The 64,330-nt window shown below is 40.8% G+C and overlaps 6 protein-coding genes, 1 long non-coding RNA gene and 1 other non-coding gene across 22 annotated transcripts in view; 4 read left to right on the top strand and 4 right to left on the bottom strand.

The window, feature by feature from the left end:
- Positions 1-5,620: 5,620 nt before the first annotated feature.
- On the bottom strand, positions 5,621-17,265 carry slc17a9b (solute carrier family 17 member 9b). The gene is made up of 13 exons (XM_027007000.3): positions 16,592-17,265; positions 15,344-15,541; positions 14,471-14,610; positions 13,695-13,794; positions 13,476-13,606; positions 12,175-12,271; positions 10,938-11,034; positions 9,220-9,307; positions 8,982-9,016; positions 8,702-8,817; positions 8,530-8,585; positions 8,395-8,424; positions 5,621-8,074 (listed from the first exon to the last, which is right to left on the bottom strand). Exons 1-13 carry the CDS (start codon positions 16,720-16,722, stop codon positions 7,896-7,898), a joined length of 1,398 nt encoding a protein of 465 aa, XP_026862801.2. The 5' UTR covers positions 16,723-17,265; the 3' UTR covers positions 5,621-7,895.
- Positions 17,266-17,408: 143 nt separating this feature from the next.
- gid8b (GID complex subunit 8 homolog b (S. cerevisiae)) lies at positions 17,409-20,443 on the bottom strand. 2 transcript variants are annotated; one of them, XM_027006940.3, is made up of 5 exons: positions 20,356-20,443; positions 19,605-19,732; positions 19,321-19,517; positions 18,821-19,018; positions 17,409-18,524 (listed from the first exon to the last, which is right to left on the bottom strand). In XM_027006940.3, the coding sequence occupies exons 2-5, from the start codon at positions 19,720-19,722 to the stop codon at positions 18,351-18,353; spliced, it is 687 nt and encodes a 228-aa protein (XP_026862741.2). In that variant the 5' UTR covers positions 19,723-19,732; positions 20,356-20,443; the 3' UTR covers positions 17,409-18,350. The 2 variants fall into 2 exon arrangements, with proteins under 2 accessions (XP_026862741.2, XP_026862742.2); XM_027006941.3 differs by having other exon boundaries at positions 20,139-20,417.
- Positions 20,444-20,881: 438 nt separating this feature from the next.
- dnajc5ab (DnaJ (Hsp40) homolog, subfamily C, member 5ab) lies at positions 20,882-32,312 on the top strand. Its single transcript, XM_027006996.3, has 5 exons — positions 20,882-21,094; positions 28,033-28,207; positions 28,713-28,926; positions 29,096-29,267; positions 29,518-32,312. The coding sequence occupies exons 2-5, from the start codon at positions 28,098-28,100 to the stop codon at positions 29,619-29,621; spliced, it is 600 nt and encodes a 199-aa protein (XP_026862797.3). The 5' UTR covers positions 20,882-21,094; positions 28,033-28,097; the 3' UTR covers positions 29,622-32,312.
- Positions 32,313-32,628: 316 nt separating this feature from the next.
- trim101 (tripartite motif containing 101) lies at positions 32,629-40,807 on the top strand. The gene is made up of 11 exons (XM_027007020.3): positions 32,629-33,018; positions 34,877-35,025; positions 35,251-35,425; positions 35,530-35,625; positions 35,762-35,995; positions 36,112-36,134; positions 36,241-36,365; positions 36,466-36,767; positions 37,160-37,321; positions 38,111-38,180; positions 40,150-40,807. The coding sequence occupies exons 1-11, from the start codon at positions 32,854-32,856 to the stop codon at positions 40,206-40,208; spliced, it is 1,560 nt and encodes a 519-aa protein (XP_026862821.1). The 5' UTR covers positions 32,629-32,853; the 3' UTR covers positions 40,209-40,807.
- Positions 40,808-41,322: 515 nt separating this feature from the next.
- Positions 41,323-51,746, top strand: tpd52l2b (tpd52 like 2b). Of its 14 annotated transcripts, none has more exons than XM_081706756.1 (11): positions 41,323-41,549; positions 41,677-41,822; positions 42,389-42,512; positions 42,972-43,123; positions 43,310-43,458; positions 46,843-46,890; positions 47,369-47,470; positions 48,731-48,757; positions 49,283-49,327; positions 49,942-49,990; positions 50,106-51,746. In XM_081706756.1, the coding sequence occupies exons 3-11, from the start codon at positions 42,500-42,502 to the stop codon at positions 50,193-50,195; spliced, it is 675 nt and encodes a 224-aa protein (XP_081562882.1). In that variant the 5' UTR covers positions 41,323-41,549; positions 41,677-41,822; positions 42,389-42,499; the 3' UTR covers positions 50,196-51,746. The 14 variants fall into 14 exon arrangements, with proteins under 14 accessions (XP_081562882.1, XP_081562881.1, XP_026862768.1 ...); XM_081706755.1 differs by having other exon boundaries at positions 41,677-41,954; XM_027006967.3 differs by lacking the exon at positions 41,677-41,822.
- A 2,619-nt stretch (positions 51,747-54,365) lies between these two features.
- On the bottom strand, positions 54,366-54,437 carry trnae-cuc (transfer RNA glutamic acid (anticodon CUC)). The gene has a single exon. It is a non-coding gene; the product is annotated as a tRNA-Glu (tRNA).
- Positions 54,438-54,771: 334 nt separating this feature from the next.
- ppdpfb (pancreatic progenitor cell differentiation and proliferation factor b) lies at positions 54,772-57,047 on the top strand. The gene is made up of 5 exons (XM_027007030.3): positions 54,772-54,932; positions 55,725-55,814; positions 55,932-56,009; positions 56,389-56,488; positions 56,633-57,047. Exons 2-5 carry the CDS (start codon positions 55,760-55,762, stop codon positions 56,754-56,756), a joined length of 357 nt encoding a protein of 118 aa, XP_026862831.1. The 5' UTR covers positions 54,772-54,932; positions 55,725-55,759; the 3' UTR covers positions 56,757-57,047.
- Positions 56,841-64,330, bottom strand: part of LOC145653422 (uncharacterized) — an 8,166-nt gene continuing 676 nt past the window's right edge. Inside the window, exons 3-5 of the long non-coding RNA XR_014119694.1 lie at positions 59,608-59,712; positions 58,517-58,624; positions 56,841-58,435 (exon numbers count right to left, since the gene is read on the bottom strand). This is a non-coding gene — a long non-coding RNA (uncharacterized LOC145653422). The remainder of the gene's footprint in view (positions 58,436-58,516; positions 58,625-59,607; positions 59,713-64,330) is intronic.

Here is a 64,330-nt window from a genome sequence, read left to right as displayed (position 1 = left end):
GCGTCCAAATGCAGTTTAGCCTGCAGTTTATGTAAGGAGGGCTCAGTAAATTGCAGCCGGTATTCCGTGTTCATATAGAATGGTAAAGTGGATGACATACCCGGGGCAGAAAGCGGCAGAGGCATATTTCGCTAATGAGGTTCGTTCTTATGGGCGACCGGGTTTATGGCTAAAACATAATTAGTAGAAGTGGATATTAGCCGTTCATATGCTCTGTACTGACATTTCCTTAAAAACAGAGAAAAAAAAACGATGGAAATGAAATAAACAAGCTGGCGGTAGAAACGAAGTTCATTTGAATATGAAGTCCATCGAGACCATCCAAAGTTTTTCCCCATTCTCTTTTTAAAATAAGTTATTGCTTTAACGCAATTCTCAACGCTGATGCCCGTAGTTTACGCCTGTAGTTTTTTTTTTTTTTACCCTCCTTTTTCACTCGATCAACTTCTGCTAAATACTAATTAATGAATGCTTAGTGTGGGTGCCCTTTCTATTGGGTCCCTTTGGTATAAGCAGTCATTAATGCCGAGCCGTTTTATCGGAGCCGTCATCAGTATTCTGCTGCATCCCCTGGAGGAGCGCGCAGCGCAGCGGCCGCGGCCGGACCGGCTCGGCGCAGCGACACTTGGAACCGGCGTGAAAGGACCTGGGAACGCACACAAGTGATATTTGTGAGCCGTGATCAAAAAGCATTTACCTTTAGATGTTTTCCTGTTATGAATATTCAATGTCCTTATTGAAAACTAATTTAGGTCTCCTCATCTCTAGGGTCTTTTAATCAGTGCACATAGCCCGAGGGTAGATCTGATTGACAGCCAAACTTTTGGAAAGAAAGAGAGAGAGAGAGAGAGAGAGAGAGAGAGAGAGAGAGAGAGAGAGAGAGAGAGAGAGAGAGAGAGAGAGACGGGTAGATGGATGGATTTGTGAGCTTCTGTTCGAGGCAAGAGGAAAGAGAAAAGCAAAGGTGCTGTTCTGAATGTAAAATAACGAGTATTTGACTATTAATTTTTATACTAAACAGCCAACTTGTGAGGATAGCCACAAAACAAACGACATACACGACATTTCCTTTTAGCTTCAGACTTAATTAACTTACTTGTGCTTTTACAGCGCAGTTTGGTTTCTTCATTAAACAGCGCTAGACACTGTAATGACTAATATAATTCATTATAAAACAAGTAGTTTAATTCCTCTCTAGACTGGTGATCGTATATATACAAACCATTTAACTAGATCGAATTAGTTTTACAAAATATCTAGAAACAATGTCAGTCCACCGTTTATTTCATAAACAGCCTACTTAAGTAATTTTCTTAAGACGCACTTATAACAGCCCTATAGTTATCTAACAAACATTCTCAGTTAATATACTGAAAGAGTTTAATAAAGTAAGAGCCTTTAGGTGTTAAAGTCATTGAAATCCTTTTAAATGTTCTTTTAACATGTAATTTTCAAAAATTGGAGCGAAAAAATCATATATTGTAATAAGGTAGCAATAGCACGTGATGACTGTCCTCTATGGGGCATGTCCTATATTGTTTTTCAAATTCTCTCTCTCTCTCTGTGTGTGTGTGTGTGTGTGTGTGTGTGTGTGTGTGTGTGTGTGTGTGTGTGTGTGTGTGTGTGTGTGTATTTGTACATGCAGTGCAATATATTTTGGTGATGCCAAGCTTGAAAGGAGAACTCTTGTTGTGTTGAGAAGAAAAAACTATGGGCACATCAATTTTAATGTATATTAATTTCAAATAATCTAAAAATGTACAATTATGTTGTTTAGATCATAAACCAAAGGAAACTGTTATCTGTGTGCTTGTGTACTATATAATAGAATATATATAGAATATTTATTTCTCTACACACACCTGTTTTCTTTTTCCTCAGTTTGTACAGAGCACTCTCAATCATTTCACTGCGAGTTATACTGTGTATGACTATGTATGTGACAAATAAACCAAACTTGAACTTGAACTTGAATATTTTGATATGTTGATGGTTCTTTGCATGGCTTTGTTAATGAGGTATTAATGATGGCTCTCACCTGGATCTTGTATAGATGTTTCTGTAATGTGAAATACTGACTTTAAAGTGTTTTGCTTTGCGTGTGTTTGTGTGTTTTGCTGAGAATTACAACAAACAAAAATAACAGAATCACAACAATGATAATGCAGTATTCTCTAATTTTGGCAAAGAGTAGGTAGCAATATGAACTAAACCCAGTCTGTAACGCTCAAGTTCTGATGGTTTGCTTTAGTGCTGACGTTTGGTACATGTGCGCGTTTTGTTTTGTTATTGGTTTTTTTTTGCTCTCTTCTGTTTACATTGTTTTTATAGCCGCCTTGCTGACATCGGTTGAGTCTAACGTGTGCGCAGGTGTGGGGCCCTGTCCCGGAGGGGTCCATTAAAACGGTGCCCCACTCTCTGCCTGAGCCACAGGACTTTAACACTAGCCATATGCTTACCAGGAGGCCAACAGCTGACTGAGTTTAATTGACACAAATCAACATATCTGGCTCTCCCGCTCTGACTTCCTCTCTCTCTTTCTCTCTCTCTGTAAGGAGGGGGTGGCAAATGATTGGTGATTAACAGGCTCACTCCACGGGGAAAGGAATAGTTTAACGGGGAGAGAGCGTTTAAACACAAACTGGTACACTAGGGGAGCATAGAGAGAGAGAAACTGACAAAAGTTGTCTTAATGATGCCAATATTTGTTTTGGGGTTTTTGTGGGGGTTTTTTTGTTTGTTTGGTTTTTTTTTTTTATTTGATCAACGAAGTCTATGGGCTGCGAACAGGGAGACCACTGAACCCTGGATCAGTCAGTAGTGCTCTTGTGGAGCCATGATCCTCTAGTTTACCTTTATCTTCTGCACTGTAAACGTGTTTCAATAGCTTAATAAGCCACAGCACAGTACACAATATAGCTTTAAAAAAAAGCAACTGATGTGCTTAATGCACATTATAGGATAATGTTTTTATTTGTTATTATTTGTTGAGGTCAAGCCATTGTTGAATCCACAGGGCAGCTACCCCACACATTACTGATGTGTTCAAATCAAAATATCTGAGATTTAAATCCTTGCACAACACTGGGTTTACTATAGATAGAATCTTTAAAGTACAAGTAAGGACTTTTTTTTAAAACCATCCTCAGTCTTTACTGCGTTTAACTAATTAGCATGCAGGCAGGATTGCGCGAGGGGGCTACGATACATGGAGGGGACGTTCGCTGAGACGACAGCGACACAGTGACATTGTCATTAGCTTGATGTTAATTAGTAATTAACTGGGCTGTTTCTCTCACGCACGTCTTCCGTTCCTCTGACAGGCTCTTTACTGCACTGCCTCGCTGAAGACCAATAATGGGCAGAAGGGGGTTGTGTCCCTTCTTCACGTCTCTGGTTGACTAATTAAATGTTGCGGCATCGCTTCGACAATATCTAATGTCCAGAGTTATGACAATTCACAACCAGGTCCCATGAATAGCCAGGAATATCAACCTGAACGCAAGGTCAAACCCATACGTTACAGAGCTCACGTTTCCAGGCCGACAAAAACCTTTGTCGTGAACCCGCGATAAAGCGAAGTGCTGGCCATGGTTTAGCTCAGAGCATGCAAGTCCATCAGTTACACTTTCTGAACAGCCTAGAAAAAAAATTAAGGCTAATTAATCTTTAGCAACACAACCAAGAGCAGAATCCAGTGTGCTGTGCTGTGCGTTTATGATGATCACAATCTAGGTTGCATCTTTAAAAAAATGGTCCACGTTTGACCTCTACATCAGCCTACTGCAGTAATCCTCCTGGTACTCTTTGTTTACGAAGTCAATTGTGTTGGCAAAAAGAGTGTGTAACAGAAGTGTGGGCTGGTCCGACAGTTTCGAGTCAGTGAGCATGTCCACACCAGACGCTAATTCAGACACCCCTGCTGCACCTTTTAACCTGAATCTTTGCAACTCTTGTAGAGTAATACGTTTACTCTTCTGCAATCCATCTGCATTTGTCTTCAGCTTCCATTCATGAGCTGAAATAGGATCTTATTCTTTTGGTATTTTTTACATTAGGTTGGGTGCAGTATACCCAGACACTTGGAAGGATGCAAGCATTTCTCTCTATCTCTCTTTCACACACACACACAAACCCCTACATCAGAAGAGGTCCGGACCTTGTCGTCTGTCTGTCAAATCATTTGGATGTTAACAGCATCAGGCTTGAAAGGCCTGGGGAAGTTATTTTCCACGGCACTTCCCTTCCTGTCAGCCGGAGAACAAGCAGGGGGATGCGAGCGGTTTGGTGAGACGGTGGCACAGGGACACACGAGAGCGTGGATCTCCATGTGTTGGTGCTGTACAACAGCTTGGTCGCCTTCGGGGCAGCGCGAGACCTAGGATCACCTCTCTCTTCTCCGCTATTCCCTCATTCTGTCCCTCTCTCTCTTTCACACATTCTGCTGATTAACGCTTAGTGTTTCTCATCTTAATACCCGCCTCCTGTTCTTAACGTACATCATACGTTGGAGTGGGTGTTGGTGTGCATGTTTTCAGAGGTCTTAGGATATGTTCTGCAAGTCCTACTTGCGCTGATTTTCCATACATCTATTCATCGCATTTTTACTTGGCACAGTGATGCAATTTTAACACCAATGAGCGACACTAAAAGTATTCTCCATATTAACGGCACTTATAATTACAAATATGTAAAGAGCAGAAACACTTAACTAGGAACACTTTGGAACGGGACTCCTCAGGCACAGTGACTGTTCTAGAAAAGAACAACTGCTATGAACATCTATGAGACTGCACCAACACAGCCCAAAAACCTTCATCATGAACCTGTGATGAAGTGCTGGGCAAGATATGGCTCAGAGTGTGCACTTTCTGAACAGCTTGGAAAAATGGTGAGAGGCTGAGAGAGTAATTCTATGGAAATAACCAAGAGACAAAACGTGTCATGTATTTATGCTGTACACAGCTTAGGTTGCACACGCTGCTCTCATTCAGAGAGACTGGAACAGAAGAGCCGTGGTCCGCTTACTTTCTCTGGTGGTCAGTGATCAATCATTAACTCCAGCACTGTTCAGAACCCTAGTAGGTACATGGCTGAACACACGGAGTCAGAACCCGATCCTCAGTGCCAGTCAATGCCACTCACTCTGCCCATCTTGGGTGATGACATAGGTTCGCCGCTCCGCCCTGGGCTCCCGAGCTTAACCCCCCCCCCCGTCCACCGTTACGGTAACGGCCTCGGCCATCTGTCTCTACACTAACCTGAGCGAGTCCCATGAGAGGGGGTTGACTGACGCCTGGCCCGTGGCACCTGTGTCCATTGCCAGCTCACCAGCACGGCACACAGCGGCCTGCCATATGGTGCCACCCCATACGTCCAGAGAGAGGGAGAGGAGAAAGGGGGAGACCTGCAGACCCATTCACGCTGGTATCGATCCTGTGTTGTGGTACCGCATGGCTGTGTAGGTGTTCTAATGGGGGTTATTGCTGGAGGTGGACTGGGAGAGGTGACATCACACCCCGTGAAGACTGCGAGGAGGTGCCTGGAATGATACTACATCCAACGCTACAGTAATCACTCAGAACAAAATGACACACACAAATGCCATTTATTAGGGTCACTGCGTGAAAGACTGCTTTAAACACTTCCACAAGCAGCTTTTTTGGACACCAAAAAAACCCAACTCTCCATGAACTACGAAACTTTAAAATTAGCTCTCTGCTGCCCCTGTGTGGTAAATGCTAAATACTACACCGTCGGTGGACTTCCCGTTAGCGATGACCAGCAAAATCTTAGAAAGTTACCTCAGCCACTTCAGTTACTTCTGTTTGAATAAATTGTGACACTGCATTGGTAAAACCAAAATATATATATTTCTTAGATTTGATAAAATATAGTTTTATTTTTTCAAAAAAGTTACAAATAAAGCAGGTGAAAATAATATTTGTCCCACATTGCTTTCTTTTAAAGTTTACATACACTATACATCGTTTTCTTTTCAAATATAAGAAAATAATCAGTGTTTTACAACACTCCAGAAAACTGTACCTTAATAATCAGAATGGCACTATACACCATTACTATCCTGTTTCTCATCACATTCATATTTCCTTTAGAATATGATTGTGTCTTATGGTGATTTACATGTATTATTCTAGTGTTGTAAATATTATAATTACTCATTGCTGAGAAAAACTCATTTCGTAACCATTTCCAAACCCAACTTAACCCCAATTTCCTATCTGCAAATACAATGTTCTGTTGTGCAACCATATAAGCATTTATAAACCAAGACAATTGTGCACTATGAAAAATACATATCATCTGTAACGGGTGTACTAGTCATGTACATTTTTCCCTTCATTTCCTACTCCATATTCTTTCTTGGCACTTACGCTGCAGTAACTACAGATGCTGGGGGCAGCAGTGAGGTACAACATGACAAGTTATACTGTGATGTGAAGAATGAGTCTCAGGAACGTTCTCAAGCATAAAGGGAGGGTTCACTGGCCCACGCTCCTACTGCTCTCAAGCAGAGCCAATGGGGCAGGGCTTCTTTGGCCACGAAGGACGAATGTCTGGAACAAAAAGTAAGCTACAAAACAGTCAGTGACTACCGGCCTCAGGTAGGTCAATAAATAAACTGGATAAAGCTGGATGAAGATCTCAGGGGGGAGCATACATTTGGTGATTCTTAGCTATACCTGGCACCACGAGCACAAATTCCTCTATTTATGATTATGACAAATTAAAATAAATTCTATATCTCACTACCTAAGTAATAAATATATTTCCTAAGAATACATTAAAATGCATTTGGTCTCTACTGTTTTAAACAAAACAAACCACTCTGCTCATATGCAATATTCACAGTTCTTATATGCAACTTCTTACGCTTATGATAGGAGTATCAGCAATGTAGCGATACTTTGCTTTTCGTACCAGCAATCAAACAAAAGTAAATTTAGCAGTAAATCTTAAGGTCCTCATCAACTGCTCACTTCTTCCTGTTTATCTATAACTGTTACATCACTTCCTCTCTTAGCAGAATAACTAAGTTTGTAACTCTAAACTTTGTCTTTCCAAACAAGGCTGTAAACTTAAGGAGGTGTGCTTCTTTGCCAGAAAAACAAACCTCCACTATAAATGCCTGTTTAAGACATATACTGTGAAATATGTCTTTGTGTGTAAAAGGCTTCAGTAACTTGACTGGTGATGAAAATATGAAAAACATTAGCCATTGACATGTGTTAAAATATTAAGAAATGCTAATAACTTATCCAATATACAATAACTAAGAACATGAAATGAATCATAACATTAATAATCTCAAACATTCTACCCTTTGGTGTTTATCTGCTAATTAAATGACAGAATGGTAGCATGGGGTGTAGCTTTAGAAATAATCCTCAGAAGGAGCAGGTGAGGTCAAGATACATCTGCATAGATTGTGATGGGGAATAGCAGGAAATTATCAGCGAACCCACCCAACTCCAAAAAACAAACAAAAACATACACAAATGAACGGCACATAAATATAAAATACAGTCATTATAGACCTAAAGCTTTGGCCCTCTGTATCCTTGTTGGCCTTTTGATTGTACCTCCCTACTATAGCCAACATTCTTAGTAATATCACTGATCTGGTCCCATTACAACTGTACACCACCCACCCAATAAAGTGGTAGGACAACTGAAGGACATGGAGAACTAATACTGAAATGTTCATGTCTGTGGGTTCTCAATCGCATGGCAATCTCTAAGGCAAATATTGCCAGATCTCCTGCAAACAGTCACCGCGCTAACCGGATGGAGGAGAAGGCAGCGTCTGTCTCTGGAGCTTCCGCAGGTCTGCAGAAAGCATCTGATAGAAGTGCCATGGTGGTGCTGCCCGCTCAGAGATGGACACTGTGGTGGTGACCCTTGGTGGCTTCAATGTCGACCCTGCGCGCCTCAGCGAACACCAGGAATGTTCCCAGCCCCATCAGGTTCACCATAGTGATGAGGGTGAAAACTGATGCCCACGAGCCAGTGGCCTCAATCAGATATCCCGAGAAGTACACCATGATCACCCCTACACGGCACACACAGTCACACACTAATTAGCCAATTAGCTTAGGACTAATTAGCTCATAAACTACATATGGCAACACGGATACATGTGCGCACAACCGTACGCACTCCACCAAAGAGCACAGCTGAATCTATAGCACTTGGAACTTCAGGTTTTATTGCCAGTGGTCATGAATTGTTATTTGTAATATGCTTCTTGCCCTTGAGACTCAGAAAACAAATATCCTGCAATGCACGATTTAATAAAATCTGGAAATTTAATAAAATTTGAGATTGGAAAGAGACAGAGGGCACTCCTCAACACCACACATCTAATCTTACCTGTAAATGCACCACAGGTGTTCATCACACCTACGAGACACAAACAAAAGACTTTACATCCACAGCACCCTTTACCTGCATTACCAGTGGACTATATTAAGGCCATCCAGCAGTGAGTGGGAGGATACGACTTACCAAAAAGGGCTCCAGCGCAGGATGGGGCCAGATCCTGGACGTTCACAGACACACCACTGCACAGACATGGGGAGAATTCCATCTCATGAGGACTCAGGGGCCGTTTCAGCTTTAGGCAGCAGTGCTCCTATAATAGGGTGCTAAGAGGGCAAAATGGCAGAGGTGGGTTTACCTGTGGCTGAACGTGGTGAGGCCCATCATAGCAGACACGAAGGCCACAGCCATGGGGAAAGTGGTGGTACCGCACAGACACAGGGTAAACACGCCGGATACACCCATAGAAAAGAACTGAGAGAGAGAGAGAGAGAGAGAGAGAGAGAGAGAGAGAGAGCGAGAGAGAGAGAGAGAGAGAGAGAGAGAGAGAGAGAGAGAGATGGTGACACAAACTCTCATCTGAGCATCTATCTTGTATCTGTGTACACGTGATTGTGCGTGAAGGTTTAATGCATTACCTGCATCAGCTTCCTCACTGAAGCAGTATCATAACCTACCAGACACACAGAGGTTAGAGGAAGACAGAGGGTAAAAGAATAAAACAATGGCTATTGATATTTGCTCTCAGAACTGAAAACTAAGTGCCTCATATATAATTTGTGTACTCTTAAATCTCACAAGAAGACAAAATGTTAAATTTGCCTTTTGATTTGATTGACATATTACTTTTTGGTGTGTGTGTGTGTGTTTTCATACCCTGACTGATGAGATGATCAGACAGGCAGCCACTGAATAGTGAGAAAGGAATGGCCACAAACCACGGGATCACATTAAACATCCATCCCTGGAGACACACACACACACACACACACACACACACACACACACACACACACACACCTTATGGATGAAAAGGTGGGGGGGGGACAACGCAATTATATCATATCAAACAGAGCTCTCTTCTACTGAATCCACTGAACAGTATAAACCTTCTTCACGCTTGCACTTTAACTCAAACACCGAGATAACTGGATGCATTCATGAACACTGATGCGACCCCTGCTGGAAACCGTATGTAATCGCACAACTCTGGAGCAATTGAGTGTTGAGGAAACAAATGTAACAAGTGTGCTCAGAGGGGAAAAAAAAAACAAAAACAAACAAACAAACAAAACATCTGAAAACAAAATGTATTCATTTCAAGGCAATCCATGGTACCTTATTTCTCAGAAATCATATCTATAAATTATCACTAACCCAAAGTACAAATCAACTCAATGGACCAGCTTGCCTCGGTCTTGTAGCGTCACCTTAAATTTGTGAGGAATTTGTGTCCTTTTTAAGGACAAGACTTATAACCTCACATATCAAAATTTCTACCCACTCCCTCTCATTTGTTCCACAACTTTCTTCGCCAGTCTCCCTGTCTTCTCTGAACGATATAGTGCATCTCGGATAAAGGCCACAAGCTCACCCTCTCAAACCATCATGTCATGTCTCCTAAAAGACACGCTTGATGTAACAGGGCCCAGTGTTCTAGCTTCATAATCATAAAAGAGTGAGCGTTCCTAATTGTTTTTCAAACTTTTTTCATCTATTGCTACTACGGTGTCCCAAAAGGTTCCATCCTAAGGCCAGCTCTTTTTCATTATATATGCTCAACAACAACAAGCGTCATTTATAACATCTATATATTTAATTTCAGTGTTTAAAATATTTAATAGCATTTAATTTCACTGTCGTTGAGGATACTCAGCTTTGTCTACCTTTATAACTGAACAACCTATGCTCTATAAGGTATCTTGGTGAATTACTGAATGATATAAAAATGTGGAGGGCTAATAACTTTTACCAATCAAACAAACGAAAAATTCATCTAAATTTGCTGAAAACCTGTCTAAAACGTATGGAGCACTGTCAGAATGTGTCAAGGCCAGAGTTAAAAAAAAACAACTCAATTATGTCATGATGTTAGTTTCTACCAGTTCAGAGGAATTTCCAAAAAGGGATCACATCACACCAGTTCTAGCCTTGCTGCGCTGGTTTCCAGCCCATCACAGGGTCCAGTTCGAAGTTCTTTTATTTGCTTTTAAAGCATTTCATGGGCAAGCCCCATCATACCTCGATCATTGATCTGCCCGTATTCACTGCGGTCCTCAGATCAGCTATTGTTCGCTCTTCTGTGCATCAGGTCTACTCTCTCTCAGTTTTTAAGACTTACAACACATCTTTCTACTCTGGGATTTTCATTTCTGCAGCCATGTGTATGTTTCACGGCATATTTTTTTCCTGTGTTCTGTTTTGTTTGTTTTATGTAGAACCATGTATTTTTTTCTAAACTTTACACAACACTTTGGTCAACATTGTGACGTTATATGTGCTCTGTAAATAAAATGTAGTTCAATTGTAAGTAAGCAAAGTAAATAAGTACACGTACATGCCTTATTTTCTACTTATGTGGCATCACAATTTACCTTAGAATCAGGAAAAGTGTCTTTGAAGAAAGTTGGTAGCCATGACAACAGGGTGAAGAAGGTGCTAGCAGTACACAGGTGTGTAATAATGACCGCACTGACGGATGTCCGAGAGAGTGAGAGAGAAACAGAGAGGGAGGAAAATGGAGAATAAATATGATATAGGACAGGGCTAATGATTAAGGAAAAGTTTAATGGTGTTTAAACATATCACAAAATCATGATATTCAGGATGTAATGTCAATAATATAAATTTGATAATATTCATTTCAGAACTATATGATGTATTGGCTATGTAGTCTATACTATTAGATACTTTACTAAAGTCTATACTATTAGAAACAGTTATTTATTAGAAACACCTTGGAAGTGTACAGTTAGGGACCATGTGCCATGCACAGCCTGGACTGGCCATATGCCAACCCCTCATCAATGGTCATTTTCTGACCATGGGCCCACTTTTGGCTGGAAATGTTTGATGGCAGACCACTCATACCAGCTGAATAACCATGCCACTACCATGTCAGGGTCACTGCTGTGTGGAGAGTGGCCCACCACCCAAATAATATCCGGTCAGCCATGGTCCTGTGGTCAGAACCAGTGGTGAGGAGTTGGAGGATGGCTAACAGACTGCACATGGCAACAGATGGACTGCAGTCTGTAACTGTAGACCTATGAAAGCCACCTATCAAACAGGTGCACCAAATAAAATGGCTGGGGAGTGTAAGTGCAAGGGAGGTTTTTCTGATAAAGTGGGTGGTGGGTGTAAATTTGGTGCCTCTCATGATGTATTGTAGGTGAAAGCCTGTGGCTAATGGTAACTTTGTCCTTACACCACCACATGTTATTTAACCTTGCAAAATCAACTTTTGCCTTAACTACACACCTTTTGACTTTAATCTCTCTCTCTGCTCTGTCCCTTTGTCTCACTCTCTCGCATGCACAAACACACACAGATGGATTTATGGATGGATCTTAGAGGATTGTTTAGCTCCTTTTTGCAGGATTATGGCCACTGTGGACTTAGTCACACATTAAGTAAATGTGTGCCGTCTCTCGTTATTTCTCTCTCTCTCCGTGACAGACTCACACACACACTCACACACACACACACTCACCCACTCACACCACACACACTCACTCACTCTTACCACACACACTCACTCTTACCACACACTCACTCACTCTTACCACACACTCACTCACTCACTCTTACCACACACTCACTCACTCTTACCACACAGCTGGCTGTCTGAAGAGACGCAGCCAGTTTCTGCGGGACAGTTTGGACTGGGTTGCAGAGCTGCCCAGAGACTCCAGTGTGATGATGGGTCCTGAACGCACGCACACACACACACACACACACACACACACACCTACAGTTAAGTCTGAACTAGGGACACCAAATGGATACTCTAAAAGAATAAAAGGAGCTGATGAACATCAGGATTCCCAAATTCTAATGGCAGCATCTAATTCAAAGAATCACAGTTCACAGACTCTCAGGAAACACCACACACACTACATCCCCTGAAACCTCCGGTGATATCCTCATGCCCAGAGTAATATTGCCTTCACTTTCTTGCCTAGTTATACGCTACTCACAGTCATAGTCATTGCAAAGTCTAGCCTCTTTGTCGTAGAGTATACTAAGCATTGTGAATTTATATTTGTGCTTTTCTGTGTTTTAGACCATTGCCAGTGTTTGGTTCTACTACGGGTTTTTGCCTCATCTTGGATAGCCCTGCTTGCTCCTGTTCCATCGCCCATGTCTACCACCTCGACTCTGTATTGGAGTTGCCGTTTTGGATTTATTTGCCTGGACTGTATTGTTGTTAATAAACTGTTTGATTGATCATCATGTGCAAGCGTCTGATCTGTTTTGCACCGTGACACTTTACTCAAACAATATGCTTGGCACACTGCACTGAGGCTGTGTGTATGCATGCATGACTGTCCAATTCCAAACTATTGAAAGATGTTTGTTTTATCCATCCAGCAAATCACACATTAAATTCCTTAATCCATTATACTCCATCTACTTCTTCCATAATGTCCAAAACCTCTGTGAATGTACAGCCATCAATTTCTATCTACCTCACAAATCACAATAAATCAGACAGGCTAAAGACTGTTTAAACACACCCACACACACACAAATACACAGAAATAGCATACACATAGCTACAATCAGCTCATTCATGTCAAATGCACCCTTTGCTGTATACAGTGTAAGCACTGTTAACAAAATGTATACATCCAGTAAACATCTACAATTCATGCCTGACACACAAATGTGCCTAGCCCCCATGTCTAGTCCAAGAAGAGAGCACATACCCACATGAGCTAAGTGCAATTTTTTGTCTGCCATCTTTGGGGGGGAAAAGGGTAAGAAAACCCTTTAAAGTACAAGAGTACTCAATTTTTAAAAAATTTGTTCTGGACCATGTACGACAATAACCCTTCAAAAGCAATACTTGCTCTACTAGTTATAAGCCGCAATGCTTTTTGGAAAACATGTTGCGCACATAGACTCACCCTCTCCCTTAAGCAGGTACTTCCACATGCAGTAGGCCCAGAGCATGGACAGCAAGCCGGAGACGTAGAAGACACTCTCCCAGCCGTAGAGGTCCAGCATGACTGAGCCCACTCCTCCGATCACCAATGTCCTGCAAGGGCCCAGAGGCTCAGCACAGACATCTCCCTTCAGCCTTCCCTGCCCGCCCACGCCCTGCCCAAGCTCACTCAGCCACTCACCCCAGGTAGGAGCCGCTTCCAATGGTGCTCATAAGAAAGCCGCGCTCACTCTCCACCACCTTTTGTGAGCACAGGCTGGCCAGAGAGGGGTAGTGCATGCCTGGATGGTGGACAGAAGCAACAGCCTGAGATTTAGAACTCCATGTTAGCACCAGAAAACAAAACAAAACAATAAAAAAAAAAAAATAAAAAAAAAAAACGCCGCTAGACCAGATGGTGTGGTCAAACTCGGACAACAAATGACTATTAGATGTGAGAAATTATCAACTGTAAGGACATGCTCTAGCATAGCAAAAACATGCAAAACTGTAAAGAGGCATAAGGTGGGTGTAAACACTGATTATATCATTAGCTGTGACAGCAGAGAATTTCTTTATCTACTTTGTGACAATCTAAAAAGTCTTTCTGATTAAGAGCAGCTCCTCGGCAGCCCACAACAGTAACGGCCTAACATAATTACAAACACTCTAGAAGAGCCTTGCACAAGGCTACACTTTTTTCAATTTTTTTTAAAGAAGTTCTGTTTTCCATAGAGGTGTATCTGTTCATAACTACAGCCACTGTTGTGGGTACCCTTCCGTGCTGCTCCACTTTGGCGGCATCGAAACACTAAAAACAAAGTTCCAAGTTCACGGAAGAATAAAGAGACCTATTAACATTGCTAACAGAGGTAACGTGCTGAGCGACGCTGAGGCTGGCTGGTTGATGCTGTGACCACGGCAACAGCCCATGCCCCTCCCCTCCACCCACCCCTGCTCCTCCACCCCCTCACTCACCCTGCATGAGGCCCATGAGGAAGCGCGACACAGTCAAGGAGATGATGGGCCGGGAGCAGAAGTGGGCCAGGATGGGTGTGAATGCCGTCATGGCTCCCCATGCTGCGGCTGACAGCAGCAACACCTTTTCTCCTCCCACCCTAAAGGCAAACACAAATGGTACATACAGCTCATCCCAAATACTTCCAAGCGAGTGAGTTCCAGCAGCACTAAGAGTTATGGATAGGGGATCGGAGGAGACACCATAAACATAACCATATGGCCAAGCATTTGAAACATCTCATTTTGGTTTCTAATGTGTAAAAGTTTCCTTAAAGGAGCAAGAACTCATTTTTTCCAATCATTATTCTTCACATTATGAAACAGCCATTACACTAACACCTAGTGGCATGGACGTTGCAGATATTGTGTATTAAATCTAGGTATTACTTAAGCCAAACTGATAAAGAATGGAAAATGTAGAATACATTTTAACTCTTTAATATAGAGAAAAATGATCATGAAAAGTTATGATGCATGGTAAAAAAAAGTTTCAAATCATTCTTGTTTATATGATTGAGCAGAGGCAAGCAATTTCTGGAAAAAGATAATACAAAATAAATGTTATACTTGTGAAACGCTCACTTGAGGTTTCATAGAAATATGCAAACCACGCTGGACACCAGTGACATCCTCTGAAACAGGAGCCACACCCTTTACTTCACAGCGTCACGATTTCCTCACAGATGCAATTTCGTTCTCAGTTGTCCACACATTCGCATTAAACGAGACAAGCGTGAGACATAAGACTAGCCGGGTGGAAATCGGAGCCAATCCGTCAATAACTCCAACTCACAAATAACACCACCATCATTACACGGCCACCTTACTGACCTGTCACTGATGTAGCCTCCAAGGACCTGAGTAAAGCAGTAGCCCCAGAAGAAGCTGCCCAGCACTATGCCCGATTCCCTCTTGGACCAGCCGAAACGCTCTGCCATGTTCACAGCACATATAGGCATAGCCACACGGGCACAGTACAGCAAGCAGGTGCCCAGCAACAACACCACAGTCCATACCCGTGCTACCGGCCTGCAGACAGATTAAATAAAAACAAAAACATTTCTGTGTGTTACAATTGTTTGCTGCTATCCGGACATCCGTGATAGGAGAGCAAATACCTGCGATAGCTGGTAGGTGAGCTAAATTACCTGTTTAGTGCAAAAATGCATATGTATATTAAAAGATAAGAAAAATAGATTAAAAATTATTTGAAAAATTGTAAACATTTTTTAAAAGGTTAAGGAATATAAATGTGGATGAACAGTGTGCGTGGAATGGAATCTCTGACAGAATTCTAGCAAAAAATAGTTAGCTATGTAATTCAAGAAAAAATAATTACAGTAGTTTTCGAAATCAGAAAATCTAATCGCATGTCTCATATACTTCATTCATAAAAGTAGCGACATCTGCTGCAAATAAATTTACCTCATGAGCTAATTACTATTGACATTTTGACATTTAAATAATAAGAAGCGTTAGCCAAGTTATACTGTGTTCTGTAGTTACACCAAACCACCAAGAGACATCTGACGCAATTACTTTGACTTCCAATCATTTATTTTAGGCTTAGTTAATGCGTAAGTTAAAACAACACATTTTAGATAGCTAGGTAAATAACTAACTTAGCTAAGTGACTATTCTCAATAGTGCCAGAAATGCTGAAAAACGTAAATCGAATAGAATTAGGTTTGAGAATTAGCGTTAATAAAAGTAAATGTAATAATTAAAACGTAAAAATAAAAATTAAAAATTAAAAAATTAAAAATTAAAAACTTTACCCAATATGATTCTGACAAATGAGTGAGATCACGAACGATAATCCCTGAATTAGACACAACATTGCTTTGTTATTACTGTAGGTAGGTAACAATATGTTATTACTGTAGGTAGGTAACAATAACTATTAGCTAACCTAACATTTATGAGAATTACTGAGGTAGCTTGCTAGGTAGTGACTACGCAGCTAAACACAGCTATGTACTTTGAGAACACTGAACTTTGAACATATAGATTATGAACACAGAGTTATAAAAATATACACTACTTTTTTGACATGATACGAGATGATAGCGCACTCACCTTGACCAGTTCTGATTTGATTCTGGCCACTTTTTTTGAGATCCAGCTGGTCCACAATTATCTGCTGGGTTATCGTTAACATTTGGCAAGTCTGGACAAGAGGTCTTCCCATGTTTTTGTAGAACTGCCATTCAACGCCAAATTTTGTTTGTTTCGCACTATTTCCCGGGGCTCTTCTGGGGGTTAGCTCTCCGGAGCGTGACAGGCAAAAAAGCAAAAAGATGAAAAACTAGTCTTTTGGTTCCTGTTACCCGGCAGTAGCATCTCCACTAAACTGCTGTGCTGCTTTACCTGAATTATAAATTGAAAAAGGGACCGAGTAGTTGGCGTCACCGCTGACAAACCGAACAAGACATTCTAGTTTGCCTGCTTGGAGAAGTAATGAAATTCCACGTGTCAGTTTTTTTTTCCTTACAGCCCCCTAATCCCTCCAACTGACGGTAAATGAAACCAGGAAGTAATGCGACTTAGCCCTTTCATGCAAAACAACACATACCGGCCCAAAAAAAACGTTCCGCATATTCTCATTATAAAAAGCTTTATTACAAACATCTAACGAACATACTGGATGCCTGAAATATCGCTTGGCGGTATCCTTCTAAACGTTGACAAATTAACATTAACCTATGTACTGTATAAATAACATATAAAACACGTACGGCAACATCTTCTCATATGCTACGAGTATAAGTGAATGTATATTTGAAGGAAATCTAATGGCCGTAATTCGTGGATGACCAGTACCTCCTGTTAGCCAGCCAGCTAAACACGCCTTCCTAAAGGAAGCGTATAGACGACAAACGCGCGAAATGCAGCATTGTGGAAAAGGACTGCGGCCTTTTATTCTCATAACCCACATGATGAATGTAGCGTCCATCGGTATGTTCTGCAGTAATACTAGCACCAAACACCTTTAATAATATAGAGATGTACAGGAACTTCAAAACCTTTTACCGCAGTAAAGCTTCTGACTTCAAAAACTCACTAAATTTAACTCTGTATTCTCTATAAATTACGTTATTGAATATGTCGACAGCAATGATACTACAATAAGATGCAACAGTAGAAAACAAACATTACAATGCAATGAAATATTCACAGAGCAGATGTTCCCTCTTTGTGCACCCTACAGAACATTTACAAAATGGTTATCTTCACAATCTTTTGCACTGCAAATAAAGGTGTGGAAGCCAAGTTCCACCATTACACAATCAATCCACTGTCCTATTGAAACTAATGTATATAAAGCTTCAAAATACAGTGGACACAGAGCCTCAACATTTGAGGTAAATGAGCCTAACAAAAGCCATTTTCTATACCATAAGCCATCCTGATCATTTACCAAAAAGTCCAGGACTAAGTTAGTCCACATCCAAACCTGTCTAAAGAGCTCTGAACATTGCATACAGTTCATGAACATTCATTGACAAAAGACACAGAAAAGTAATTATCTGCAAAACAGAATGGATAGAATTCAATTCTTTTCACCAAGTCAAATATAGAGGTAACAAAATCATAAAAGTTTCTCTGCATTAAAAAGTGTTCCCATTTTCTCCATAAGTCGCATTTACAATTCAAACATTCCCATTTGCACAACCCTTTTAATGCAAAAGTCTCTGATAAGCAATAACAATTATGCTAAACAAAAAAGGTATATTTAAGTGTCAGTCACTGACTGAGTATAAATAGTGAAAGTGGAAGGAAAACGTCCATTTGGTTTCCCACAGAAAGCTAGCAATGAGCAGTTCTTGTGTATTCTTCACTTGGGCTCCTCAATGGTACCCTTGCTAAGATCAGTCATTTTAGGGTACTTGACCTTCTTCTGGTCCAGTTCATTCTGAGCCCACAGCAGAAGTTTCAGGAGTTTAGCAAGTTTGGGCGTCGACTCCCTGTTCTCATAGTCCAGCACAGCTTGGTTTACCTCACTCCAAACCTAACAATAAACACATGGGGGGAATTTGCATAAACTCCAGACCACTGCATTGCCAAAGAGCTGCAACTTTTTAAAATTATGTGTGTGTAACTGTTATAAAGCATAAAACAAACAAATGCATGCAAGACACTGAACTTTATTTCACAGAACTTTACTTTCATATAGAGAATATTCTCAGGCTGCGACACACCTGGCCCATTTACCAGAAAATGTTTCTCAAACAAATCAGCCTTTTCCATCTTTACGTAAGCAGCCACCAAGCGCCCTGTTATAATGTGCACTAACCAGCCCCCTACCTTCTGTCTCTGCATCATGTTCAGGAGGTCACCGAAGGGTGACTCCTCCGGGTTGTCGAATGCCAGCAGTGCCAGCGTGCGCTCCATCTCGCACAGGCATTCCCGGCTCTCCTCGCCCTGCTCGGCCAGCTGCGTCTGCGCAAACTCCAGCGCTGCCTCCGTCTCCCGCAGGCGGATCAGCTCGATCAGGTGCTGTTGCTGCAGAGGGGCACACGAGGTGGGCGTTTACTTCCCATGTGACTACATACTAGAAATAAGTAACTGGTGCCAAGTGTTCATCACGATGGGACCAGAATATGTGTTTAGATACTGTTTTGTTTTGTTTTTTTTGTTTTTTTTAAGTGTATTACCTCATGTGTTACTATCATTTTTGTGCAAAAAAAGGCTACAGAAATGTAGTTATGTAAACCTGAGAAAGTCTTGTATAGAAACAAGGTACTGTGGAATTGTTTTGTCAGCTTGCAGTATGTGTATAAGAAGAACCCTCCTTTCTTTTTTACCTGGAGATGGAAGTAAAGGTAGCGGTTAGTATCTAGAAGTTCAGGATGCAGACTGTTGATCAGTGCAATAGCCTCCTGAATCTGCCCTTTCAGAATCATCTCTCTGATCTTTATCCTCTCGTCTAGCGAGTCCAGGTCCACACTTGGCTCAATGCCTGATTCCAGCCTGAATTTCTCTGCTGCCTCCTTAAAACCCTCTGGAAACATGAATATGGACAGAGTGAATTTACAGAGCACTCACTCTTCATTAGGTCACCCTAACAGATTATAAAAATACTGCGTACCTGTCACCAAGTAGTTCATGATGAGTCGATTCATGTCTGCACGTTGAACATGGACATTGTTCAGCTTCTCCATCCATTCCTCTTGTGTTATATCCTCTGGCTTTTCAGCATAGCTCATTATGAAGTGTCTTTAAGCACATATTTTTAAATAAACAAACAAGAAGATAGTTTTACATTCCCCTGAGTCATTTACATTTGTAACCCTAGTTCTAATATATGTAACCAAAAACTCTCAAACTTTTTCTCAAATTAATTTTTTAAAATAAATTGTACTACAGTCGAAATAGGTGTAGTATATAATAAAAGTATGAATTAGCCCTGACTTGTGATTCGGTTTTTAACAAGAATAAACTTGAGTAGGCACTGTCAATAAACGTTGAAAAATTTGCGGACAACAAGGGTATAGCATCCATCAGACACAAAGTCACGTTAAAACACCTTTTATATTTTCGAATTATACAATGAAAAATACTTATAGTATTGAATTCCAGATCAAGGGATTCAGGATTCCTAACGATGATGACCAAGACTCACTAATTATTCAGGCCTTCTCGAAACCATAACATTGAAGCCTTCAAATTCTCCAAGGCAAGACCCAACCGACTTCCACACGTCAGATCTATTAAACATACTAACTTGCTAACGATTGCTAAAAAATATTTTCATAAAACCGATTATGCATTGGCCTCGGAGCACAATAATAATAAGGTAAAAAAAAAATATTTACAAGGTGATTGTCCCTATATTTTACCTGAAAGAGTTAGCTACTATTTAACAGCAGCTTGTAGCACAGGGGAGCAGGGCCGCAAAATATGCTTTCTCGTGATAGTTCGTGACAAACGGGATTTTACAAATGTCTGTTGCCAGATGCTCCAAAATGACCCATTGGCGGCTTGTAATCCTTCATTTAAAGACAGTCATTTTTCTTTTTAGTTCGCCCGGTGAAAATATTTATATTTTGACTTAGGCTTATTTATAATCACAAAGCTTCCTCACTATGTATCCATTCTCCTTTTTTCAGGGTGATTTTATCTGCAATTAGTCAATTTCATTGTAACCTGCACCCAGTTTAACTTAATCGATATACTAATGATTACACATTCTCGAATGAAATGTCATTCAAATGACTACAGTGTGTTTACTGGATATTATTAGATTTTTTTAAAAAAACTCATTACAACATCTATATGATGTTACGTAAGAAACCATTTTTATTGTCAGTATTCGCTGTAACCTGTTTCTCCACCACTTTTCTAAAATGAAGTAATACTTTGTTTAATTCTGCGGGAAAGCGGTAGAGCGCCCTGATAAGTTATACTGAGGCATTTCGAAAACGGGGTTCTTCAGCGAGTTTACGCCCGTTCTCCTTTACGTCACGAGACACTTCTTTCCTCGTGAGGTCTTTCTCGCGCACGATTCCTCAAATACATTCAGCTGCATATTTCTATACTTGAGCAGTTTCTGTACAAAGTTACATTCGTCTCTTAAAGGTAGGTACACCCCCATTTGAAGTAAAATGAGTTTGCGCTGTCATTTAACTAGCGATCGCATGCATGCTAGCTAGCCTTGGATCACTACGGATATTTGCTAGCTGAACTGGTGCAAACCGGCGAGCAAGCCAATATGGATGCTGAGTGAGTGTTAACATGTTGAGCAATACAGATTAAGGTCTGTAATTCCAGGCAGTCGGTTAACGCACCTCATATCCATTCTTGTTTAAACGACCCTTTCACTCCTGCCAGTTCAATGTTAGCGCTAGCTGGCTAGCTAATTATCTTGGAACACTAGCCAAGAGTCATCTCCTGTTGAATGTCAGATAAATCTGGTAAACTGACTAGCTACCTATAGATAGCTATTCTAGATCAATTGATCCGTGATTTGACCCCGCTCAACTTTGTCGACCATAAATGTAATTTAGCAAACCTTTGCATTTTAAAACCAATTGCACCGCGTAAATTATTTTAAAGAGCCGCTTCAAAGGGCAAAGCTTCGCATATCAGCAAAAACTTGCTAGCCGGTGTTTTTTCATTTCCAAAGTGATCTAAACCTTAGCACATTATTGTTGTGTTTTTGTTCTATTTGTAGTCTATAGATACCATTGCGATTGTCTTTACTCTAATGATTTCCTTTTAGTCGCTTTCCTTTAATTTTCACTTTTATCTCTCACGTGCTTCGTCCATTTAGTCCTTTCCAAAACTTGAGACAACTTCCATAATGTTAACAATGTTCGCTGTGTAGTCGTACGCATGTTAAGGTTGGTGGTAATGAAAATCTAGTAGTGTATACGCTGTGACATCCCTCATGGATAGCGTACGTTTTCCTTTTAGGAAAATGTTTATGCTAAATATTTTTGTCAAGATTATACTTTATTTTCGAGAGGCCAGTGAATTGTCCCATGCCCTGACCCAGTACGGGTGCTTACCCTGTCTTTTTTTCAAGCATTATTGTCCCCCTATAAAATCAGGAGCCTAAATGCCCGAATGCTTAGTGCAAGTCAACATGACTCGCTCATATTTCGCAATGTACTGTATTCACGTTCTTCTGCTTTTAACCGGTGTAGTAGGTTGATGTTACGCATTTGTTCAGTTACTGCGCACTGTTTTCATATTGTTAAGGACCTACCATCACCCCCTAGTGGCTAATAATGTCTTGGGTTTTCTCTTGTGAACTCGGTCAAGATTTGGTGTATTTGAATAAGTGTTTTGATCTTGGCACATTTCAGCTATTAGAAAATACAAATCTAGTCTGAATAATGAGCTGTTCCTTCATAACCCTTAGCTTTGTGCGTGGTTGCCATCTTTATGCATGGTTGCCGTTATCAGTGCAGATACTGTATGTGATATGTGTAAATTAATCACCAGAAGAGCATTTGTGAGGTCAGACACTGATGTTCTAGTTCATCCCAAAGATGTTCAGTATGGTTAAGGTCAGGGCTCTGTGCAGCACAGTCAAGTTCTTCCACATCAAACTCACCCCAACCATGCAGTCAGGCAGGTAACATTCTTCTGGAATTCGCAAAAACCCAAACTCACCCATCAGACTGCCAAACAGATGAGCGTGATTAGTCACTCCACGGAACACATTTTAACTGTTCCAGAGTCCAGTGGCAGAGTGCTTTAAATCACTACATCCAACACTTGGCATTGTGCTTGATGTAAGGATTGCATGCAGCTGTTTGGTAATGGAAACCCATGCCATGAAGCTCCCAGTGCATGTTTTTGTGCAGATGTTAATGCCAGAGGAGACTTGAAACTCTGTGATTACTGAGTCAGCAAAGCATTGGTGACTTTATGCACCTCAGCACTCTGAGACCCTGCTCTGTAACTTTTTATGTAGTCTGCCACTTCGTATCTGAGTTGCTGTGTTTCCTAAACGCTTTTTCAGTAATAACACTCAGAGTTTATCGTTGAATATCTAGGAGGGAAGAATTTTCATTCTGTTGCAACAGTTGCATCCTATTACAGTACCATGCTCAATTCAGTGAGCGCTTTAGAGCAACCCATTCTTTCACAAGTGTTTTCACAAGGCAGCATGTATGCCTTGGTGCTTGACTTTATACACCCACTGGCAATGGGACTGAATGTAACACCTGAATTCAATGATTAAAGGCCCTGCACAGTTGTTTTTTAAAATGTATGAAAAATATTTCTGCAAAGAATGTTATATTGTAGTGAGCTTCCAATTTTTTCCCCATAAAATGACAATTAAAAGAGTATTTTGAATTTTCTTTTTTCTCTTTTGCCTTTTATCATTCTGTTGTGTGGGTGTGGACCATAACGGATTGATTGACAGGCTCACTGTCAAATTGGATCGCATCAACACAGCTTTACTAGTCTGAACCTGAAGAAGTGAATGGCTGCTAGGTGTATCAGGCAACAGTGTGATCTGTGCTGTGTTTAAATTGAGGCTAATTCAATTCTCTGATTAAATTAGAGGACACCACGGTATCAGAGTGGTATCATATATGAGCATTTTTTACATATTGATCATTTTTACATTAAATCTATTACCTAAATTAGCTGACGTTAGCTAGCATTAGCTAGCTAGCTATCTTATATTCCGCTGGTTGACCAGCTCATGGCGGGAGGTAAGCTAATTGTGGGAAAGTCATTGACTGTTGGCTGCTTAAAATGTCAGTGTATCGTATCATATAACGTTATTATAAAAGAAATCTGTAGTTGAGCTAAAGTATATAAAATTAGCCAATACTAGTTTGCTCTAAAATGTTGTTATATTCTCATTGTTTGCTACATTATATTGAAATGTCAAATGAAAATGATGACCGTTACATTGGTAACCTAGGTCTTTATTCTTATCATCCACATTGCCTCCAGTAAGAAAGCTGTTGCTTTAATATTTAATCCACTGGCAAATCTGGAGCTGTACTGAGTCCAAATTTCAAATGAATCCACAGTAAAATGTCTACTACATTGCGGTGTATTTGGTGTCACATCAACCCTAGAAGGAAATTTGGGCCATTTTGATTTGCTCTTGTTTTCTGGAATAACATGTAGAGTAACCTTTCTTCCGTTTGCATCCAAAAACTATGCATTACACACCATCTCTCTTACTCAAGTAGAGCTGCACAGAGTGAAGTAGGGGTGGGTCAGTGAATATACAATATATGGTAGCTATAAATGTAAATAAACTAAAAATAAATACACTGAAGCAGCTATATGAAGATAATCACATACTTTCTGGTAATATAATATTTTAAGTCAGGAGGAAAAATACTGCAGGGCCTTTAAGAGGTGTGTCCCAATACTTTTGTCCATATAGTGTTTCTCAGTCCAAGCGCGCGCACGTGTGTGTGTGTGTGTGTGTGTGTGTGTGTGTGTGTGTGTGTGTGTGTACTTTCCTCTTAAGCCTTTCTAATCTCACAAATCGCACATGCTATTTGATTTGACAATATTAAAATTATATTAAAATTGAATATATAGGTCTGTTAGGATCATGTTGATACCAATCACTATGACCAGCTGATCTCTAAAATTTGATGCTTTCTTTATGTTCAGCAGAATGACAAGATATCTATGCGATAAATCTGTCTTAAACATAAGACATTAAACACTGTCTTAAACATTGGATATAAAGATCAAAATACAGTGCAGCGATTCAGGCCACAGTGCATAACAGTGTGCTTGCTTTGTTGACCTGCTGTAGGTTAGCCTGGGGAATGTCCTTATCTGCTTTGGTCTAAAGTGAGATGAAGCCCTATTTTTAAAACTCTAGTGCAACTCTAGTCTCATTAGCGCCGTCCAGAGAGCTATAATATGAGTGAATGCATAGACACAGCGAGCCTTACCTTTTTTTTGTTTGTTAACTGAGTCTTCTCTTTGACATGACATAGAGTTGTATTTACACTGTGATGCTGCATGTTTCTGGGGTACAGTGAATTTTTGCAGGTTCAAATGCTGTTGTCCCTAAACTGTTTGAATTTTATTATACATTGACAGCAGTTTTTTTTTTGCTGTGAATATAAATGATTTGCTGGTTTAGTCATGGCAAGAGTGGTTTACCCTACTTAGTAGAGATGGCGTGTTTTTCTTTAACGATCCAATAAGACGATATCTTTCATTTGAGTATCACCCAATATTGATACTGATGTGATATTTTTTTCATTAAAACCCACTGTGGAGCTATAGTTTAGTTGCTTGCAGGAATTGTTTTGTGTGGGATGTATTATATATGCTATTTTTACAGTTGATATGCATGGATATGACAGGTAAATGTATAAATATATAAATAATACAAATACATAAATGCTTGTTTTTATAAAATTAATAAAACAAGACGAAAGCATTTAATCATGGAGATGATATTTACTGCCTTGGTCATCACCTTCTTGGTTCTTAACTAATGAGCTTACTAAACTCACCCTCAGTATGTATATATATACACACACACCACACACACTTATCTCTATCTCTCTCTATCTCTACTCAGTACATGCTATCAGATCAGTGCCATCTCTGTTACTTAGTGCTCACAGGGGGCTGTATGGCTACTCTTTTTTTTGTGTGTGTGTGTTGAGCTCAGGTTGTGTCCCTCAGTTCAGACTTCAGAAACTCTCAGACCTGCGATATACACTGACCCTTTCTTCTGTGACAACACAGACAGCAGTTCATTGATGTGTACATGATCATATGCCATTGGCTATTTGTTGTTGTTGTTGTGGGGGGGGTTTTGTTTGTTTTTTCTTATGTTTGATGTCTTCAGAGGATTTAGGGTGAGAAGAACATGGTGCACCTCTGACCTTTTTTAGGATTTCATTTAATCCAGTTCAGGATTAACTCCATCAACTCCATCAGTAGGTTTAGGACTATAGTAAGTAACTACAGTGAAAGTTGGGTTAGGATTACTGCTAGCAGGACTTGGTCATGACAGTGGTAATGCTAGCTCACTGGTCAGGGAACTTTGCTGTAGTCCAGTCTCTCTTGAGTTCACTACCACCTGACTTCATTAGCGCAAACCCAGGGTGACTAAATGTAAATGATACTGTGTGAAAAGGCCATGTTGGGACCTAATCCAAGGAGTGTTGGTGTCCAAATAGGTTATATGACTGCTCTGACATCTTGGCAAATGGTGCCTTGTTTTCCTTGTTTGACATGGCATGTGGCTATTCAGACGGTTTAAATGGGTCTTTCTACATTCAAAGCAGACTTTCTCCCCAGCAAACCAAAGCAATCTGTGGCAACCAAGGGTCATGTAGTCTATTCCAAACCACAGCACAACACATGTGAACACTGAAAGAGAAAACTGAAAGAGCCAAAAGTAGTTTCTACCTTCAAAATTTCTCATATTTATCAGTAAGTGTGATGTTGCATCTGTAGAAAAACATTTCTTATGCTTTCAGAGCTGATGAACTGGGCTTTTCTTTAGGTGTTATGAAGGGGAGCTACAATCTCTTTTACAAACTCTCAAGAGGTCACCAAAAAGTTAATCAGAACTATCCATACTTTGCTGAAATTTTGCCACGGCTTTATAAACCATTCTTAAATTGTACTAATTTTGCCATTTTATGAAACTTGGGGCTTTTTCAACCATCCATATTTAGATATTTGTATTCCACTTCAGTTCAAATTGCACACAGTGGGGGGTGGTGACCCTGACTGGTCACATTGGTCACATTTGCTCCAGGAACGTCGTCTCCTCTTGTTCCACGCCAGCTCTGAGTTAGCACGCCATTCAGAGCTCTGAAGCCCGCAGCTTCCGTCTTTTCACAAGGCCCGAGGCCGGCATGAAGAGTGACGCTGGAGAATGTAAACACGGAGAGGGGCAACACAGGGAAGGTAGTGAGAGATGCTCGATAAAGATGATGAAGGCAGATGGCCAGGGGGGGAGGATAAGGTGCTTGAATTATTAATATCTGAATAATTTATCATGCTGTAATTTGCATAGTCATCAATCGTGGCATATTGCTCCCATGCAGATAACATGGCACTGTCTTGAACTGAGATTAAGTGGTAGCAGGGAGAGCGATTTTACAACGAGCCACAAAAGATTTGGCATGTCCACGTGGCCAGGGAGGAAGTGGGACTGTGGGATGTGACGGACAGATGCATAGTGTGTGTAAGGTAGAAAATGGGGAGATGGAGTGGTGGTGCTGGTGGTGGTAGGCTGGGCTTGATCATTGATCAGTGCAGTCAAACAGTCATACTTTATGAAACTACCAGGCTCACTTGCCAGAGGACTGTTCAGCAACACAAAGACCATCAGAAAATGTTGGCAGTAGTGAAAATGTAGTGTACTTGTAGTTTTATGGCTGTTGGGATTTAAATACTTTCTGTTCTCCAGATTCTAAAGCCAAGTTCTACAATTGAGTCATTTCTGTTTCTCTCGTTGTCTCTCCCTTTCTTTGTGTGAGCTATGAGTAATTTACTTCCCATTGTAAGGGGCTGAGAGGTGACAAATAACTCGACATATTCAGACACTCTGCTAAAGCTAATCCTTCCTGATAGGCCTTTATGATTAGCCTCACAGAGCAGGGAAGGGCCTCTGGGAAGTGCCTTTAATGATTAATGATTAATCTTCCGAATTGGAAACAATAGTACCAAGAAAAGATTCAATTTTTGTTTTGTTTTTTGTTTTGTTTTGTTTTTTTAATGCCTTTAAAAAAAGCATAAACTAGAATTCTCCCAAATATTCAATGTCAATGTCACTTGTGTTTTGTTTTTTGGTTTTTTTTGGGCAGGGAGGTTGCAGATATATATCGGTAATAAATCAATCATATGCAATTATCAATGAATTATTAAGAAATGAAAACATAAGAATGAAGAAAAAATATGGCTTTACCATATTGTTCCTTCCCCTCTCCATGTATGAGTTCTGACTATTGACATGATTGATGACTGACGTGCAGGGAAAGATTTAGGCTGGGCAAGCGTTGAGTCATCATATCATTCTCGCCTCTCGCTCTCGTTCACAGAGACAGCAGTGAGTGTGTGGGGGAGTGTGCATGTGTTTGTGTGTGTGTGTGCGCGTGTGCAAGTAATGGCAGACCCACAAAGGCAGCGTTCTTTATCCACATCAGGGGAAACACTCTACCAGATCCTAGGAGTCACTAAGAGTGCCTCACCAGAGGACATCAAAAAATGCTATCGGTAAGCGTGTCTGTGTGTGCCTCTGAACAGATGGGGCGATTATTACCTCTAAACAGCAGCCCAAATATTGCACTGTTATTGCTGGTTATTCCAACTTTAAAAGTCAGGGAAATTCCTTGTAAAATAAAATTACCATCACCAACCCCCCCCCCCCCCTTTTTTTTTTTTTTTTAAACCATTAAACCATTAGAGCGTAAACTGTGTCTGTCTGTCTGCCAATGTTGAAAATATGAATGTTTGGTACAGCCTAATGATGACACATGTTACAGCCCACCAGAGGGCAACAAATAGCTTTCTACATTACTGTGAATAATATGTTCAATATGTATTTATATACTATATATGCTTGAGGCATTTAGAGAATACCAGCTTGTGGATGTTGTGTTGTATATGTTTAGAATTTTTTAAAAAGCAACATGGGTTAAAAAACTGAAAGGAAAGTTTGTTAATCTGGGTTGTGCCTTGCTCTCAATGTCATGCTACTTTTCCTGGTCTTGCATTGTAGGAAACTTGCGCTGAAGTTCCACCCGGACAAGAACCCCAATAACCCAGAAGCAGCAGAGAAGTTCAAGGAGATCAACAACGCACACACTATCCTCTCCGACCCCACCAAGCGCAACATCTACAACCAGTACGGCTCCCTCGGCCTCTACGTGGCCGAGCAGTTTGGTGAGGAAAGCGTCAACACATACTTTGTGCTGTCCAGCTGGTGGGCCAAGGTGAGTGAGTGACAGCCAACATGTGTGACTCACACAGGAAGCGGATAAGTGCGTAGGAGTTGTATGGCTGGGCAGAGACTGTTTCTTTTTTTAAGATGAGGGAACAGGGCATGACTTTGACCTTCCTGTTGTTCCTTTTTTGAGATTCTCTCTCTCCTTCTCCTTCCAGGCACTGTTTATATGCTGTGGCATTGTTACCGGCTGCTACTGCTGCTGCTGTCTGTGCTGCTGTTTTAATTGCTGCTGTGGGAAATGTAAGCCGCAGCCTCCTGTCGGCCATGAGCACGACTTTTACGTCTCCCCCGAGGACCTGGAGGCTCAGATGCAGTCAGATGAGAGAGGTGACATTCTCCTTTAATGGGGGAGCCGCACACAGATGTTTGTTTGTTTTTCCTTTTCTGAGCTTCATGTGCCACTGTTTGCTCAGCTCCTCAGGAGTGCAGTTCACAACTTATCTTTGTATAAGGCAACATGATGTTTATGCTTTGTAGGTTTAAAGGGTCTAATTCAGGATCCTGCGGTTGACCAAGTTAGGAATACTTGTGCTAGTATGTGTTTGTGTTTAAGGCGTGTGTGATCCTGAACCCACAGACGGTGAGCCTATCCTGGTTCAGCCCTCCTCGGCCACCGAGACCACTCAGCTGACGTCAGACAGTCCACAAGCCAGCTACCAGACAGACACTGGCTACAACTAGAACTTCCCAGCACCGTACCCTCGACCCCCCCATACCCCTCCCTCCTCCCTCCCCTTCTCTCCTGTGGGACCACCTGACCAGCAGGGGGAGCGTCACTTCATGCACTGCACAACAGCCGCCAAGCCAGTGAAGGGGAGGAAGAGAAAGAGGGGCCGAAGGAGCGGACAGGTTCTTGTCTGCCTCCGCTGCCAAAGCTCTGTGCATGCGAGGGCACATCTCTGTGCAGAAAACAAATGACACCACTCTTTCTTTTGCCCGCTTAACTCCTTCACTCCTATATGTAATGCAACAACAGCCTGTGAGACATGTTTCTTGTAGACAGTGCCCCAAACAGCCCTGCTTGCTCTCGTAATAGCATTTTATGCCATTGAAGGAGATCACATCTGAACTACGCATTGTTGATTTGATTGAGTTTTTCACAAATAATGTGCAATGCATTGCATTTGGACATATTATGTATCACTGGTTTACTTTAACCTACACTGGAATGACAGTCGTGTTTCCATTGCCCCAGTATTCAGTTCAGGTTCTTTAGATGATTTTGCAATAATCGAACACTCGGAAACTATAAAACTTTGCTCTTCCTGGCATGTGTGTCAGTGTGGCAAAGGCAAAAATTTGTACTGTTTTTACTGTTTTAGTTTCAACATCCTCTATAGTAGTTTTGGTGTTTGACGGTTTTAGCAAAGGCCCAGTGCATACGCTGTCTCTCTGAAACCAGTAGCACATACATCTGTTGGCATGTGTCCATACACTGACCTCTCCAAAAACAAACAAACAAACAAAAAAGCCCAGGTGAAAGAAATTACTACATGCATCAGATTCAAATCAGCAATTGTGGATTTCACAAGAATTTTGTTCAGTGCACATAACACTTTCAGTTCAGTGCTTTTCATGGAAGCAACATTGTATTATGCAGTTTTGGGCTGTGTGCGTGCATGCGTGTTTGCTGCTAGTGGCAGTGAGCAGTCCCACACAGCACATGATTTCACGCTGCAGAACTGGGTCTCTGAGCCTCTTATGCAGTGTCCATGTGCATCTTTGACTCCGACAGAAATCTAGTGCCTTCCATCATGACCTTGTTACCACTTCTTTCTGTATAATAAAACAAGGGATCAGTTTCCTAAATCTGGATTTCTAGGAATTTTAAAATTTATTCCTGATTATTGTGAGGGGCACTATTATTCTAGAAAATGCCTAATAAGTCCTTAATGTTGAAGTATGTGTGTGTTTCTTGTTGGTTATGTATGTGATTTCATCTTCTATGCTTGGCTGTGACGGCATTAATCCTTACCTTCCTATATACAACCATGTCTGCTTCCCAGTGAACAGACCAACAACTACTTGTTGTTTCATTACCAATGCATTACAATTAATTTACCTCTTATTAAATTATAGATCCTTAAAGCTATATTCACACATTCAGAGCTAACTACGCATATCTCAGATATGCATTCGGTTTGTATAACCTTGATGTATGTGGATAGAGGTGTGCATAAATAATGTGTTCATTACTGCCGCTCAACCACATTAGCCAGTCAGGACTTTGCTGCCGTATCGGCGCACAGCCACTCCTAGCCCTGTAGGCTGTCTCATGCTTTGCCAATCTGTTTCCCAAAAGCTTCATAGCCATCTCTCCATCATTTAACTGTGTAATTTGTGTTGCAATGCTTTTGGGAAAACTTGCCCCGATCTCCTTGGATACACTTCATTCTTTGGGCATTTACTGTGCTAAGTAAATCTGTATTTACAGTGTGTTCTTTTTAGCAGAATACACCGCAGTACACTTTGGTTGAAACCTTTGTTTGTTAATGAGGGGTGAGTTTTACCACTTTTAAATGGTTCCTATAGGAGGTGGTGAGTCTAAAGGAGTGTTTTTGCTTATACCATGGAGGGAAATTGAAAGTTTTAGTTTTATTTTGAACAATTCTAAATCATTGTTTAATCTGTGTATGAATGTTTTCTGAAATTGCATACATGTGCGAGTGAATGAGGCCATTTTGTGTAGTCTTGAGAAAGTTTAATTGTGTTTGTGTAGATTTTAATTGTGAGTACATTTTACATTTTCTTTAGTTTCTTAAATGTATTTTATGTTTAAAAGGTTAGGATTACATTGAGGGTAGTAAATAAGATGATATATATTACTTTATTTAATGTTTTCATTTGCTGTATTCTCAGAAACTATACTTCACTAAATTGTGACTCCTAATATGACAGCATCACAACTTGCACAAGGAAATGTGACCTCTCAGATCTACGTGTTCTGGTTCAAATGTACCCTCCTGGTTTTTATTTTGTACATGTATATTTTTTTGCAAGTTAATTTGTCTACAGGGTGAAAGATCTGTTGTGCAACTTTCTCACAGTAGTCTGTGTGAAGGCAATGTCTAAAAAGAATCATGCAATCATCTCCAAATATTCTTATAGAAATGTTACAATAATAGTGGAAATATAGTGATAAGGTAATATTACTATTATATTTAATTTATTTTCTTATGTTTTAATTAATAAATTACTAGCTCAAATAATGTGTCAGTGGATGTGGCTATTGAATGGCTGAATTCTTTGCACTGTCTAGATAAAATTGTTAATTTGATATTTTTCTGTTGTAGTATAAATACTGTGTGAGAGGCAGTTTACATGGGAATGTCATCTTGCTGTTGTACAATTAAAAGTTTTAAAGCCAAGTGACTACTTTTGTATGCTTTTTTTTGTTTGTTTGTTTGTTTACAAAGGAAACAATTTTCCCATAGCCATGTGCATTTTGTTTTAATCTACCCAAGTACAGTACATACAGTAGATATATACTGTATGCTGTGCAAAAGTAACTAGAGGGATTCACATGCTTGCGTGCTGTGTTTCTCGAACTGAGCTTACTTCCTTTCTCCTAGTAACAGGAGAAAGGATCCTACATCTCCTTGCCAGCATTCTGCCTGCCTGATATGGGCAAAGCAGACCCCTGGGGCAGGGGGGCTGCAGGCCTGTAACCAGACACCTCTATGTGTGCGCGCACACACACACTGTTAGGATTCAATTCTCGGAGCCCCTCTGCCCTGTCGCAGCACAGGGGAGGAACGAGGCAGAGCAACAGAAAAACAAAAACAAAGTCCAGGGATATGAAGACTGAGGATGGTTAACAGGGGTCAGAATCCTTGAAGAGCTTGAACCGTGCACACACCTAAGTGGTTGCCGCTCCCCTCCTAGTGAACCGGTGGATCTGGGAAAGGAGGTCATGTCTCTTCCACTGGACCTGAATGCCTTGCACAGGGATGTGTCACTGGACACGCTAGAGAAGCAGCTCATCTGCCCCATCTGTCTGGAGGTGTTCACGAAGCCCGTGGTCATACTGCCCTGCCAGCACAACCTGTGCCGCAAGTGCGCCAACGAACTCTACCAGGTGAGCTCTTGGGCCGAGAGCGGCCTACATTCAGTAAGGGGATGTGTTTGTGAATCAAAACGTGCATCTTTTATGGGCTGTATACAGTGTAACTGACTCTTGGGAAGTATATCGGTCTAATGATATAACTAGAGCCAGTCATAACTGGGGATTTTTGAGGTTATTTAAAGGCCAAAACTAACCTCCAACATTTAGTAAAATTTTGGATAACAGTACACCAAGCACTAGTATGACGTATTAGTTATTAGACAGTCTCCCTAGCTAAGTGTATTTAATGGGTATGTTGCTCATCATTGTTCATCATACCCAGGGATATACTGGAGTCAATAAGGTCCATCTGGGCAGTTCTGTGTTGGTCATTTATGTGCTCACAAAAGCAGGTGCATAAGGCATTGCACAAGCACTTGAGTATACAGCGCATGCCGTAACATATTTACAAAGCCATGTGTGTAGTAATAGCGCCATATTGATATGTCAAAACACTTTGCCAATAGCTTGATAGCCATGAAAATGTGCAGATCCCAAACAGGTGTGAGGATTATAAATGCCTGAACTCAGTCCAAATGCCTTGGTGTAAATATAGTGTATGCCCTACATTTGCTGCCATTGAGCTGGACTAATCCCTTATGGTACAGACAATGGAGAATTTGATATAAACGTGAAGCCTCTGTCACAGGGATCTCTGCATATTTTGGCTGCTGTCCATAGCTCAGGCAAACCCAGTCAACTTGACATTTGTTTATTCATAATTTCTGATTAGCAGATCTCACAGGAGACTTAAATTATTTAAAGGATGTTGGACAGTTACCTACTGAATTTGAAGCCTTCCTATTACGTAGTTTTGAACCTGGCATTGTGGGTAATTGAAAAAGATTCTGTGGAGAGAGGATAATGGTTCAGTGAGTACTCTATATTTCTATATTGTTTATAAATGTCATGAAAAGACACTGCAGGTACTCTCAGGCCTAAGCTTCTCAGTTAATCTTGCCGACTGAGGGAAACAAAATGAATCCTGGGCTGGCAACGGAAGGATAATGAGAATAGTCTCCCAGAGTCCTGTCTTGGTAATGCCTTTAAAGCTGTAGGTGTTTTCACCCTCTATGTTTACCCTGCTCTGGCACTCTTAATTCAGTTATTTGCTTAATGATTACAAATTTGAACAGGTGTTTGGAAAGGTTCCATACTGTGCCGTCTTTTGGCCATGCAGGACATGAAGTGGGCACCTCTCCTTTAAGCAGGGATTTTGATTTCCATTCAGCCCATATGTCTCAGCTGCTGGGGCCTTTTAAAGAGCATGACTATTTCAGGACTGTATCCATCTCATACTCTCCCATTCGCCCACTCCACACCATGGCCTCCACTACACCCTCTCTATACCTCAGAGACAGAGAAGAAACAACTGCAATTTATCTGTACATATCAGGAATTCATATCAACACCACTGAGACACACTTGTTTACAGGAGTGTTCTAGCTTTACCATATCAGTGATGGGTCAGAAAAAGAAAACTGGCCTCAAAGGGATTTCTGTCAAGTTATGTTTTATACATCCCTATAGTAACAGAAGATTAATCTGAAGCAAATGGTGGTCATGGGTAAAATATCCTCTATTTCAGAATCCATGTCCCAAAAGTGACCCTGAAAGACCCTGACACCCTAATTAGTCTTGCCATCCTCCCAGGACATGCAATGTACTAATTCTAATGAACCTGTGATGCAGTCATCTTAAGATTCTCAAAGCTCTTTCCTAACTGTCGGGAGGCCCGAGAACTATTCTTGAAAGGTTGATTCCAAAGGCAAATCAATAATTAAAGTGTATAATAACATCACAAGAACAGCATACTGAGTAAGAGGTGCAGCCGTCTCTTTTCCAGGTTGGGATTGGAGGCCGCTTTCACTGCCCGTCATGCAGACATGAAGTTGTTTTGGACCGCCATGGGGTATATGGACTCCAGAGAAACTTACTAGTGGAAAATATCATTGATGTCTACAAGCAAACATATGAAAGGTCAGAAATGAGTCAACATTCCTTATAAAATATACCATTTCAGTCAGAGTCCATCCCTTGGTCAATTCTACTTGGTATTTTTACTGAGAATCTTGTGTCTTCAGCTGACCTTTAGGTATACACCACAAGCTTTTAAACATGCTGTGTGTGTGTGTGTGTGTTGGATTTGGTTCTGAAATGAAGATTTTAAGACTTTTGTTTTGTAGCAGTTCTGTGTGTCTTTAGCTCTAGGCCTTCACCAAAACCACTTGCACAAGTAACCTGTGAGGAGCACGAGGGGGAGAAGCTCAACATTTACTGTGTCACTTGTCAGGTCCCCACCTGTTCACTCTGTAAAGTATTTGGGACACATAACACCTGTCATGTAGCCCCTCTAGTTGAGGTCTATCAACAGCAGAAGGTAAGACTGACTTGAGTATGAAAGATGCTGTGTAGATGCTGTGTAGATTCCAAACATTCAGGGAAGTCACAGTTAAATATGATGTATGCTGTTTTATTTTATAGACTGAGCTCAGTGAAGGGATTGGAACCCTGGTTGTCACTAATGACCGCATCCAAGCTTGCATAAATAATCTAGAGGAAATCTGTAGTAACATTGAGGTTTGACTGGACCTGACCTTCATTACACCCTATGATGCTGAAACATCTAAAATCTAAATTCTGATATCTTTATCAGTTCACTGTCTCATTAAATGTTTTAAATACAAAGTATAAGAATATGTGTAACACCTAACAGGAGAATGGGCAAAACCAGAAGGAGATACTGTGTGAGAAATTTGATCGGTTGTGTGGCATTCTGGAAGAGAGGCGTAAGATCATGATGCAGCAAATCACATATGAGCAGGATGAAAAGACTAGCTGGGCCAGGAGCTTGGTGCATACCTACAGTGAGCATGTGGACACCAACTCAAAGTTGGTGCAGACAGCCTTGAATGCCATGGAAGAGCCCGAGATGGCTGCATTTCTGCAGGTACTCAAACATTTTTGTAGCAACATTTGTGTTCCTTAAGGTTCTAGGCAACACCCGTTATATTTCATATTGTATTGATTATTGAAGGAAATATGTTTTTTCTTGCTTTCTTGTAGACCTCAAAAAACCTTATTGAACAGTAAGTGTCTACTTGTACATAAGTCAGCAGACATTTCTCCATTGCGATTTAACATTTTCTTCAGTTCCATCTCCTTTTATACCAAACTTTCTTCTTCTCTTTAAAGAGTCAACGAGGCAACTAATTGCACTCCAATGGAGACAATAGTGCCTGGATATGAAAATATGGATCACTATAAGGTTGATTTCGATGCGGCGGAAAGGGCTCTCTACCAGCTGGACTTCATCAATAGTGAGCCATGAATGGTCAAGAATATGGATTTTTAGGCAAACAATATAATTTTATTGTTCTCACAAATGGGAAAATAATGCCAGTGCTAATTACCCTGTAGTTGAAGAGGAAGCTGAGGATACTCCAGATCCCGATCCAGAACCAGAACCTGAGTCAGAGCCTGAGCCAGAGCTGCAGCCAGAACCTGAAAGTAAGCCTGAACCTGAACCTGAACCTGCATCTGAACCAGTGCTCAGTCTGAACACAGAGAACTCTGGTCAAGATCAAGAACTGAAGTCAGAAAGCAGGGGAATAAAGAATGCTCTGTCTGAGGGAAGCAAGGATCTCCAACCACAAGAGGAGAGTCATGCAGAAACAAAAAAAGATGTCCTTTGTGAAAAAAGCTGGTGGAACTCTCAACAGGTATAGTCAGTCTCCTTGTAGCTACTGTCACTTTTATTTTAATGTCATTATTAAAAATATACATATGACTTCTCTATCACTGAAACAATTACTGGTTTTACCTCAAACATGTCTAGCACTGTAATCTGTTCTACATTTGCAAGCATATTCTAATTTCCATTACCACCTACAAGGGCATGTCATCATTAGGATGTGAAAGGCATGATGTGGGTAAAGCAGGTGAACAGACCAGCCTCTATCCAAGCTGGTACAAACCCAACAACAGGCAAATGCTCTATTCAGACCAAACAAGGTCTAGTGATGTTTTGGAAGTTCCTGAAAGTGCATCACTAGTGAGGGAACCTTCAGTTCAACACCCATTACAGCTGCCACAGATGCTTTTATCCACGCAGATGAGTGGTAGTCTGATACCTGTGGCCACTGGGAACCATAAATGCCTTGGAAGTGGTTCCCTGGATAGTGCGCAAGGGAAAGGGTCAGAAGTTGAGAAGAACATGTATGATTTGGAGGAAGGGTCTGCCAACAGGGATAGGGTCACTTCCATGTCTCCACAGGTTAGTTTCAACAGATCATGGACACTATATGCTCACCATCTCAGCGATCATTATGCTCACCTTATTATCTTGCTTCTCTTCTTCCTCCAGTAACTGCTGCATCATGGCCATCACCTATTTACAAAGCCTCTTGTTCTTTTCTAAGGAAAGGACCTCATTTTCTATAATTATTATTGGTTACATTTATATAGTGCCTTTCTCCAACTCAAGGACACTTTACAGACAGACATCAGCTTTTACCCATACACACACCTGATGAGAAGCGGCAGCCAATTTGCGCACAGCATACTCTCGATCAGAAACCGCAGCCCCCTGAGGGACTGCACCAGGTGCAGGGAAAGGGGAGGAGGTTAAGACCAGGACAGAGCACCAACCATCACAGGACATACACACAGGACAATTTAGAGTATCCAATCAACCTAACCTCTATGTTTTTGAAAACCAGAGACCCCAGAGGAAACCCACACAGGGAGAACATGGATCTCCACCCAGATAGGCACTCAAACTCAAGACCCTAGTGCTGAGAGGCAAATGTGCTAACCACCGTGCCACACATATAAGGCTTATTGTTATTTTCTAAAGAAAGAACTTAATTCATAGGACTTAACTATGTACCTGTGGCTTGAGAAAATATTTGACTTTGGGGAAATCTTTGAGCACTGAATACCTTAGATTGGATTTGGAGAACAGCTGACAACACAAGTGCTGTTTGGGGTCCTTTCCTTTGACTCATATTGTTTTCTGCAGCAGTGTGTGCTTGTCTCCATCTTCACCTTCATCTCTCCTCAGGCCATCACCCTTGTGTTTTACGTCCTGGCCTTGTTGGTCATCCTCCAGAGGGTGTGGGGGAGCATTCAGTGTATCCTTTACACATAGCACTGCTGGGGAAGTACAGCTTCCAGGTACTAGCCTAATAATAACACACAGACAGTGTTATTACCACTACATTTTGTGTGCATACATTCACTTGCATTAACTGTAGTGATCTTAATTTGTCCTTCATTTCTTGCACCATCAACAGTGATGCAATCAAAAGAAAGCATGTTTTGAAAATGTATGCATGCCACTGTAAGTTTTAATAATATGTGGACGTCTAAATGGAAGATATTTGTAGATGGCTATTGGTTACACATGTTCAATTTTTGGAACACGTTAGGAAAACTAGTAAGTCTACATACTGACACAAAAACCCACAACCATGGCCTACACTAACTTGAAAAACAGTAACTTCACAAGACACCCAATAGTTTGTAGAATTACCCTTATGTAGTCCAGTAAAAATACAGTATTATAGTAAGCCTGCACGGTCAAAGCCTTCACCTAGAATCAAAAGAAAAAGGGCAGGAAGAAAAGACAGAAAGATAAGAAAACAAACTTAGGTGAAGTATTCAGTGTGTATTCCCTCTCTCGTTTTCCAGGGTGAACCCTGCTCAGTGGGAGCCCAGGACAGCAGAGAGATGGAGCAAAGCATTGATACACCCTTTCACAGCAACTCTGATGCCCCCAGTAGTAGGGAGATAGAGACAGGCAGGCAGGCAGGCAGGCAGACAGTTAGTCAGGTGGGTAGTCAAAAAAAAAAACGACAATGTAGGGTAGAATTGTTTTTCTAGTGCAGTTATTCAAATCCATAGAATCAGTAAGTCATATCTGTCCTTTAAAGGTGTCCTAGAATGCATTTATTCAGTATTTTAATTAATTAATCTCAGATGTCTATATAAAAGGCATGTGACATTGGTGAGAACGAAAATGCCCAAATGTGGTTTTACACACCTATTTCCAACTCTATGATTTAGCACAAGAATTAAATGAGCTGATTTTTTTTACATAGGGTTTCTACCGTGCCTGGAGAACATGGACCGGTGTATGCATATTTTAGTGGCATAAATTTAATTTCGAATTTTCAATTGGAATCACTTTATTTTATCAAGTTCAAGGAATTTGTCTTGGGGAGGGAACACCTATATGTAACATACTAAACAGACACAGACTTTAAATAAGTATTTCACTAAGGGAAAATAAAATAAAAATACAATAAACAGAGTGAAGAACAGAGAATAAGAATAGTAAAGTGCCATGGGGGGGAGCTAAGAGATGTATGAATATCTCTACATATGCAGGTCGGAGTAGACATTAATAAAAATTTACTATTTACAAAATATTACAGAATTATATGAACATTTGCCGAAACGTTGCATCTGTACAGTGCAAAAAAAGTATGTTACATGGACGTTGCTGTACAGTAAGGGAGGTTGTTTGGTTAGTTTAAGTGTGGTGTGTTCACTGTGGCTGATGAGCCCTACAGCTCTGGGGAAAAAGCTGTTAGCATGTTTGGTTGTGCTAGTTTTGATGGCCAGAGGGAAGTGGCTGGATGAGGTGATGTCCAGGATGAGAGGGGTCAGCTGTTATTTTGCCAGTGCGCTTCCTCTCCCTGCTGTTGTAGATGTCCTGAAGCATCGGAAGACTACATCCTATGATCCTCTCCTCTGTCCTGATTAATCAGTCTGTTAGGTAACAGTCTAGGGTTTTTGGGACTGGTTTGTTTTATGACCCTGTTTTACTTATATGGGATAAGGAGGTGGCAATAAGAGGTGACAACAATGTCTGAGGTTCATAGTATATTAGTTCCATGTACTAAACTCTCCTTATTCAACTATACCAAAGGTAAATGCAGTTGTCCATTCTATAGCACCTTTAATGTGAAGTGATACGCTCCCCATTCTCACTTCTACAGTCAGTGCAAGATGCACTAGAGCTCCAGATGAAAAAAAAAAAATTCCTGGATATTCTGATATATGGCTGTCATTCTTTGCTCAAATGGCCTCCAACAGGCTGCAGTTGCAGAGACCTCAGTGGTGGGACTCAGCTCTCCTCCTCCTGTTCCAAGTGAGCCTACTCGTCTCAACTTCTCCTTCTCCTGGCTTAATCCTCTTGCCAAGAAGAAGTAATCATGTCACTCGGTGAAAGGCTGTCAGGCCCAGGAGACACTTTGGTGCAGAAGTCCAAACATGAGCTTTACCTCAGGGCAAGGGATGTCTGGTAAGCTTCAAGATGCCATTCAAATTTTTGGTAATTGTCAACACAGATATTAGTAAACAATGTTTAAGTATTTAATTTTTGTATTTAATCCCCCCCCCCCCCCCCCCCCCCGTTTTTGTGCCTGGATTACTGTTACTATTGTTATATAAAGCATTAAAGTCCTACCTTATCATCCTCCTAGGAAAAGTTAGTAGGCTTATAGTTTTATATGTATGGTTGTTACAGGTGTATGTATGGTTGTGTTTAAGGTATCCCAATAATGAGATGATTTGTTGGATTGCTCTAATAGTTGCTTTTGATAATTTGCTACAGCTTTCTTTTATTTGAGTCCCAGCTACTTCTATTCCCTTCTTCTACTCAGTTTTACTACTAATTTTTATCGCATGCATATTAAATGATTATGTGGCTCTATAAAAGCAGAACATGGAAAATAAATCTGTTGCTGACACATGTGAGTTGTTTGCTTTTTACATTTTTTAAAAATGTATTAATTTTTAAATTTATTTTTAACCTATTTTATTACCTACCTGGAAAAAACGAAAGCAATTGTTTCAAAACCTATGCAAACCTTTAAATGAAATTTAGTTGGATTCTAGGAGGGTGGACTGACAATGATGTGTAACTCCATCAGCACTGCTGTACCTGACGCACTCTCTCAGCACAAGGCCTATTGTCATACCACATTGCCAGTGTTATGTTGAGAACAGTCTGCCAAAGTACAATGGGCCTATGCAGTCAGTGGTCTTATAGTCAGGAATTCACTCATCATCAGTGGCATAGAAGGAATTATCTTACAAATTGTGCATGCTCTACTATAGGCTACAGTAGGGTGGTACTGTACAAAGGCGCATGGTTTTGTATAATGAATTCACGTTTGTTTGTCATATTTCCACATTCACTGTTCAGCAGTGCCATTTCATACCTCTCTCAGAAAACAAACTGCTTAAAACGTCATCTAAGCGCGCCGGAAAACAATATCTCAGTGGCCCATCAAGCTGAGCTGGCTGTATACGTCTGATGCCTGTGTAGAATCTCCGTAACGGATTTTTGTTTTGGATGTTTTCGATACAGCTGTATTAGTGCCTCGGCCAAACGTATTTTTATATAACACTCGACGAAAAAAATATTGTCAAGAATCATTTGAATAGAAGATCCTCTTGTTTGTTCGACGTCATGGATTCCGCCAGTCAAGGTAAAAAGAACTAAGAGTTCATTGCTTTCACTGTTGTTTAATTTCAGATATGACTGTAATTGTAGTCATTTTTGTAAGCAGTAATTGATGTTTGACCATAATAATTTTTTTGCTGGCTCATACGCAGTGACTGTTGTTGAAGGAGAAAGCAGGGCAGAGTATGCTATCAAATTACTCCACCGATGGCCAGTGTAGAAAAAGCGGACCTTCGAAACCCAAGTTTACCAACACATCGTGATCTTTTAAATTATGTTTTCCCATAGAATGCTACATGTAAGCGAAGTAATGTTCGCTTTTGCATAACATCAAACTCTGCATTTTGGTTTGTTTGTTTGGCACTGAAAGTTCGAGTCCTTCCTGGTGTATAAAACAGTTCGTTGCATACTGTGTGACGCTAAAGCTGCGGTAGGTAACTAATAGTTTCACCATGATGTGGAGCCGTTGTAGGGCTACAATGTAATATTGACGGGCACTTAGAGTGATTGTCAAATAACAAGGTTTCCTACGGCTTGCTTCTCGCATTTACTGAGGGTGTGGCAAATAATCGATTCCGTGATGCCAGTCGCTATCTAGTTGTCAGTTGAAGTCCGCTATCTTGGTCCTCTAGCCACACGATAGAGTAGTATTATCGCCTTGCATGTCTCGCACATGGCACGCTGTCACAACACCTCAGTTATATTGGTCGCATGTAACTTGCTGATATGTTTTTTTTTGTTTTGTTTGTTAGGTTTTTTTTTTTTTTTTTAACTATTGACTTGCAAATGCAGGTTCATACAAACTGTAGCATGAAAGAGAGTTTAGAATAACCGTTTTGTTGTTTTGTTTTGTTTTTGCCCAAGAGGGACTGTGATAGGTGTTTAAATGGTCGAAAGCTGTTGTTCAGAGAAAATGCGTAAGGAATACCCAGAGGCTTTCAACCCGTCATTAGAGCACGCGTTCGCTTCTTCCAGATGAGCACATACGGTATTGTTCGACACCCTGTGGTATTAATACATTTTCCATTTACGTGCAGCTCTGGCAGTGCAGAACAGTGCCATTGTCTGCAGACCTGAATAACATCGTCTCTGTGGGCGAAATGTATGAGGGGAAACGGCGAAAGGCAATGATTTCACCAATAAATACCTCTCCTATCCTTCATAGTGATCTTTACCACTGCAGAAAATACTAACACACCTGATGTTAAAAAAAGAGAATATGAGTCTAAAAAGTGCTTTGACTGACAAGGAAATAAATAGTTTGTAGGCTATCATGAATAACATAACCGATATAGCCTGCAAAACTATCAACAAAATGTCAGTTTGTTTCAAAGCAAGATCGAGAAGAATTGTAAATGTGCATCTATCTTTTGCTCTTGCTCTCTCGCTCACTGTCTGTCTTCCTCTGCCATCTCTGTCTGCTGTTCTCTCTGTATGTCTCACACAGACATCAATCTGAATTCGCCAAATAAAGCCCTGGGCTCTGGCTCCCTGGCAGAGGTCCCAGCAGAGGGGGGTGCCTCTGGGGTCGCACCAGTAACACTCCCCCCAGGGCTTACAGAAGAGGAGGCTGAAGAGCTGAGGATTGAACTCACCAAGGTAAACAACAGCAAATAAGTTACACATTTCCGGTCCTACACATTGCATTAATGTGCTCTCAAAGACCTAAACCGACCTAAGCCGCAGTCGATTTGTGTTGGCCCTGTCTCCAATGCCTTTGCTGTAATGTGTGGCTTTTGGCTGGTGTCACTTTGGTTAGTGTCACCGTCTTCACATGTCCCTCAGGTAGAGGAAGAGATTCAGACCCTACGGCAGGTGCTGCTGGCCAAAGAGCGCCATGCATCCGAGCTCAAGCGCAAACTGGGCCTCAGCCCCCTGAGCGAACTCAAACAGAACATCTCCAAAGGCTGGCAGGACGTCCAGACCTCAAATGCGTGAGTAAGCCCCACTCAGACCCTCACTACTTCAGCCCCTCTCCCCAAGCTCCCACCCTAACCAGGATGCAGATGGAGTGGTTCCAGAGCAAGCCCTGCTAGCTAAAGAGGACTTCATAGAAGGCCTGCTCCTGTTCATTGAACTAATCCTTCTGAAGCTCACAGCACTCTCCTTTGGCTAACTTGCGGTCCTCCCTGTGCTTCATGATGTCTGAAATCAGCTTCTCTCTCCGTTCAGTGTCGACATTCTGGATTTACATATAAAAGTGTGAGTGCACCAAGGAGACTACCAGCACCCCCACCAGTTAAAAGCTTTGAGTGCAATTGTTTTATCTACTGACTAGGCTGCTGCGTTATGAGAGAGCTTTGTGGGGGTGTCGGGTGAGTCAGGAGTGACTCACAGCCATTACTGATAAGGCTGATTTACCTTGCTGCTCTAAGCAGTTGTACTGGACAGTACTATGATGAAGTTTAGTCTAAAAGAGGAAGGTATGGGAAAGGCCAGCTCTCGGGGTCAGACTCTGACCAGTGACTGATGGCGGGCTACTCTGAAAACGTGTGCCACAGTAACTCTTCCAACGTTTAGCAGCAAGTTCTGCCAACAGCTCCAGTGGAAGCCCTCAGCACTATCACATGGTGTGCTGTGCGCTCCCGATCATAACCTGCATGTGTTTGTAGCTGTCTGAAAACGGCAGAGATGCCGCACCAGTGGCGCGAGAAGATTGTAGGATGTGATGTGTGAGTGTCTGGCTGGCTTTGGCGCATTTGCTGGGTGTTTGCTTCGAGCCCTCTCACCACCGAGCTGGCTGTCGTAAAAGCAGCCTTCATGTGGCATGGAAATGCCTGTTTAAGCAGGATTGGCTGCATTTCCACTCTAAATGGAAACTCAGGTCCAACATAGGCAGTATTTTATCTGTCTTTTTTTTTTTTCTTTAACAGCTTAAAGGCCTGTGTTAACCTTAAGCGAGGCAAGTTAACGTACATTTTATTGGGAAAACATGCAGTGGTATTCAGAGCTAGCTGATTTTATTCATTTTTGATGTTGGTAAATTTTTTCCTATTGTGAATAACGACACTCCAGTGGAGTTAGTGGAGAAGTTCCTGGCTCAGCAAAAATCTGGTAGAATTGCAATATTGTTTACAATGTGTAACATCCCAGAGCTACTGGGGTATCCTACCCGGAGCCGCTTGAGATTAAGTGCTTTATGCAGTGGTGCAGGGGGCAGTAGTGGACCCAAACCTTATGTATTATGACCATGCTAACTCTAGGTACAGCAGTACTTTGTTTCTCACTCGTCTTTAACGTGCTCTGTGAGCTGTGGCCTGCCTGAGCTCTGCCAGTGCTGGCCTATTCCTAAAGCCTCTGCAGTGGCACGAAACAAAGGCCCTGTGTGTTGTCCTTCCTCTCTTCAGTGCCAGTGGGTGTCTGAAACACTGATTTGCTGCCTGCCTCAGATAATTTACAGATAGTTTTTACTCCTCTGGCTCATTGCTTCATTTGAAGCAGATGATCTTCTGTTCCGTTCCTAGCAAGCAGGCTGACTTTCATTCCTTTTTGTCAGTTTTTTTCAGTCCTCACTTTGCTTCAGTATGTTCGAGAGTTGGACACATCAGTAATAACCTGGGTTGGCCATTGTTCGCTGAGCAACTGCAGTCCTCCTTGAAGTGGTCTTCTGCATCTTGGATAAATCCTAGCGCTATGGTGGAGTATCTTCCAGAAGAAGAATAGACTTGTCATGTTGAATTCTCGTGTGCTGGATGTGGGTTAAAGAGACTGACTGACTCTCTGTCTCCTTTTTTCCTCTCTTTTTGTCTTTTTCATTCTCGCTCTCTTTCTTATATCTATATAGCACACAGGAAAAAAGACAAACCTTATTTCTGCACTTTCTTAAGGAAGTGTAAAATTCTTACATGTTCTTTGTTTTTAATCTCTGACTTTGGTGGTTTCCCAATAGCAGTCCTGACAAAAGCATCACCTTTTATGAACTTAATGAATGCATGTTTTCACTTTAGGCTTGTTTAGGGAGATTTTGTAGGCCATTGTTCAGTGTGTGGGTACTTAAGTATGTTATATAAATAAATAAATAAATAAATAAATAACCAAACAGACTTGAATATCTTAGGTAGCTGCCAATTAGATAGGGTGGGGCCTAACTAAATGGGGTGTGGTCTAACCAGATTGGATGTGACTTAACACGAGCCCAAAGTGTATGAATCTAGTCAGTTCCCACGTAACATTATGGAGTAGCCCCAAGGGCTTGGGGCAGTGCACCATGGACCATATTGGAGGCAAGCTCTGCACTTGTAGGGAAATGGCCTTTGTATTGCCTTTTTGCTATTTAACTACTATCTTGCCTACACCTTGTTGTTGGCTTACTAAACAGTGCTTTTGAGTCACGTGTGAGTTTGCAATGAAGAATGGTGAAAAGCTCAGATAACTCAGTGTGGTTCCCCTCCCCTCTAATTAAACTTGGCATGTGGGTGGTGTGTTCTAGAGTAGGAATGGCCTGAGATGCTACAAGTTCAGGACTGTGTGAGATCTCCCACTTCCCTCTCAAATCACACAGAGCCCAACAGCCTGGGCCACTTCTTACAGTAATGGAACTGTGGAATTTCACTGTAGCTTTGCTGATCGTGATCAAAATTGAAGTACCAGAAGATTATTCAGAAGAAGGTTGGATGTACTGATTTTCATCTCCAAGCTGCATGCAGTCGTCTCCCATGATTTAGCTTATGATTGTGCATTGAACGTCCTTGAAGAACTGAGAAACTTGCCACTCCTTAAGTTTCTCCCTGGGGAATATTCCTGGCCTAATGGCCCAGCCACTTGAGCCTCACCAAAATCTGCTAAATCCTGCCGTTAATGATTTTCGGTGCAGCCCATTTGTTGTGTTGAGGCAAGCAGGTCTGCAGCTATGCTCGATGATCACGGTGTGTGCAACCTGCACGCAATCTCCTAGCCAACGTGGTTCTGCAGCTGTACCTGTGAGCGTTAATGCTAATGCCCCGTAACCCGCGCTTTCAGCAGCCCTACATGCTACATCATGTTCCACATTTCCAAATTCATCTGCTGTTGTGTGGACACGTTTACAAACTGCGCCTTTACTGCGCTCAGCTGAAACAGCAGCACTGATGTGTTGTCAAGTTTAACAGCCCTTCTAGAGTTGCACTTTCCCTACCATTTTTTCACATGCATTTGGTTTCAGGTCGCTTAAGGTGGCTCTATGTTTGACGTGTGCTTGTGTTTTGATCCCGTCCGTGACTGTTCCTCTGTTAACGTGCCCCTGTGATTAATGTTCCTTAAATCATGCATGTCCTTAATCCCACGTTCAGCATTGCTTGTAAGAGTGGGAATATGAACATGTTCACCTTGTTTGTTTGTAGATATCTTTCAGCCTCCGCCACTCTGGACGACATTACCCACTCTGAAGTGTGAGTTGTCTTTGATTTCTCCCTTTTTAATTTTCTCCATGTTTCTTCGAGTTTCTCCCCACGCTGCTTTGCTGTGTCCTTTGTCCTTTGTTTTAATGTCGAGGGGTGCAGCTACTCTGTCATGGCTGCTCGTCGCGTTGGGGCTTTTTTTTTTTTTTTTTGAGAGCGCTCTCATTCATAGATCTGTTGCGCAGTGTGTGTTCCAGCACATTGGTGTGAATGCTTGGGTGCTTAGCGAATAGGCAGTCAATGTTTGGTCAGTTTCTCTGGCTTTGAATTCAACTACTTTGCCTCCTGCTGAAGTGTTAGCACATTGCTCAGTCTGTGTATCATCTCCCAGTGGACATAACTCCTTATGAAGGACCACATTCCTGTTGTCCAACAGCATTTACCCATGTTCATTTTTTTTTTCCTGTCTCTATCACTCCCTTTCTTCCCTGTCTCGCCACATTCCTCCTCTCTTCCACTCCTCTCACAGGTACAAGAAGACTCAGGAAACTCTGTCTCAGGCAGGACAGAAGACCTCCGCGGCCTTCACCACCATGGGCTCGGCTATCAGCAGGAAACTGGGAGACATGAGGTAAACTTTGAGCCGAAATGGCTCCGACCACCCTTGCTTTTCACTCTCATATTGGGTCGCCTCATGCATAGTCTCATTCTGCAGCCCCCAACAGTGTCCATCCTGCTGTGCCGTCGGCCTATGCTTCATGCGTCTGGTTTGTGTGTTTGTGCCATGTTCCATTAATGCTCTTGGCTAATGCTGCATACTCCTGTAGTACATTAGTGGTTCCTGTGCTGATCTTTCATTTGCTCTGCCTTCCTTCCTGCCCCATGCCACACGCTCTGTGCCCCTCTGGCTTCCGTGCTTTGTTCTGTGCAGTTGCACTGTTCTGTTTCAGTTTATCAGCCATAATACGAAGGTCACTTTTTTATGCAGGCAAGTGATCGATCGACAGTCTCAGGTTTTGTTTTGGGTTTTTTTTTTTTTTGCCTTTTTGCCTCCCCCCAAATGTCATCTGCTTATTCTCTGAGCCCTTGTTTACTTGGTTGATTTTAAGCTCTGTTGTATTTTACGAGTTACAAAACCCACACCTGGTTCCTTTTTTTGTACAAACTCCCTATTCATCACTCCCACACCCACACAACCCAAATGCACACAAAGGTTTGAATGACCATAGGGAGGTGGATGCAATGCTGGACTCTGACTTGCCTCATCTTTAAGTCTGCTAAGATGAGCCCCCATGCTATGGTGTTTGTCAGCTGGTCAGAATCAAAGCCCTGTCGGGGCTGACCTTCCATGCCGCCTCCAGTGCAGTACTCCTATAGCCAAAGTAATTGCTGTCTTTATCCTATCAAAGGCTCCCAGTCTATTAATGTCTGTGCAGGCCAGAGAGTCTTCTTTAAATGGTCATAACCAGACCAGCATTTTATTTCACAGGGTGGGTTTTAATCCAAATTATAATCCTGTAGGGCTATTGATGCATAATATTATTCACTAATGGCTGCTTTGGGTTTCATTTGAATGTTCCGTTACTGCCGTGTGTTTATTCCATTTAATCATCTGCATTTACTCCCATTCATTCTTCATTGTCATTATTCCATTCCTGACATTAGTTAACAGTATGACAGTGCTGTTCAAAATCAAACAGAGTGTGGAGTATGTTACCTAGAATAAAACACGTCAGCTATAATCTTGGTATAAATGCTGTTCTGTTGTATCTGCTGTTTTGTTTTTTGTTTCCCTGCTTGCCCTGATCTTGCCTGATGCTTGTTTGCTCACCCTGATTGGTTTTGCATTCCTCCTTTTTCTTTTAATCGCTGCACCCGATTGGCCCTACAGAGCTCTGCCTTTCTCTAACACCTTTGGGTAAGACTGATCAGAGCTTTAATTAATAATAAAAAAGTGACCATTAGTAGATCATTCTGGTGTGTGAATATAAGGAATTCTAGATGAAATGTGAAGTAATAGAATGTCTACCTGGTAAAAGCTTAGCAGTGTAGATACTATGGGCTTGAGCCACCATATTACATTCCTGACAGTTTTAATTTGTGAATACGTTTTTCTTAAATATTATTAAATTCCTGTTTTCTTTGATATGCCCTGCTTGTCTCTTGAGATTCCTTCTCTTGCACAATGGATATAATCCAGATATCAAATAAGCCTACGAAATATTGGTGCTCAGTGGGCTGTACGTTGTTTTTGTTTCATTTTGGTTATTTTGCTTGACTTTGTAAAAAATAAATAAATAAATGAATGAATAAATAAAACATAACCACCCACTTGCAGTTAGATGCTGGTGAAACAAAGTTGGTTGGCACTGCTTTGCTTCTCTTGTCGACGTTCCTGCTTGTTAACACCGGCACCTCTTGTCTCCTTTTAATGCATTCGAAGTAGTAACTACTCCATCCGCCACTCGATAAGTATGCCAGTCATGAGGTAAAGTATTTCAGATCATCTCCAGAGTCCCCTTAACTGTCCCTCTGTAGCCTAACAGCATGGCCCCAGGGAGGTACAGTGCATGTTACAAGCCAGAACTGAACTACCAAAAACTTAAAAAATGTAATGGCCTTCCTAATGATTGGAAATGTTCAGTTATACATTAACACAGCAACACTTGACATTAAAGTTCTTTTGGATATTAATATTTGCAGCATTAGGTAACATTGACATCCCATAACCATCAGCATTAATAAGCTGTAATTGAGGTTAAAGTAATTAGTGTTCAGTGTTGCTCACAAGCAAATACAGTATGAGGAACACTAGGTTGGTAAGGGGGAAAGAAACGGGCAGTTTTGTACGTTACATAGTGAAAGGAACAAAAAAACGCTTGTCTCTAAAATTTGGAAATAAAATTGTTAAGCACAACGGAACTTGAGGGAACCTTAATGTAAAGTGTAACCAATACATAGAACATGTTACTAAAAGATGATTGCGTGTGTTATAAAATTTTCTGTGTTCATGTGGATGAATTTGCAAAAAAAATTTAAATTTTTCATTTTGTTCTTTTTCCAAAATATTTGGAAATAAAAAACTTTATGCATTATTTACAGAAACTCTCCAACCTTCAAATCATTTGAAGACAAAGTTGGGAACCTCAAGGTAAGGCCAGATCTCACGAAGACATGCACATTAAAGCGGTACTGTAACCTCTACATCGTCTGAACCTCGTCTCATCTGCTTTTCTGGCTGACGGACTGTTTGCTTGTTGATCTAGTCCAAGGTGGTTGGTGGGAGGGCCAACGGCGGGGGCCCGCAGTCGCCGGGTGACTCTCCGAACCCAGCGCAGGACAACGCCCCGTTCTGAGGCACCGAGAACACGCCGCATGCTCCCCTGACCCTCTACAGCTGCCATCACTCCTCCCGCTCAGTCTCCGTCGGCCTCCCCCTCTCTCATTCAGCTCTCCCACCTAAGGCTTGCATGTGCACATGTCACCCCTCCACTCTCCACACACACACACACACACACACACACACTCTCACTCTCTTGCACCCCACAGCTTATGTAACATATAGTCAGCCAAAAGGGTTGTACAAAAAGAGAAAAAAGTTAAACCATTTTGTATTATAAAGTATTTTACACAGCTTTGCATAATGTTTTTACATAACTTTTATCAATATATATATATATATATATATATATATATATATATATATATATATATATATATATATATATAAATATAAATAAATGAGCGAATACAGATAACTATATTTAAACTGTACTGCCGAGCTTCACTCATCAGATGGTTAAGGAGTAAAAGAGGAGGCCCTATTAGCGTGGAGTGGGGAGGGGCTGCCGGCAGAACTGCTCACAGTAGGAACTCGCTGCAGTGTTCGATGCTGCTGCTCATTTGAGTCCTTTTCTACTCCAAGTACAATGTGAAGCAAGGCTTTGCTGCACCTTTGGTGAATGTCTAATCCTCTCTGTCTGCCTTACACTTTCTGTTGATTTTTGCTGGTCAAAGCATGTTACGTGAAGGTAATTTCGTATTGTCTTATTTCTCGGGTCGAGTTAGAGTGGCTGTCCAGGTGGGTTGTTTTTGTTTATTCTCTGTGTAGGTTGGAGTCCTCTTACCTTTTCTTTGTGCCATTGCTTTGCCAGCGATCTGAGGCTATTCAAAGACCTTCTGCTGTTGAAACAAAGAGCTCTTTCACCAATTCACACTCACACTAACTCACTGCAGGTGTCACTATTGAACATAGCTCTTACGTTAGCCTACACTAACTCAAGATGTAAAACACTGACTAAGACCGGTGGTGTCACATTTTTTTTGTTATTGATATTAAGTTATAAGACTGCCGATTTCAGCCGTTTTTATGGTAGCACGGTCACTTTTTTTAAACCCAAGGTCATGGGTACATGTTATTGGCCAAATTAATTTTGCTCTGTGTCTCTCTTCACCATTATCACCTTTTATAGGTGTCAAAGGGTTGAATTATTTCAGTAGTTTTACAATGCATTATTACTATATTCTTAACAAAAATTCAAGAAATAATGGTGTATGTTTTCCAAAAATAAGTACAAAATGTTGCCAGTAACACAGCAGGGGAACTTGGCTATGGCAGTTTCTTATGACATTTAATGAGTAGGTGGCTGACTCTAGTTATCATCAAGGGGAGAAAGACATATTGTATCAAACATACTTTCTGAGGGAAAGTTTAGAAAACCCTTGAGCTGCATATGTGTAAATGGGACTGGCTGTTGTAGAGTGCAAACACCATATAGCTTTAATGTAGGGATCATAGGTTAGCTGTACAAAAAGACAGGATTTGGTTTTCTCTGAGATTTGTGGAATAGTTATCATTTATGTTAATGTCTATGTTTGTATATCAATAAAGCATTCCTTCAAACGTTTACTGTGCCTGATGCTCTCATTTATGTGAAGTGTGAACTAATTAATCTACTAAGTTACATGTTCATGCTCACAATTGTGGTCAGTTTGTATTTTTAATATTTTAAAATCTTAACACTTATATTTCAGTGCGTTCGTGAGGAGGGTGAGTACTCAGCATTTTGGTCAATCTTAAGATACTAAATCCTTTTGTATGTAATGTCATTGTGTTCTCTCAGTGACAGAACCTGTGTAACTTTGCTTGTTTTACTCTTAGCTGAGCTGTTTTAGGTAGGCTACTTAAGAGAAACAACACTTAAGTGTAATTTTAGGCTTCTCTCCCCCTCTAATGGTCTGAAAACCTTTGGCTTCTGACGCATTGAAATCTTTTATCTCGTTCTTCCACCCTGAGCATGCATTACTAGTGCCTCTAGGTGGCAGCATATCACAGAATTAAAGCGTCAAGCTAAAATGACAATTGACGTCATTGAATTCTTTGAATAAAGAAATTCAAGTATTTGGTATTCTAGTGGTTCTGGAATGCTTACTACCAACCAGTTACATATAGATTAATACACTAAACGGTAAGATACTAAGTACAGTAACCTGTATAGTGAAGAATAAAAGAAATTCTGTCAGGCCATCAAGGCTTCAGAAGCAGGATCTCTAATTCTCACATTGTTCAGCTAGATTTGTGGTTTGTCTTATTGTCTTATTTAGGTTTGAATTCAGCCTGAAAATGTCTTCTGCATCCACATACACCTGGCAAACATTCATGTGAAATGTCTGTCATTTATTTAAAGTTAGTTCTGGTTCCATGAACTGTCAACCTTATCAACATACTTTGTTTGAGCTCTTTTTTGGTCACCAAATACATAAGTTACCCTGATTAAAAAGTTATAGTAGGTTAATTATTTACATACAACAGGTCTCTTGAGGTCATATGATGTAGTACAAGTAATTGTCAATGAGCTTTTTGAAAAGTATTCTATTGAACCATAGTGGAGCCCGAGCAGTGGTGTATTTACATTTTAAGAGCAACATTAGTCAACAACAGCAAATACCTCTGGAGCCACAAAGTCTTGCCAAAGCAGTTTGGTCAACATTTCTGGTACTGCTTCACTTAAGGGCAAAACAAAATGGAACAACCAAAATGCTCTTTGAATATGATTATGATGTGCCTGGAGCAGTTAGTCACATCTCACATATGTTCAGCACCACCTACGACAATGGACCCTGGACCAATTTGCTTATTACACAGACAGATCAACAGATGACGCTCTTGCATTGGCAGTGCACACTACACTGCTCTCTTACATCTAGACAAGAAAGATCTAGACATGAACCCAAAGATCTAGACCTAAGCTACCATCTGTTCAACTGGATCTTGAACTTTCTGACAGGCAGACCCCAGGTGGGGAGGATTGGAAACAACACCTCCTCCATGCTGACCCTAATCACAAGGGATATTTGTTTAGTCCCCTCTTGTACTCATTATACTGTACATACTGTGTTTGAAAATACAGCTCCAGTGTAATCTTCAAGTTTGCTTGATGATATCACCATTGTAGACCTCATCACTGGTGGAGATGAGACAGTGATCTCTCTTTGTAGAGAGATCAAAACACTGTCATAGTATTGCAGTGACAAAAATCTCCATCTTAATGTTAGCGAAACAAACCATATGATTGTGGACATTAGGAATCTGCAGGAGGAGAAAGGATATGCTCCTCTTCACATAGATGAAACCACCTCGGAAAGTGTCAGCAGCTTCAAGTTCCTTGGCGTTCATGTCAGTGATGATTTCACTTAACCCTTCCAAACCGGCAATATTATGAAGTCTGCACGCCACGAACTGTACTTATACCGGAGGCTGAAGAAATTTGGCCTGCCCTCCAACATTCTCACTGGTTCCTACCAATGCACCTAAGAGAGCATTCTGTCAGGTTTGATATGGCAGCTCCTCCATTAGCAACCACAAAGCTCTCTAGAGAGTGGTGAGAACAGCAGAGCTGATCACGAGAAACAAACTTCCAGCCCTACAGGACAGCAATCACGCACAAGGCTTAAAAGACCATATCAGTCTCCACTCATCCAGAACACAACCTCTTTTTCAGGCTGCTGTCCAGCAGGCAGCTTCGGAACATCCAGTCATGGACAAACAGGTTAAAGAACAGTTTTTATCCACAAAGCATCAGAGTATTGAACTTTAATCCTGATTTATCCTCTAATGCTGATTCATCAACACAGTTATAGTTATCTACTCCATGGTAAATATACACTTAAATACTAATATTCAGTTGCCCATTTTCTGGTTAACTCTAAAAGTTAAATCATTAAAGCACTTTACAGTTACAACTGAACAGACTTTACCCAGCTGCTCAGTTGCACATTTGTATATTTGAACTATTGCTGTTAATACAAAATGAACATCAGTACATTTTATTTTTGATATATTTTTATACTTTATACATACATCTTGCACTGTGAACTCTTTATATTTTCTATTGTTAGATTTATATTTATTACAATTGTTTGTTTGACTTAGTGTGCTGTAAGTCTAACCTGCGCCTCACTACATGTATTTCAATGTACGATGTGTCTGACATGCTGCATATATGACAAATAAAAAGACTTTAACGTTCCCTGACCGGGAATCGAACCCGGGCCGCGGCGGTGAGAGCGCCGAATCCTAACCACTAGACCACCAGGGAAACTAAGAGAAAATTCTATAAAAATGAATGTATACACAAATGTATACAAATAAATCTTAATGATTGGTATCTTAATGATTGGTCTTAATGAATGGTAAATCTTAATGAATGGTAGTTCTATAAAAATTCATATAATGTATACACAAATGTATAAAAATAAATCTTAATGATTAACTATTTAAAAATCGTTAATGATAATGCATTTGTCATTTGCATTTTTGATTTACAAAAACAATGGTGCTGGCTAGCTAGCTCATCTGGTTTGAGCCAGTTTTCGCCGTAGTGCCGTTCACTTAGGGACTGACGTCACGTACCTATATAAACGACCAGAGCCGACGTTGTTTTTAGACAGCACTGCAGTATCGTTACTGGACGTGGAGGGTTTCAGCCACCCAAATTTTTTCAAATGGGCCCCATCGCCTAGCGTTTCCTCTCCAAAGCCTCCGACTGAGTTGTATAGGGTGCTATAACAGCTTGAGCACGAACAGAAAGAAGGTGAGTTTAGACGAGATGCGGCTCCGTTGTGCTTGGTTCCTTTGTTAAGGTAGATGTTAACATAGCTCACCTAAGTAGATTTGGGGGAGGGGGCATTGCATGAGCCTTTGTCAACATAACCTAACTACTTACAGAGAAATTGTTAAATACGAACACTAATATTAACTTTGTCCATCCCTAAACTGTTTGCGGCGGTCACGTTGTTTAAAAATGCACAGCAGACGCGACTCAAACTGAAGATGTAATATTTCTATTAACCTCCACCTACTCTTGTGAGCTAAGTATACCAACATGAGGTATAATTTGACTCTTATCTAGCTACAAACGTCTCTGTATGGTAGATGCCATGTAGCTCCAAAACATCGGAATAGTTTGTTCCAAAGCGCGAAGAAATGTAAGCATTCATTCAAACTGACGAACAAGTGATACCGCATCTATGATAATAAATTGCAGTTAGTCACAAAAAAAGGAAATGTAAAGTAAATTGCTAGCGACATAAACATAGCATGAGCCACGAAGGTCAAAATATATTTAGTTCGTTAACTAGAGAGTTAGCTAGCTAAGTGTTCAATGTTCTGAATTTTAGACTGGTCACAACCCTAGAGTTGAAATAGAAACATTGTGATTTGACATAACGATTTGAGAGAAAAGTGTTTTATACACTTTTACGAATTCTGAATAATGACGTGTGTGTGTGTGTGTATATATGTGTATGTATATATATATGTGTATATATATTTATGTATGTATGTGTATAATATATAAAAACCAGACTTTCCATCTGCTTTTAAGGTTACCATCTTGGGCAAAGTTTAGACGTCTGGAGCATGGCTGCTATTCCATCTAGCGGGTCTCTAGTAGCTACCCATGACTATTACCGACGTAAGTACCCTTGAAGAACGGGGGGGGGGTGTTGGTCAGTACTAGAAGCGTCATGTTCTTGAATGGGGAAGCGTCATGACTGTTTGTCATCACCCGTGGGTGTCTGCTATTTTTCAGGGCGCCTTGGCTCCACGTCAAGTAGTAGTTCATGTGGCAGTTCGGAGTATACTGGAGAAGTTATTCCACATCACCCAAGTGAGCATTTACCCTTTTCAGCCTCACGTGTTTACATCTTGTGGTGATCTAGAATGACATTGTGGACCTTCTAAGAAGCTTTGTTGAGTGCTCCTCAACAAAGAAAAATGGTTTATTCGCATGGCAGCTGTACTGAAATGTGGGTTTCTAAGCAATAGACTTGTTTATTAGAGATCAGTTGTTTAGAAATGTGACAGGAAGAGTAAATGATCATCATTTCCATTGCTGGGTTTTACATTGCAGTGTTGGACATTTGACTAGATACTTCTTACAGCCACAGTACCAACTTGGATACCCTCACACAAAGGCCTGACTTGTCCTGCAGCATTTGCTTGCTGTTCAGCCCATTCACATTAAATCCTTTGTCCTTGTGTTTCAGGCCTGCCCAAGCAAGACTCTGGCCACTGGTGGTCGAGTTTTTTCTTTGGGAAGCACAACCAGCTGGGTATGGGCACCCTGACTGAGGAGGCACAGCAGAAGTGAGTCAGGAGCTTTTCACCCCATTCGTCCTGCTGCGTCATCTATGCTGTCATCCCAATGCTGTCAGATTTGTCCTACTAAACACCTTCACTGAAGGGTGTGCTTGTTTCCATGATCAACACTGTGCTGGTGGTTGTGTACAGGTCAGGGCTGAGTGTGATGGATGGGCAGGCGACATGCATTGCCCGGGATATGGTGATGAAGAGGCAGGTCAGTGAGAGCAGTGATGCTTGGAAGTCGGAGGCAGGGAGCTCTCCCCCTGCCTGAGTCCAGCTGGGGGATGGGACCAACGCTAGGGGATGGAAATGGCCCTTTTTTTTTCTTTTTTTTTTTTTTTTTTCTTTCCCCCCCCCCTTTTTGTTTTGTTTGTGGAATAGGCTGCATTTAGTACCTGTTTTTTATATCCATCCTCATATAAGAAACTAAAATTGAATACATTTTTTTTTGTACGTTTTTACATACCTGTAGCACTGTGGTCGGTTTTAAAAATGTTTGTTACTTATTTCCAACCTGTCACCATTTGTTCACAGTAACAATAAAAGATTGAAGCAGCCATAACCTTTGCACATGTGTGTGTGTAATACTTTCATAAGTAAGGGTAATCACTTCATAAAGTAAGGGAAAGCTAGTATTGTAATATTTGTATAATATTGCATACTTTTGGTTGTTCTGCAAAATGTGTATAAAAATATACAAAGGAACTATTGCATTATGGCTTGTGCTAAGGTGTACTTGGTGTAATCCTTATGTTGCTTTGTGTGGATTGTGTAAAGTTGTGCTGGCTTAGAAAGAATTACTTTCTGTCTTGTAGCATTTGTTAAAGACATTATACAAGAGGCATGTTAACTCTGCTTCAGCAGGTCCCCTCTGCATACATTCCTTTGTGCAAACTAGTTCAGCACTGTATGTGCTTCCACCAAAGCTCTGAAGATAGACAAGGGGTCCAAATGAATGTTCTTTGTGTGAAAAGGAAACAAGTGTGTTTACTGCTAGATACGACTATGTGGCGCAGTACAAAAGCATTGCTCTAAGCAATATTGTATCCCATTTTGGGATATTGTGCCCATTTTGATGAAGCACATAACATCAAACAAATGACAAAACAGTAGACAAAGTACTGTGTTTATTTCATAAGATGTGGAGCACAGTTTGGTTAGGGGGCTGAAAATCAGTTTGTGTTATCATTTTACGTGAGCACCAACGTTGGAACAGGAGGTTCTGTTTTGGTGAAAGCAATGTGTTGTGGGGCACATACATCAAACGGAGCTACAACAGAATTCCTCACTAAAAACAAGATTTTTTTTTATTCAAATGGAAATAAGCCCTTATACAGATCCCCAATACAAAGTGAGTGCACATGTCTACGCCAAATTTTCAGGTCAATAAGAATAGCTGAAAAGTGAGATGGACAGGGCTTTTTGCAGTGTTCTGTTCTGTTGTTTCTGCTTCTCTGCTTCCGTACTTGGCAACAGGTCAATGCAAGGAGAGCTGTGATTGGACACTCAGGGAGCAGGGAACACTGACAAGTGTGAGGCAGAGCAAGAATGGGAGGGAGCCCCCTCCACTGTGGGTGGAATACAGGGCAAAACATGGGGAATGGAGAGCCACTGATTCATCATGCTGCAGCCTCATTCCGTTCATATGGACTAGTCTTCTTGTTGCATACAATGTGATTAATGAGGAAAATCAACTCATCTCCACATAAAGTGCAGGTCAGCTGGATCAAGTCTTTAACCTCTGACCTCAAGGGTGGGAGGGGTGTGAGGGGAACCATTGTAAATGCACTGTGTCTGCAATGTTGCGTGAAGTGTTTTTAAGCCTTGTGAAGGATGTCTACTTGACCACACGGCCAGCAAGGCTTGGACGATGGGACGGGGCTGAACTGGACAATGGACTCCACCAGGCCACACGCACTAGCAATTCTGTAGGCTCCTGTGCTGAGAGACCTGCAGGGAGATGCAGAGACATCTATGATTGATGATCCTCATGACTGAGTTCTGAGACTCGAGACTTTTATGTGACTGTACCTTGTTGTGAGGGCGTAGCCACCCAGACAGTCACTTCTCTTTGACCTGGTTGTTTTAAACCATCAGAGAGATGGTATGCAGGATTCATTTTATCGGGGGTGCTGATACCTGCATGCAAACAGACAAATAAACCAGGCCTGGCATATGTTGTGGGTCATTGGTGATTCTTACAGGCACATGGTGATAGTGAAGTCAGAACGAAAGCTCAGAGAAAACTACTTATAAATCTTTTTAGGCTTACAGAAAAATGTACTCTGCGCTGGACCAGAATGACACTAGATTCTGTTGTTATGAATGTAATTTTACCAAAGTCTTTGCTTCGTTTATTGTTTTGTTTTTTTCCATTTAGCAACCCATAATAAATACTGTAGGTTTTTTTTAAAAAAATCAGTAATTATGCTTCTTTTTACACCCCTCCCAGTTAAATGAAAATAACATTTCTCTAAAATAGAAATGCATGTTTCTTAGTGTTTCAAACAACGAGGGTGTCTTATGAAATGCATGTTTCTAAACTGATATGTCAGAATATGTCAGATTATGACATATTTTTATGTCAAATCTTTTTACAAGTGTACACATTGTAAATGATAGTACAAGGAGTCATTCTGTTGCTGTAAGAAGCTGGACAGGATTTCTGGAAGGACTCTGCTTAACATTAGCAGGCTGGAACCTTCTGCTGAAGGGTTGAGCTTAGCTGGAGAAAACCAGGAGGAAGAGTGAGGGAGAGAGTTGGTAGGGAGCAAATATATCATCATGGAAACAGGAATAGGAACAGGAATAAAGAGGAAGTAAGCTAACAGGAAGGAGTTTCAGGTATGGTCTTTTGCCCAACTATTACGCTAACTCGGTTTTAAGCACTACGAAACATGCAGACAGTGATTTTAGTTTCTTTTTTATTCCATTTGTTCTTTTTTCACACTAATTAGAATCTTTCAAAAGAAGATGAGGGTCCACAGAAGGGACACTGTGTGCTGTTGGTCTTGGATTGTGTCCACTCATGAAAAAGTACAGCTTCAGAACAACAGCATGGTACCACACATGTTTGTCACTAGTCAAACATAGCACAGAGCTATAAATATCGCTGCACTTACTTTGGTAAAACTGATTCCGTGCTAGCAAACAGGCAGGAGAGTTCACACTGGTCATGGTCACATCTGTGTGTAAAACGCTTGGAAAGGCAGCTTTCCTTGTGCAACCTAGAAAGGCACAGAGATGAAGGTTAAAACATTTAAACATCAGGGGCCAACAAGCACCTCTTCCTAGGATAGACTGTTTTCCATTCTGAGTGGTGCCATCACAGACACAGGTTATGTACACGGATATCACAGCCTAGAATGGAAAACACTTTTTTATTTTTGCCAGCCAGCAGTCACATTGGGCCAGAAAAATGAACATCTTTAGCTTTTTTAATTTCTTTTTTTAATATATAGCATTGGTCTTGCTTTAGGGACATATTGATGTTATGGCAGGGTCCTACACATAAACTCTATGGAACAGGACTAAGGTATTTGCTGACAAAACCTTTTAAAGTTCTGTTAACATAAATTAGCTTGATATAAAATAAATGGCAACAGTCACTAATAGGAATTTTTCTTTTTAGTCAGTAGATATCTTTGGCTTGAACTATTTTATTTTCAAGGCATCACATGCTTATATGCTTATTACAGTTACATCTTTACATACTGCAATTATGTAAAGATAATAAAATAGCTCTCTCAATCCAACCAGATTAATGGCACATGCTGTTTCCTCATTCAACTAAAAAATGTGCTTATTCTTGATTTTCTGAAAATTCCAAGAGTACACAGGGCAAATTCCACTGAGTGGGACCTCCTGATGCTAAAAAAAGAACAAAAAGTGCTGACCCCAAATAAGCCTGTTGATTCTAGATCTCCTCTTATCCTAAGGGCTAATGAAACTTTCCCCCAGTCAGCCGAACTGCAAGCAACCAGTTAATGACACCAACACTCATTTATAAACCATGAAGTTATATTACAAGAGAGATCCCAAATTATATTTATCCTGGACCATCCTCAGACCATCCACAGAGCTTGCACTATGGGTTTTCTAATATCCAGATAATTGCATTTTCATTTCCGTAAGGAAGCGGAGGTAATCATATACAGTGGTGTACAGAACTGATCGGTTACAACTGTTATAGACAGATCAGATTTTTCATTATAGTCAAATTTTTGAGTATAGCAAACACACTTCTGTTTTGTCCACACTTTGGTCATGTGACCCTTCCCAGTTAAGGCTAGTCAAGCTTAGCTCAGTCTTTTGCATACATTTTTTCAGGGCAAAGTAAAATGCTGTCTTGCTTAAGTTTCACCAAAGACCAAGTCTTAACATTTTAGGGTCTGATGTGCTCTACAAACAGTTTGGTAATAATTAAATCACAAGATCACCTGGGTGGCTTCCAGAGGTTTGATTTCTTGGTTAACTCGTTGCATTACATGTAGGTTTTTCAAGACATATACTAAGATGAATGTTTGATTAAATTATAGTACTAATGGTGAGTCACCATTAGGAATTCTTTTTAGTCTCAGTTTGGGCTTAATCTAGATCTGGGAAACAGGCCCATTGTGTTCGCATATAGGTGGATTTATATAGTGGTTTGATCTGTTGCCACAGTGAATACAAGTTGTACTTTATAGCTGCTCCAACCTGTTGGATTCTTGTTCCATCACCTACTTTGCTGCTGGAGAAGCAGGCTTTTTGAAACGGGGCCAGCACATCACTGTGGTTAATGTTGCTTGTGCTTTTAACTTGCGTATCCAGCTCCTGTTCTAGCACCACCAAAAATCTCAACAAGGTGTTTTGTTTAGGTGCATATGAGTATCCTGTCATGTCCGTTAAGGACATGGTTTTACAAATAACTGGGTGTATTCTCAAAACATTGCCAAAACTGCAGCTACTACCTTGAAGTCATGACGTTTTATTATGTAAATAGAAACTGATTACTAAATAGAAACTGGTTACTGTGAAATTTTCCTTTAAGCATCAAGCCTGGACTTTCACAAATTTGTGCTCAAGAGTAGATTTGGACTTCCCCATCCAGGATTTAGATGTTATATCTTGCCTGTTAACACGTACTGCATCTCAGATTACATATCACTCAAAGAAGATTAATCTAGGTCTGGGAAACAGACCCATTAAGTAAGGTTATGTTAGGGAGAGGTCCTTCCCCTCCACCAGTGCTCCCCTTGTCATAATGACACTTAAGCTTTTTGATGGCTTTGTTGGACTGATGGTTGGAGACTTTGTCAGTCCTGCTTGGCTCCTTCTCCTTCCTTCTATATAGGAGGCTACATAATTACATAGCCCCAAAGCTAGCCAATAAATAAAAAAAAACAGTTTTGTTCTTAAAAGTGTGGTTTCACAGTGGTGAAGTTAATAAAGCTGTCTGTCTGTCTGTCTGTCCCACGCCAATTCTCTGTACACCTTTTGTAGATGTTTTTCTCCCCCATCATCATTACAGGTGTTTTTGGAGATGACATCAGCTCATAATTGGCACCTTATTTTAGGCTTTAGCCCACTTGCAGTTTGATCTAGCTCTGGAGACTGTGCTGTGGAAACTCCTCAGCCAAAACACATCAACCCATCCTCTAAATATAACCCGAGAGAGTGCCCAGTGCCGCCCCATGCTTGCACATAATGCGACTGGCTTGAGTTTGGCCATTAGATTAGAGCTATGGATCTCTGACCAGTGATCTCAACAAGCACACTAGAAGTTGTAAAAAAACCATACTTTTTGGTAAATCGTTTAAAGGCTGTAATTTGTAGGGTTATAATAACACAAAGCTTAATCCTGGGGTTGTAAATAGATAGATGCAAATTAGATAAATATTGCTGCAAGTTGTTATAAGTAAGAATCTTAAAAAGTTACCTTATTTTGCAGTCTAACAATCAGTAACTGTGTATCCTGAAACTATGAACTGACTGACTATGCTAGCATCTACCAAGGTGACAAAAGGAATTTCACACACAGCCTCATTTAGAAGTTCCACTGACACATGGATTGACATAAAGAACTCTAAGAACAACAGTTCTTAGTCTACAAAATTGGCCTCTGAAAGTGCCCTGGCCCTCATTCACATAATGGCCAGCGATTATATTTTAGATGTTATTACAAGTTTTAACATAACACAAAGTAATCAGTAATTGTCCTACATGATTTTCAAACTTAAGTAGCTGACATCGTCTCATTTTCAACTTTTAATGAATAACAACTTTAATGTAGGCTACTCAGAATCATCAGGCAAACTTGTGGCTTTTTTCTGCGATCTGTAGGGTAAATATCAGCAATAAGACTACCAATATACAGATTAAGGAGGTTAATTAGCTATGAAAAAAATCTTACCATTTAGAATGACACTTTAAAAAAGCATTTTCTTTGCTGAAATTTCCTTTTAAGTCAACCATCAACACCCTTCAGTTATGTTTAGTCAACTCAGACCTGACTAAGTTCAAACGCTAAACTATTACCCGGCTGAACCAGAACCAATAACAAGCCATGAGTATGTCAGTTCTAGTTAACTCAGCTCTATTTGAGTTCAAGGCTAAGTTTAAGATTCATTAAAGCCACCCTTTGATATATCCCCTGATTGACCAAGATCCCAAATATAGTGCTAATTTGCTTTTATGTCCAGTAAACTGCATGTGTACTTAGCAGGGGTTTTGACAGAGAAGATGAATTTGAATAAAATCTTGTGGGAAAGTCAAACAATCTTTGGCACATGCTAGATGTTCTTGCTAACCAAGTTGAGCCTGAAACTCAACTGAACTGAAATTGAGACAAATGAAATCTGATACAACAAAATGTCTGTCAAAAAAGGTGGTGTTTAAATAGACCAACAGCTAAGTATATTTTAGTAGCTATAGGGTTAAAAACCCAAAACATGAACAAATAAAGTCATAACTGTCATTAAAACAAAATCATTCCTGAAGTTGGGAAAAATTACATAGAAAAAGACATAAGAAGAAAGAAATACAAGAACAAAAGACTACGATTCGTAATTTTGACCTCGTGATAGGAGTTATAATAATCTGCCGTCGACGCCTTTATGCTTAGCCTGCTCCTTTCTCCTCCTCACAATGACAGCAGCCTCCATACTTGCAAAAATTCCGTACTGGGCACATATTAATTAATGTAAACACGCAATCTCCATTTAAAAATAACTTTCAGATCTGGAGATGCTGTTTCCATCTGGAGACCTGTTTTCCACTGACAGTTTTTTCCACCATAAAGTAGAAACACCCAAATGACATATTCATTCAAGTCAAGACAAACAAACAAACATGCTGTTTTGATCATTTGGCAGACCCGATTCTACGTATATCCTGTTAGTAAAAACCCATAGATTTAGTGGGTTTTTTCAAGTTTGCACGTGTTTATGCACACGCAAACCTTTAAATACATCAAGGCCTCAGTGTACATAAACACAAGCAATTTCGTTTTTTGCTGTGGTACAAGATGCTTCCTCTGGAAGGGGGAAGTTCCTCCCGGATGGATATCTAACAAAAGACCCAGGAAATGAAAATAGAAAGGTAAATATTGAGAATGTCTGCATATTCAGAAGGAAATCATGTAGTAACACAGAATCTTGCAGGAAAGGCTGTGGCCCTGACACACGTCAGACATTAAGGAGCATGAGAACTGAAGGACTTTTGGTTTTGGGAACTTCGGTCACTGGATTCAGTTATTTCTCCACCTGACGTTTGTCAAAGAGGTGACTCCTGTGGCTGGATCATCTAAGCGTTACCGTCTCATGTAGAAAAGTAAAAAGCTACAATTACCAACAATGATTTTTT

This window comes from Electrophorus electricus, chromosome 24 (genome assembly GCF_041902795.1).
Source record: "Electrophorus electricus isolate QZ-2024a chromosome 24, ASM4190279v1, whole genome shotgun sequence".
NCBI lineage: Eukaryota > Metazoa > Chordata > Actinopteri > Gymnotiformes > Gymnotidae > Electrophorus > Electrophorus electricus.
Note: the sequence above shows the minus strand (reverse complement) of the source record. Positions and strands in the feature narration are given on the sequence as shown.

What these genes read in the sequence shown, in the direction of transcription:
- slc17a9b (XM_027007000.3), bottom strand. Translation starts at nt 16,722, where the DNA reads ATGGCAGTTCTACAAAAACATGGGAAGACCTCTTGTCCAGACTTGCCA. An exon ending in GGAGGCTACATCAGTGACAG is followed by an intron (nt 14,611 to 15,343) that starts GTCAGTAAGGTG and finishes GTTTGCCTTTAG; the next exon opens with GGTGGGAGGAGAAAAGGTGT. An exon ending in TTCAGACAGCCAGCTGTGTG is followed by an intron (nt 11,035 to 12,174) that starts GTAAGAGTGAGT and finishes GACATCCGTCAG; the next exon opens with TGCGGTCATTATTACACACC.
- gid8b (XM_027006940.3), bottom strand. Translation starts at nt 19,722, where the DNA reads ATGAGCTATGCTGAAAAGCCAGAGGATATAACACAAGAGGAATGGATG. An exon ending in ACCTTTACTTCCATCTCCAG is followed by an intron (nt 19,019 to 19,320) that starts GTAAAAAAGAAA and finishes GCCCCTCTGCAG; the next exon opens with CAACAGCACCTGATCGAGCT. An exon ending in ACATGATGCAGAGACAGAAG is followed by an intron (nt 18,525 to 18,820) that starts GTAGGGGGCTGG and finishes GTTTATTGTTAG; the next exon opens with GTTTGGAGTGAGGTAAACCA.
- dnajc5ab (XM_027006996.3), top strand. Translation starts at nt 28,098, where the DNA reads ATGGCAGACCCACAAAGGCAGCGTTCTTTATCCACATCAGGGGAAACA. An exon ending in GACATCAAAAAATGCTATCG is followed by an intron (nt 28,208 to 28,712) that starts GTAAGCGTGTCT and finishes CTTGCATTGTAG; the next exon opens with GAAACTTGCGCTGAAGTTCC. An exon ending in TGTCCAGCTGGTGGGCCAAG is followed by an intron (nt 28,927 to 29,095) that starts GTGAGTGAGTGA and finishes TTCTCCTTCCAG; the next exon opens with GCACTGTTTATATGCTGTGG.
- trim101 (XM_027007020.3), top strand. Translation starts at nt 32,854, where the DNA reads ATGTCTCTTCCACTGGACCTGAATGCCTTGCACAGGGATGTGTCACTG. An exon ending in AAATCTGTAGTAACATTGAG is followed by an intron (nt 35,626 to 35,761) that starts GTTTGACTGGAC and finishes AACACCTAACAG; the next exon opens with GAGAATGGGCAAAACCAGAA. An exon ending in TCAAAAAACCTTATTGAACA is followed by an intron (nt 36,135 to 36,240) that starts GTAAGTGTCTAC and finishes TTCTCTTTAAAG; the next exon opens with AGTCAACGAGGCAACTAATT.
- tpd52l2b (XM_027006965.3), top strand. An exon ending in AGGAAACTGGGAGACATGAG is followed by an intron (nt 47,471 to 48,730) that starts GTAAACTTTGAG and finishes TTGGCCCTACAG; the next exon opens with AGCTCTGCCTTTCTCTAACA. An exon ending in ACAAAGTTGGGAACCTCAAG is followed by an intron (nt 49,991 to 50,105) that starts GTAAGGCCAGAT and finishes TTGTTGATCTAG; the next exon opens with TCCAAGGTGGTTGGTGGGAG.
- ppdpfb (XM_027007030.3), top strand. Translation starts at nt 55,760, where the DNA reads ATGGCTGCTATTCCATCTAGCGGGTCTCTAGTAGCTACCCATGACTAT. An exon ending in AGTTATTCCACATCACCCAA is followed by an intron (nt 56,010 to 56,388) that starts GTGAGCATTTAC and finishes CTTGTGTTTCAG; the next exon opens with GCCTGCCCAAGCAAGACTCT. An exon ending in ACTGAGGAGGCACAGCAGAA is followed by an intron (nt 56,489 to 56,632) that starts GTGAGTCAGGAG and finishes GGTTGTGTACAG; the next exon opens with GTCAGGGCTGAGTGTGATGG.